Below are 72,089 nucleotides of genomic sequence, written 5' to 3' on the forward strand. Positions count from 1 at the left end.
TTTGCTGTTGTCATCCATATTATGTCATTTTCCCTCACAGAAATGGCCTCATTCTTCCACCCCACTTTGCATGCCTCAGGATCCTTTTTCTTTCTTTCTTACCAAAGATGGACACCTGACTCTCACTTTCAACCGTCTGTGTATGGTTGGGGAATATTTGTGAAAATATCAGATTTTTTAGTGTTACCAAAATCACATCATTTAAGGTGATTATTTTTTTTCATCTGTAACACAAGCCTTAGACTCTGAATCCCAGTTTGAGGTTGACATAGAACATAGTCTGGGTACAAAACAAAGTGTATGAAAGTATGTTTGGGAAGGTGTGTGTGTGTGTGTGCATGTTTGTGCACGTGTGCACATGTGTGTGTATGCATACATGCGTGCTTATGTGATTGTGTGTTCACGCATGTGTATACAGGTTTAATACATTTAGTGTCTGACTCCTAATCAAGAGAGAAAGGGTATACATAAAACAGTGACAGGATCAGACCTGATTAAACTCTCTATCCTACTGGAACCAGGAAATGAGAGTGCAATCTACTAACCTCTACAACTTTTCAATTTAATGATGAAAGGGAATCTCTCTGACAGGTCTTATTGTAGATAATGATTCAGATCCTGTTAGACTAGATTTAAATGAAATAAAGAGTTCCATTTCAGAGAATAACCACTGAATTAATAATTTGTACATATTCACTAACATCTTTCCTTTCTGGATCTAAAATTCCTAATTATTATCCTGAAGGAGAGAAAATTTGTCTTTCTCTTTTCTCCTGAGAATTCTTTGCTTGGACCACGTTTAAAGCCTTCTATGCACCAGAAACTCTAAAGGATGAGGGTGGGAAAACAAAGATGAATAAATCATGCTACGTACTCAACAAAGAGTTCCTAGTCTAGTAGAGGAGGCTAATGCAAAAAGAGAATTACCACACAATGTGACATGCTACCATGAGACTATGTACAGAGTCCTATACATGGGTCACCTATATAGAGGCCAAAGAAGGGAATGAATAATTTTCTGGTTAATTCCGGGAAGGTTTCATCATCTGGATCTTACACAATTGGGTGGACTAAGCTTGGAAAACAATGAGAAAGACCATTCTAGGAAGAAAGGGCAACCTACTTAATGGCAGGGAGGTGTGAAACGGCACGTGAGGTATTCAAAATGACAAATGACTAGGAGTTTGGAAGGACAAAAGTACAGAAAGTAAATATTTCCTAGTCTCAGTTCGAGACTGACTTAACAATTGCTCATACTCTGTTGAAATTTGTACATGAGTGTTCTCATGAGACTGAGTATACAGAAGCCAGCCCTACATAGACAGGAGTTACATGAATTCTGGACCTTATCCCTTATATACTAGAAGATAGGCAAAGCTTTCAAAACCAAAAAGTGCCTCCTATTCTATGGTCTAAATAATATAAAAGTTTGTTTCTCTCATGTCAGAGGCTGGGAGTGGTAAAAGCTGGCTGGCAAACCACATGACCACACCTAGCTGCAAGGAGAGTGGGATGTACGTTCTAGTTGGCCAGCTGCAGACCCAGGAACACAGGGGAAATGAATTTGAGGGAGAAAACTAGCCACTTGCAATACTTCATACTATTAAAATCACAGCACTTCCAAAGTAGGTATTCTGTGATATATTCATAATTCTTTTGCAAAGCCAAGGGATATACCATATTCCCCTTCACTCAATTTTTTAGCTCTGTGATTTAAAGAATTACTTAAATCTTCTTGCTTCTATTGTGAAGCTCTCCTTATTAGATGATTGGATTGATTTGTTTTTTTGTCACACTTTCTCTCTTTCACATTTTCTGTGGCCTCTGATGTTATAGAAGCCACCATGTTCTTGAAACTCTCCCACTCAACCCCTTAGCTTCTTGAATGTTGTGTTAGCCCAAATCATTTCAAGCTCCACCCCCACCTCTCTGTGTCCTTTCTGGTTCCTCTTCTTCCTTAGCCTTGAGTTCGTCTTTTGTCCTTGCCCATCTTGTTAGAAGACATTCGTCTTTTCCTTAGTATCATCCCTCTTTTCATCATCAGCTGTCACTTCTAACACTTTGTCTTTAGATGCATAACCCCTAGCCTAAATTTCTTTGAATCTCTATTCATTTAAAAATATCTTCTGCAGAATTCACCAAGACCTAAAATTCCATGGGCCCAAAATTGAGTTGATGCTATCCCCTCCCCCAATTCTTGCCTCCTGTTTTTACTCATTGGGTGTCCATTCTGCAGTTGCTGGAACTTAGAATCTAAGTCTCTGACCTCCGCCACTTATTTGGTCTTATCATCCAATTTGTTGACAAGTTCTGCCATCTTTTCATTTGAAATAAGTCCTAAATCAGTCAACTTGCATCCCTTCTAGTTGTTTCTACCCTTGCACAGTACCCTGTTCCCTCTCATGTGCCAGTCTCTTAACTGGTTTCTTTGACATCAGTCATGCCTTGTTTAGTTAACTTACTAATTTTGAACTAGTCTCTCTGACTCCTGTCATTCTTCAATCCATTCCATTTAACATTCTAATAGAGTAATTTTTCATCCCTCTTTGTGATCCTTTTGTCTATCTAGTATGCTTCCCTCTCTCAGCTTATTTGAATGGAACATAAATTTTTGAAATTTTAGCTTTGAAGTATATCTCAAAACTTCTTATATGGCCTCTTCCATAGCAATCTCAGCCCAGGTGAACATTCTGGCATTTAATTCATAGTCGTTATATATTGTCTTGTTACTTTAATAAATGAAGATCATATATATTACCTATCAACTTAATTGTTATCCCATTGTGAAATGAATCATATCTCTCTGTGTTCCATAGCACATAGAAAAATGAGTTATCCTTGGTATATACATAATAAATACTGGCTAATTCTGTAAGTAGCACCTGAATTCTGAGGGCTGGAGCTATACGTGCAGATCTTCAGGTAGATACTATCTGTTAGTAGCCTTATGACTGCTTTAGCTGATTTTTATTTCATTTCTTAAATAGGTTGCTATGTTTGCACACGTTAGGGCCTCAACGCAAAAACTGGTCTCATCTTGGATTTTGCTCTTTCCCCGTCTTCAACGTCTAATACATTAGCCAGTCCCACCATTTCTGCTGCACTCCTCTCAGCTACTATCCCTTTGATCCAAGCCATCTTTATATCTTGTCTGAATGACTACAATAACCTACTAATTGGTCACCAAACCTCCACGTTTAGACCCCTATTATCCACATCCTGTCACATTTCTACTTCAATATTCATTTTCCTAATCAACATTCCTTCAGTATTTACTTTTCTTTTCGAATGCCATGCACCACTATATCTTCTCTTTGCTCCTTAACACTTTTGCCTGATTCGTACCCAAGAGCTTTTGCACCAGTTTTTCTCATTTCCTGGAATGCTCTGCCTCCTTTCTGTGTACACTGAGTCCTGTCTATCATTCATGTCTCAGCACCAATGACACCTCTCCAAGAGGTCCACCCTGATTGCTCAAAAGTAGCACTTCTCCAGGTGTCTGCATTATATGACCCTCTTTCCTTTTCTTCATAGTCCTTTCCATTCTCTCAAATTATATTATTGATTGCTCAATTTCTATGTCTTCCCATAAGAACATGTTTCATGCAAGAAGGAACTTTTTCTTTCTTGTTGCTCTATTTCTTGGTCCTGGAACTGTCTAGCACATAGAAAGCAATCAATCAATGTTCACCTAATAAATAAAACTATAAGCATTTATTCTTTCTGAGTTTGGAGAAAGAAGCTTACACCTCTGGGGAATCATGTTTAACGCACAGATTTCTCCTTTTTCTGAATGATAACTAAACATTTTAACAGCAGGGGGAGAGGGTGCCAGATTTTGACTGTGAGGACTAGCGTCTTGGTGGCGATTCAGGACTCAAACAAAAAGAAGCCGAGGAACACAAGGAAAGAGAGAGTCACGGTGACAATAGAAGAACTGCCCTTCTCTGTGCCATCTGAACAGGAGCCAAGACAGGCATTGAATGAGCCGGGGAACAGAGGAAAATGGTCAAAACATGGTAAACCCAGATAAGAGCTAAGAGAAGGGCTCTGGAAGTGAAAACTAAGACTTGGAAATGATTTTTTTCAAGAAGAATAGAGTTACCCGTCCTGTTTTGTTTGCATTGTTTGTTGCTTGGAGGCATTTCGATTAGGCTAAGGCAAGCTAACCACTGAGTCCGGACACACTTGCCAAAGACTGGGTAACTGCTACGTTATTGTTTCTTCTTGGTATTACAGTCATCCTCCGTTATCCTTGGGGGGTGTGTTCCAAGACCCGCAGTGGATGCGTGAAATGCAGAGCACCCAACCCTGTATATACTATGTTTTTTCTTACCCATACAAATCTAGATAAAGTTTAATTTATAAATCAGGCACAGCAAGAGATTAGCAATATAACTACCTAACAATAACTAACTACATAACAATATCTAACAATAAAATAGAACAATTATAACAATATACTATAATAAAAGTTACTGTAGATTTCAGCAACCTCAGCATATGATTTTTTTCTTATTAAGTACAGAACTGTCACCTTTTCACTTAAAGGAAGCCCTTTACAGCTCCTCTTTGGCATATCCCAATTACCAACATCCCTACTCTTGTGCTTTGGGGCCATTATTAAGTAAAATATGGGGGTAACTTGAACACAAGCACTGCAATAACAGTTGATCTGATAAGCAAGCTAAGTGACTAACAGGCAGGTGGCGTATACAGCGTGGATCTGCTGGACAAAGAGATGATTCACGTGCCGAGGAGGAAGGACCTGGATGGCGTGAGATTTCTTCACACTACTCAGAATGGCTTGTAATTTAAAACTTATGGATAGTTTATTTCTGGAATTTTCCATTTAATATTTTCGGACCACAGTTGACTGTGGGTAACTGAAACCGGGGGAAAGCGAAACCATGGATAACAGAGGACTCTTGTACTGGAATGTGAACATGTGGTATTTTTTCATATAAAAAAAGTAACCCCACAAAGGGCCCAAAAAAGGGGACAGAGTCACCAGAGTAAAGCTCGATAACTTGATGCACTGTATATATATCCGTGTCTGACTCAAACTTTCTGATTTTCCTGCTTAGTACTTAATTACTATATATGCCTTGAAAGTTTAATGTAGTGTCTATTCATTCTGCCTACAGTGAAGCAATCACAGCATATCAATGAGCTTTCAAAAATCTATGGTCTTGCTAATTTAACTAAAAAATAACACATAAAACCCTGTGTAGTACAAGAAAATCCTGTAATGATAGAGGTAATCGAACTAGGAACAAAGTAATCACATTGTTCTAGTTCCAGATGGAGCAATGTTTTAATAAAAGACAAAATGAAAGTGTATTCCAGCAAATGTCTGGGCGATAGATGTAGCCTTGTAAGCCTGAGTCTTGCTGACTCTTCCTTCATAGGCAAACCGCATCATTCTACTCCACACCAATTCAGACCCTCATCAATTCACATGAAATAGTCTCCCACTGTCTATGACTCTGTTCTCACCCAAGATCTTATATAAGTCCATAATAATAACTGTTCTTGCTCTTAACAGTTCCATCCTATGGTGGTAATTCTCTCATTGGATCCCTTTGGGCACTTACTTCTCATCTGACCCATTTGCTGTAGAATTATAGGCTTTCTTCCAGCAATTTTTATATTTCATTCTACATTGTCACTGAAATCTCCTATGCCATAGCTGGCTTGGCACAAAGCTGTGGAAATGGTAAAAATCATCTGGATTTCATATGAAATTTTAAACAAGTAATGGGAAAGATAATTTTGTTGACTACATGGTGTCTAAAAATTAATATAATAACATGAACACCTAAGAAATTGATTCATTTTTCAAATAGTCATTAAGAAATACTATAAATAAGCACCAAGAAAGAAACCAGGGATACAAGCCTGGAGGAGACACGGAATCTGCTCCATCAGTAGGATAAGACTAATGTGGAAACACAAATTCTGTAGAGAATAACAAAAATGATAATAACAGTGGGAATACAAATGTTACAAAAGCGCCGATAAAGTTTCCCTGCATTTTCAGAGAAGCAATAAAGGTTTCACAGACAGGTAACAATTGAGTCTGATCTCAAAAACTGAAAACGTTCCAGGCCAAACAAAGATGTCTTGCCAAGCCATTCCATACCAGGAGAAAATAAAGGAATGTCAAACGTCCAGCATGGTGAAGTATAATTTGGAGCAGGAAGCATACTGCTTATTGGGTCAGAATTTTACAGAAGATTGTTCCAACTTCAACCTAACAGTTATAAATTGTTTCTTTTCTTAAGTTTTCGTTTAGGGAAAGACTTAAAGGAAACTTGAAGTTACATATATAAAATATTTCTTTTACATATAAGCAAATGTTTGTCCCCCAAACATGGAAAAGTACATATTTAAGAACAAAGAACTATCAGAACAATATTCTAATTATGATTTTCCTTCCTTAAATTGGAAACAAAAGTTTATGTACAATCTAGATAGTTTCAAATTTTTCATCTGTCATCTACACGTAGCCTGAATGTGTCTACACTTGTACATCCACGCATTGTTTTCTCACTAGGGTTTTGCTCTTGAGAAATCCAAGCCCCTTCTGATACCTGATTCTTCATATATCAATTTCTTTCCCCTCTCTGGAAGATTTTAGAGTCTTCCTTTCATCATTAATGGTTGAAGTTTCCCAATAACATGTCTAGCGGTGGTACTATTTTGATCATTTCCAGGAATTTCTTGAACTGTTTCATTATGATTTCCTCCCTCTTCTCTCTGTCTCTTTTTCTGAATCTCCCAGTCTTTTGATATAGAAGGAAAAAGAGATTCTGAATTCTACAATAAAACATACGTACATGTAATATTTATAGAATACAACGTATAGTTAGAAAAATCACTTTGGTGCTGTATTTCTCGATCTTTAGGATCCGTCTATATATTTTATCAGATGAATAAGTTTTCAAATAATTTTATCAGTATTTTTTTATCATCAAATAAGTGAAACTTTTTCCCTAAGATATTTTACTTCAGATCAATTATAAATTATGAAGTAGAATTTGATAAAACTTACATGATCTCAGTTTCCATATAGTAAATACTTGCTGTCTATTGGTTGTGTGGCCAATGATGATAAAATATAGCAAGAGTGATCCATTAAAAAGACGATTTTAAAATGCCCACTGTGATTTTAGGTCTAGTTTCAAAACATGCACCTTGGGAACAGATGAATTGCTTGAGCCGTCAGTTTGATACTAAAAATACGCTAGGTTAGCATGTATGACTGTTGACATTCTCTTACCTAATAAGGTTCAAGGTTCTTAATCTGACATCAGTGATAAAAATTTTAGGTAGTACTCAAAATCTCAGCAATTATACGCAAAATTCTCTGTGTATATACATTTGCAGTGGTGCAAATAACTGGCTTTCGTCGTATTTTCAAAGCAGTGTGTCCCTAAGAATTACTATCCACCAAAATATGTTGCAACCTTTCCCTCCACCTGCTCACTTATTTGCCCTTTTCCCTGCCTCTGGGTATATCTCTCCTTCCCTCGTTATCTCCTCCTCCGACTCCCAGTGAAGGAGAGAGGTTTACTCTACTCTAATCCTAATAACAAAAAAGTTTCTCTTTATTTTCAATTATTTGTCATAAGAGAGTGCACAGCAATGAGGCCTAAGGACCATACAGGATGTATGGACATTCTGAAGGTCCCTGGTACCATAGAACCTATGGTTTTAATTTGTAGAAAATTGTTTAAAGATGTGCAATGACCTTTGGGCTCTCTAATAAACAACTCTCCTTTTCTTGTTTCTAAAAGGAATACGTTTTCTTGAATTAATGACACATAGGGATAAGGCAGTCAGTCAAATGAAACAAGATTAATAAGAATCACATACATAAGAAAATTAGACATATACCAGAGTTACATAAGAGATTTAGTAGGAACTGTGATTTGGAATATCAGACAGTCTAAAGCTCTCACCAAGCAAGATTACAAAGCAGAATCATTGAAAGTATTTTAATGCGTGTTTAATGTTTAAGGAAGTGAGCTATTTTGTTCTAAATCTTGGATTTGAAGAACTCATTTTTTTCTGCAGTTTATTAGTTCATACCTGCAGTTTAACATCATAAATTAAACCTCAAAGAAGCAGTGATCAATATGTCAAATACGGAAACAGTTAGAAGAGGCTTTTAAATTTTCTCTTCTTGAAGGAATACCAAGTATCAAAATGGTTCTCATTCTTTATCACTGTAGTAAATAATATTAAACCAAATAGAAATATTACCTGAACTGCCACATATTTTTTCTTGTTTGTACTTTTCACTTGTGATAAATGGAAAGTTATTTCTTATAGCAGGTAAGTCTCACTGTCACTTTCGTAGCTGCTCAGATGGAAGGTCATCATGCATTGCTCCATTTGAAGCCCACAGGCTGGGTGGTTCTCACATTCCATCTGACTTGGTGCCTGTTTCTTCCACTATATTGTATTATCAATATTATTATTATTATTACTACTGTTATCACTACTGCATAATATCAGACAACCATTTCTTAATGCCTATTAGCTACTATATAGTGCTGGGTTCCTTAAATAATTAAAAATAATTTATCCTCACAGTTGCCTTGGGAGAGATTTCTTTCATTTTTCGTGTGATTAACAGAAGCCCAGAAAGATAAAGAGAGGCCCAAAGATAACAGAGGCCCAGAGGCCCAGATACAGAGGCACAGATAGAATGTGATGAAATTACAATTCAGACTTATTCTGATTTCAGAGACTTCATTTTTCTATGATATTAGGCACCAATCTCCTTTCAAAATATATTCATAATAAGCAATTGTTTAAACAAATCAAATAAAGAATCTCTTCCATTCCTTCACCTGAAAGTTGCTACAAATATTTGGGAAATTATTAGACCAAAGCTTTAACCAAGCGGACAAATCAATGAAGGCAGCACAGCAAAGGTGAGCAAACAAGAAGTATTTGGTAAACCCAAGTGCTTACAGAGGGAAGGAAATATCCAACTAATCTAGCAAGAAATATGAGGTTTCACCTCTTAGATAAGGCCGATAACTTTATTTCAGGAGCAAACAAATTACTGTTCATTTTCTGAAGATTTCACAAAGGCAAAGGAGAAGACTTCTGCATTTTCTTTTCTTAAAGAAAAAAATGAAGTGTTGGACAAGACTCCATAGATAGTGTTTTAGCCCAGCATCTGTTCATTTCAGCAGAGCCTCTATATAGTTGCTCCACTATGGGAAATTACCAATCATTTATCATCACCTACTTCCTGCTTGCTGGGGCCTCACAACCCAGCTGACAGCCTCTGCCATCTGTTCTTGGATCATAGTCAGGGACAATAAATACCTCAGAACAACAAACCAACACTCTTTGTGTTTATTTTTTCTGCCATTACCACATAACAACCTCATAAACACACTGTATGGTATTTTATTAATTTAATCACTTATTTCACAAAATCCTTTCTGTTGGGGAAAATTATCAATTCTCTGAAATTTCACACAAAGTGTGTATTTAATTAGTTTTGACCATATGTTTAGCAATGCAACATTTGCGTATGATAGAGATAGGATTCAAAGTTAGTACTCTAAGCTATCTAAGGTGAAAACTCAAGCTCTGGAAGAACGCCTGTCACCTCAGCAGGTGACAAAATGCAGTCAAATGGTAACATTCATTTTACACTTACTGAGTATAGAAGGCTGTGTGAGAAGGAAAGGAAGAAAGGACAAGGAAGGAGACTCAGGGTACCTGGTGAGGTTGTGGTGCTCTGGGAGAAGCGCTTTAGGGAAGACCTGGTTTGAATTTGCAGCTCCACAGAATCTCAACTTTGCTTTCCTCATTTATAAAGTCGGGTCGATAACCATCCTAGCAGCTTCACAGAGTGGTTATTAAGAGAGAAAAGCACTAAAAGATGTAGTCTTACTGTCCTTGACTATTGAGAATTCCAGCAGTCGATGTGGCTTAAAAACACATGCATCTTGGGGCCGGCCCAGTGGCGCAAGCGGTTAAGTGAGCGCTCTCCGCTGCGGCTACCCGGGGTTCACTGGTTCGGATCCTGGGCGCGCACCGACGCACCACCTGTCAAGCCATGCTGTGGCGGCGTCCCATATAAAGTGGAGGAAGATGGACATGGATGTTAGCCCAGGGCCAGTCTTCCTCAGCAAAAAGAGGAGGATTGGCAGATATTAGCCCAGGGCTGATCTTCCTCACCAAAAAAAAAAAAAAAAAAAGACACATACATCTTAAGTCTGAATGTCGCAGGGGCCTTTGATTCCCTGTGGCCCCAGGGCTGAATGCAACTGCTCCAACGTGCTCCTAGAACACCAGTATGTTATGGGTCCGTTTCAAATTACTTTGTTGTTATTTAAATAAATAATTGAATTTATCTATTTACAGGGATAGGTTGTTTAACTTGTATTTTAGGAATATACTTTCAGAAAGCAATCACTCAGAGATCGGGCTTTTATTGTGAGTTCTCCTAAGTAGATTTTTGCTAGGAATGAGTTTATAAGATGCATTAGAGCAAACAGCATAGACAAATGTAAGGAATATTGTCCAAGGGACTACCATATCACCAAAATGCTACCACTTTTACATTCTACTATTCTCACCATTCTGCCTTGGTTACTTTTGGGTTCTAAGATTTATGCACAGAGAAGAGAAACGGATGAGAATTAAACAGAAAGAATTAAGGTATCGTGGTAGAAGGAGAAACATGAAGCTTCTTACATTTGCCACGATTCATCTATTACCCTAAGATACTTCTACAAAGCCATGAATTAGTGGTGGAAAGAATACATCTCGTGAAACTCTTCACTTGAAAAAAGACGTCTTAAACCCATCACTCGTTTTGGGACCTGTGCTCATGAGCATCTGCTTCTTGCTCCTGGATCCGAATGACAGCACTACTTAGAACTAAACTCAGGGCGTTATGTAATGTCCGGATAATTGAAGCTACTGCAAGTTAACATGCTTCCCCCACGGCTCTGAGGTTTGAGAGGGCAGGAGGAGTGTGAGGGAGACACAGACATTCCACAAGACTGATAAACGTTTCCATCTATGAATTAAAGGGATCAAGGTGCTTTTCTCAGCCATATGTTGATGCTTGAGAAGCAAATGTCTCAAAAACTACACAGTGCAATAGTCAGTAATCAGTCTCTTAGGAAGACTAATTACCAACTTAAAAACATACATACTTCTGAGCTGTATCTTTGAGGCTAATACTTCCCTATTTCAACTGTGTTTTGTTTTTTAATCCCTATTTCTCTGTAGAGTAAATAAGATTTCAAATATAAATGTTGCTTTTGAGATGTAATAGTGTCAAAAGCTCAACTCAATCTGTTGCACCTGGGCAGAGAGGGGATGAGAAGAAAGGAGTAAGAATGGATAAGAAAGCAGGCGGCTTTATAAGTGGATCTCAAAAAGTCACTCATTTGCATCTGATATGAGGGGACAGGACTGCCAAGGGAGTACAAAGTGAATACAATGGCAGTCTGAGCTTCAGAAGTCTTCACAACTTTGCCTAGGGATGAATGAGAGGTACGTGCAGGGCTCCCAGTCAATACTCAAGCAGTAACTTTTATCATTGTTGCTGTTAGCATTATTGTTATCTCTGTTTTTACTTTTAACTGGGCTGGTGATGAGTCCAATAGGCAAGGTGCATAGATTTCTGTCACCTGAGTGCATTCCTGTTAGACTGTAAACCTCTCTTCTGTATCTGCACAATGTATTGAATAAATGAATGAATGCATGAATGAATGATTGAATGGCTTGTGAAGATTTTCTTGTGTGCTTTAACAAGAGACTTTACTCCCAGAGACTTATTTAATTAAACTACCATAGTCCACCCACCAAGGGCTGTTTCCACAGTGCCCACATGAAGTGGGTACATCATAAACATCCTCTTTTATTCTCTCATGGTGATATCATCCAAGAGGTTCCAAAGGAAGTGTGTCGGTGGTAGGCCCCTACTGACATACACACATTTTAGCTGAGACTTAGGGTCCAAAGAGCCATAACGGAAATTAGTTTATCAAATAAGTTAATGACCAATATCACTTTAGGCACTTTTGAATCTCTAACTAGAAGCAATGTGACATAGAACATGGATACTTTGCAAGGTCTGGAAAGAGTAAGTTGAAAAACACGGCCACGACAGCCTTAGATGTCTAGAGGCCATAACGAAAGCCCTAGATAACTGAACCAACAATTACCCACGCCTGGAAAAAAAAGACAGCCCCAAGTAATCGGGCATGAAAACGTGACCTGAGATATGATGGTTTGGGCGCAAGTAGCAGAGAGAATGGAGTCATCAAAGAACCACTTTGCCCATTATATTGTTTTGGTGAAGGCCGTTTTGGTATTTATAAATCTGTTATTTGTGAATGGAAAAGGAAGAACAGCATAAGCAAATTTTTCTTAAATGATTTATGTTGTGTAGTGTTAGGATTTTTAATTTCTACATCTGCTTAATTTTGGCTGCTGCAAGAAAGGAAATGTCCTTTTAATTTTTGTTTTTTTCTGAGTGGGGTGTACTTGGCACCATGTCAATGGCATTCTGCATGTGTATAAAACTGAATCAATCACATTTTCCAGGAGTAATGAAAAAAGAGACAGAGAGCCAAGTCTTTAAATGCAGTGAGAGCAGGTGAACCTCCATAAATGGCAATATCACAACTAGATGTCATTTTAAGAAATAGATTAAGCATTTAAAAATGCGGAAATGATCAACTTAATCAAAGGCTAAGGCACATTTCTGCCCAAAATAATTTAATTACAATCCATTTTAACTGAAAACTTGCCTAAAATATTCAGGACAGAAAATAGCAGACAGGTTACTGCCAAGATATTTTGGACCACAATTTTTGTTCATAGTTTTTCTCGTATTTTGTCGTAGTGTATATAATGAATTCTCAAGAAGTCAAAAATCAAATGTCAATTTGTGAATTATCCAAACTGTTGTTTGTGTCTTTCCTTTTCCTGCCTTTTAACACTTTTATGAGTATTGGCTCACTAGGAGTAGTTCAGAAAATCAAGATGAAGATAAATTTACATGCACTAATTTTCACCACCATTAAAATTTTGGTTACTTTTCCAGGTTACAAGAGAAGTCAAAAGCAAATTCCAACTGTCTGAATTTTGGTAGCTTTTTACTAAATAGCAACTAAAATACTTTCTACCATAATAAATTCATTTAGGGAAATAATTCCTGAAACATTTTGTGATTTTACCAGTGCATTGAATCAATGGCATATTTAGTTAAGTTTTTGGAAATTTAAAATTTTTATTTTATGAATTTGCTTTAATATTAAGGCAATTATCAATGGCTTGAGGGTAAAGGATCTCTCCAAGATTTTTTTTCCCATGTAAAATAGAGAATAACGGATATTTGCTCCTAAACTTTAAGTTAATGTTATTAGAGTACATCTGCTATTACTTAGTTTTCGTAACATTTAATACAAATTTCCCTAAATTCTGTGTAATTAGGCTGCAATTGTGAAATGAAACATTAAACTATAATATTTCCAAAACACAACAATTCATGTATAATTAGATACTGATTAAGGAGGTAGATTATCTAGTAAACTAGTTTCATCTTTGATTGCTTGATTTTTGGAAATTCCCCTGAGGCGGTGATTATGTGCTATGATTGGGCTTGCAATCTATGCTAAAACATGCAACATCAGGCAGGATGACCAAACATATCGCACATCAGACTAGCTGGATCATTGACATCTCAGCTGAAAGAAGGTAGTGGGAGGCTCTTAGGCATTTCTACTAGTTCTATTAGTGAACAGGCTAATATTCTTTAGTTTTTACTTGAATGGAATTAAATTTTCTTTCTATTCCTGTCCTCTGTTGGCAAAAAAGACAGTAGAGATACACCAAGATTGTAATTATAACGGTTGCAAGTACTGTTTTGACAAACATTCTTAACGTGAAAAATACCAACCATCATATAGTTAGAAAATGTTTAATCTTTATTTGGTATGTAAAGATAAACGAAATGATTCAAACTTTTTAAATGAATAATAACAATTCTATGAATATAACAATATTCAACATCTGGCTTGTAAGGTGAGAGTTTTATTTCTATGATTTCTTCTTCTAGGAAACAGAAATGAGTTCATTAACCTCTCGATTTTCAAAATATTTTAGAGTTGTTTAGGAAAAAGCAGTGTACTGTGTGACATTCAGGCTAATTATTGTACTTTGTGGCATTTTATTGCCTAAAATATCATGTAGTGAAGAAGTCTGTTGATCGGTTGAAAGAAAATAAAGTTGCTTGAATTGTAGACTATTAATTATATAATGAATAAACCATTTTCATTTCTATTAATCATAAGAACAAAAAGTGTCTTTCTGGTTTACAACACTGCACCATACAACCAAATATTTTGCATATTTGGTGACATCAAGAAATAAAATGAAGAAACAATGATCTAAAATAGGCAGAGTCCTTCTCAGAGGTTAGGAACAAGCCTCAACCATTCCTAACTCCTTTCTTTGTCCATTGACACATCTATCGCTTGTGAATTTCTCTAAGCTGTCTTTTGGTAGCAGTAAGTGGGTGTCACTTTAAACTGCCATATGAGTAAGAACTTAGGCTATGTTTGTCTTCTCACAGCCTAAATGAACACGATTTAAATGAACCCCAGTACCTTCTCCATGTGCACTTTTGATAACTCCCCTGTTCCATCACAGTCACCCCATTTTCCACTGCCTTCTTCTGTAATATGCCTTTATCTTACAGACACTTGGAAACCCATGTACATTAGCTATAGTTGATTGATAAACTATGAAGTCATAGAGTTTGTGTGACTATTTTCTAATCTTATAATTATAAAACTATTATAAATTCTGTTATAGAGCCTATAAGACTATCATAAAACTTATTGACAGAAAGAACATGTAACTGTGAAATTGAGGGGCAGCTAAGAGGAAAAAGACCAAGAAGTGGGCCAAATGCCGAACGGGATTAATAAGAACGAGAATAACAACAGAATCCCCATCAAGATAATTCAATATTTCAGCGGTTCCCAAGTATTTTTTATATAACCAAAATATATTTACATAGACATCCTGATAAAGTTATGCCTAGAACTGAATACGAAAAGGAAACTGTCAAGAGATTGTAAGATGGAAATGAGTATTAGATGGAATATGGATGGAAATATTCCAGAGATCTCTTTCCTCCCACAGCTTGAGTAAATGCAGTGACGTAAGAGTAACGGTTCTCGTTTGAGTGCCCAAGTTTAGTATGTACTCTGCAACATAATAGGCTTAGAGAAATCAGCATTGTTTCCGATTTCTTCAGACTGATGCAAATATTTGAGTACATCAGAACCCACCTTTTAGGTGAATGACAGTATGCAAATACAAAATTTGATTAGAGAATTTTTACCTAATTTATTACACGTCAATTAAATGTCAGATGTAACATAAGAAGTAATTCATATTCATTTTATTTTAATTTTTATTACAAAGATGACTTTACTTCCAAATGAGCGAAGTGTAACTGGATTTAGGTTTAATTTGATATCTGTTCCCACTAGTTTAATGGAAAAAGAAAGCCATTTTTCTTTTCTTCAACTTGGAGTTTTATAATTGTAGATAACCATTTGCTTCATTCTGAGAGAAACTCAGTATGAAAAAACTTCTTGATTGACTCTCAGTATCTTTTTTTTCCAAATGGGTACATAAATTTAAACAAATTAAAGCATTTGGTAAAACAGTTTCTAAAAATTAAGCTTAGTCTGAACATTTTTTTCCGCAACAGTCAAGCTGGATCAGGTAGAACTGTTATGTCTAATACTATTAAAGATGGATGGAGATTCTATATACCTTGGGACACTCAAATAAATAATTGACAACATTTGCCCTAGAATTTCAAATATTTACCTGGTCAAATGCAAAGATTTTACTTTCTAATTCTTTCATTCAATATTTCTTGCAAATTTGCTATACTATGACCCTATTTCTTTCTGGCAAGAAAAAAAAAAGAATATTTGTATGTGTGTGTATCCAAACAACAAAAATATATTTTGTGGAAAAGGCCAAATAAAAGTATTTTAAATATTTCCAAGCTTTTTATCTAACTCTATGTATATAGGTAGCTAAAAATATACTCATAAATTGCTAGAATCTCACTGAAAGAAGGAATTTAAATTATTTTTAATCTATTTCAAAGTTATACATTTGCTATCATGACTAAGAAAGAAAAGACAGAATAATGGCAAAACTAATCTACAATATATTGAAAATCTTATTCATATGTTTTTAATTATGGTCCTGTGAATTTATATTTTTTCTAGCAACAAGAATTCATTTTAAAAAATATTTTAAAATATTATTCCAAGTATTTTTAATATGTTGGGTCACAGTTTCATAAAAAGTATAATTTGTCCTTTGACATTATTTACATAATTATTTTTTAAAAATCATAATTTATTTAATTCCACGAAGAAAGTAAGAAGTGGAATGAAGTTGCCATGCCATGTAAAACCAGTAAGATCTATCTATTAGCAGAATGAAAAATATAGAGATAATTGCATTTCATGACAAAAATAACAGGATATCTTGATTTGATTTGACCCAGGCTCATCTTGATTTACTTGGAATTAAAATTCTATACAGAAAATATAAACTAATTTTTAAGTTAGCATCATCAAGCTCTGAAAATCAGTAGTTATAGAGGTCCAGACAGATATTTTACACATTTCTAAAGAGTCTCCTTTGTATGACTTTTAACAGTATTTGTAGTTACGGGTAAATTCTAAAAAATATACATAAGACATGAAACCCTCCAGGATGCAAGCCATTTGTCCTTACAAGCCATCCATATATATTTTGTATTTTCTTTTGCCCAATTCAAAAGTTTTTTAATATTGTTGGCATTTGGGTAAGAGTCTAAAGAAATAAAAGCAAGTATCTTTCTTTTATAGATATGTAAAAATAGTCTTTAGTTAACATCATTGAGGTCTTCACCAAATGTGATCTTTTAATATATATGCTTCTAAACGTATAAGAGGGTAATGTTAAGAATTAAGATAGTCTTATACTTCCTTGATACGGTACATATTTTGCTAATTGTTTTCGTTAATTATCTAAACAATAGATTCCAAAAAAAGGAATACTTTCAACACATTTAATTTAATCTAGGAGGTTAAATTTTAAGAACATTTAACGCTGTATATCATATTCTAAACCATCTTATTTTATATTTCATGATGTCTATTATTTTTATGGTTACTTTTTAATCTCCAAATTTATTATAATTCTTGAGACATAGTATGTATTGAAAAATCTTCACTGAATTGAATTTTACATAGAATCAGGTCATTACCCTCCAGTCACTACAACTTGCCATAGATGTAAAGCAGTTTTTAATAAATTCAATTAGTAGATGGTAACCTTAGATGAAAAGTTATAAACACATACGATTATAGAACAGAGACCTAAGAACAACTCCCACCACTTGTCTTTCACACCATTCAACAAATGCCAACACTGAGATCCAATGAGCTGAGTGATGTGCTTGGGGAACATACATCATTGTTTGAGATCACACGCGCCACAATACCTTGAATAACAGTAAAATGGCTGTGTAATGTCATCACCACAGATCAAGAAAAATAAATCAGTCATGACCAAAGACCAGATTTGGATTACCTTCGATATGTTTCCACCAGGAAAAAAACAGAAAGGGGGAAGTGCATTTGTTTAGAGACTATCATGGCTCAGGTACTATATAAGGTCTTTTAAAATATGTTTAATCTTTACAACAATATTTGGAGAATGCATGGCAGGCAATAGAAGCTTGAGAATACTGAGCTTCAGGTCCTCAGATTACATGAAAAATTTACATCTAAATAAAGCTTTCTTATTCTAAAAGATGACTGCTCTGGTCTGAATTTTTGTGTGCCCCCAAAATTCATATGTTGAAATCCTTACTTCAAAAAGTGATGGCATTAGGAGGTGGGCCCTTCGGGAGGTGTTCAGGTCAGGAGGGTGGAGCCCTCATGAATGAGATCAGTGCCTCATAAAAGAGACCCCAGAGCACTCCCTCACCACTTTTGCCATGTGAGGATACAACAATAGGTCTGCCACCTGGAAGACACCTCTCACCTGACCATGCTGGCACCTTGATTTTGGACTTTCATCCTCCAGAACTGTGAGAAATAAATTTCTGTTGTCTATAAACCACCTGATGTGTGGTATTTTGTTATAGCAGCCTAAAGAGACCAAGACACTGACTTTATCTCAACCTTCTGGTGATCCATTCATCCATCTCCCTGTCTTCGTATCCAAATGTCTCAAAACTGTCAGTCTGAGTCCTTACCTTTACTCTTCAATTCATTGAAATTGGGTAGAAAGGGGGCTCTTGGGTCCACTACTCTACTGAAACAGACATGCTTAATGGACACTTTACAGTTTTGATTTTAAGTAACCTCTCTTCTACATTTGGCATTATCGACCTTGAAATTTGCTACCCTCTTGACTTTTTTGACATGTTGGCCTTCAACTCATTGTATTTTGCTTTTATTTTTCTCCATTGACTCTTCCACTATAAGCCCCTACAGATGCAAGTTCCCTTTTCTTGTTCTTCTCTGGTGGAAACATACGAAAAGCAATGCCAATCTGGCCTTTGATCAGAACTGATTTTTCCCCCCTGGATTGACAGTACTGACTCTTCCTCATGTCCCTTAAATGCTTGTTTTCTGTAGAATTCCATTCTTCTTCCACTACTCTGCTTAATCTACACTTTTCCTAAAGATCTCATGTACTGTCTTAATTTCAACTCTCACCCACAAGTTGATACCCCCACGTCACTATCTTCAGATCAGCCCTCTGAGGTTCTGAGGTTTTTGTTTTGTTTTGTTTTGTTTGAGGAAGATCGGCCCCGAGCTAACATCTGCCAATCCTCCTTTCTTTTGCTGAGGAAGAATGGCCCTGGGCTAACATCCATGCCCATCTTCCTCTACTTTATATGGGACGCTGCCACAGCATGGTTTGACAAGCAGTGCGTCAGTGCGCACCTAGGATCCAAACTGGCGAGCCTGCTTGTGCCACGGGGCCGGCCCCATAGGTTCTGAGGTTTTGATGTCATACCTAACTGCCAAGTTACATCTCATGCACCATTGTCAATCAGAGACTCAGCATCTCTTCTTGAACTTTCTCTCTTTAGTGGCATTACAAAGTCGACTACTCTAGAAATATGAGTCATCCTTGACTCCTTTCCTACTCTCTTTCAATATCCAATCAATTGCTTATTCCTAAATGTTTCTACAAGCCACCCCTTCCTCACCACCCGGACTCCCACAAACCCTCTTCACCTCTCACCGCATCTAAACAGTCTCCAGATTCTGCTTCTGTGCCATCTTCCACACGGCGGTCAGCGTGACAGAGCAAACGTGCCAATTTCTTACTATTTCAATTCTCCTCTGAACACTCTATTCCTTACTTTATTGCTTGGGAAATTAGGCACCCAATAAAAGATTTGAGGAGTTAATTTATGAATAATGAACAAATGAATTATTTGCTTGAATTTAAGCAGTGAAATACATAGTCAATCACTTTGTGGCATTAATACTACCAATCTCTCTCCCTCTCCTTCCCACTTTACATCTCTCTTTTTTCTTTCTGTGTATGCATGTGTTTTCTGCTAAATTGACCATTTTGGCATGTTATCCTACATTTACTGCCCTTAAAATAGTCCTAAAAAATTTCTACCCATTAGAGTTTAATTTATGAGAGCAGAAAATGAAAATCACAATAAGCAAAATAATTTCGTTTATTCATATAAGTTTATGTTTAAAGCATAATTTTCTATATAAAAACACTTGCAATAGTATTTGAGTGACCCAAAATTCAACTATGAAAAATATCCTTATGAGGTGAAAAATAAAAGTAAATTAATACTGTTGTTTTTCTTTTAAATAACATGTTGAAATTATGCTTTCCCAATGACAACTCTGTTAAAAGTTAGAAAATCTTGGCAAAAAAATTGTATGCACTAAACTTTCCATACACTCCCTGGCCAGTAGTCTATTATCTTTTATAATGATATAATTTCAAATGTTAGATGTTCCAGAAACAAGTTAGTTTATTATCATTTTAATACACACACATGCACGTGCACACACACAGACACACACACAAAGAAAACATTCCAGGGACAGGAGCTGCCAAAAGCCACCCTTGTTCCTGATGTGTTTTAGTGTCAGAGTAGAAGGAACAGAAATCCTTCAGCCTTTTTAAATTGAAACTGCACCCTAGTTGCTTTACAATCATCGCATTGCTCATAACCTGGGAAAAATTTTCCTTTTAATTGGAGTACATTGAATCTAGGACATAATGAGAACATAATGTAGCCCTAAGAGAAATTATTCTTGCATAGAACACTCTAAACAATAAGAAGAAATTCAAGATATCTCCTTTCTTGTCCACAAACTTGAGTATATTAAAATTGTGTGAAGGAGGTTTCTCATATTGTCTATTGATTGTACTAAAAATAGCCATGGTATAGATTGCCAGGGGAAGCTTTTCTCTTATTGCCTGAATATTTACGCTTTCCACGGCCCACCATCTTCACTGACTCCACTTCATGACAATCCAAAATAGCTGGTACTAAATAAGCGCACTTACATCACCGATTTTATTTTTATATAAGAAAGAATAGACATTTCTAATGCATGTTTTCTAATTGCCATATTTTCCAGATAATTACTTTTTAAGAAAGTAAATGCAAAGCTCTGATTAACATGTCCAGTCTGAGATAGCTGTCACACGCATCATCCGTGACCATGAATGGTGTGTGAGAGAAAATGCAGAACAATTCCAAATAACTGGAGAATTAAGCCTTAAAGAACTCGACATATTATAACACAAAGTGTACGAAGGCACTACTCTACAGACGGTCATATGATCTGACTGCCACCATTTTCTGAAAATCTCCCCTTATTGGTACTGCTTATTTTTCGGATATTTCTGGGGCTTTAGTTTAGATATTTAGCCATTAGCCACTGAGATGATAAAGAAAAAGAATAATATTAAAGACTGTGGGGTGGAAACTGCTAAAACCCAGCCTGTGTGCACGTGTATGCGTGTGTGTGCACGCGTGCACTTGTGTGTGTGTGGGCGGGTGTGTAAGAGATCAGGCTCTGAAGGCAATAAGAAATCTTCATGGAGGAGGAGTAATCTAAGGGAGAAAGAATCTAGGCAGACATAAGGTAGCAGATGTCTTGCTATCGATATTAAGGTCTCTGTCAATCTCATCGGGAGGATAATTGTGCTATGTCAAATCCTCTAAAGAAGTTTAAGTGCTCTGTCATAAGAAAGGCAATTTTCTTTCCTGTTCATTGTTTCTTTTTTTTCAAATTGGCAATATGCTCAATGTTATATTTATCTTATGAAAAGACGTCGTGCCAGTTCTTTCCAGGGGCTGAACTTTTTGATGTAATCTCACATCATTTAAAGTAACAATAATGATTTGCTCTTCTAGTATGTATCTCTATTTGCCCTGCTTCAATTTGGCATTTGCTTGAGATATTTTGATCTGTATTTAAATTGTGCTAAACCTTAAATTATATTTTGCATGTATTGAGGGGGCTACTTTTCATATTTGTTCTCTGAGAACATCAGAAGTGCTCTTGTAGGTAAGGAGAACAAACAGATTCTTCAAGTCAATCCTTGAAAAAGTCTACTTATTACCAAAGATACTAGCATAAAGCAGGATATCATTGCCTTAATGCCTTGTGACTCGTGTAACTAATGCACACACACATACACACAGTACTCCTGCACATGTAGACAAGGTGAATTAAGGCAAAAGTAATTTAAATTATGCTTTTGGTACAAGATTTAGGACACTTCTACAGTAAGTTTTCCTATCTAGCATCTCATCTCCCTCACCATTCATTCCAAAACTTCATTCATATAATAAAGACAGTGAAAATGCATGAATTTTAGTGTATACATTGAGGTCCAGCTGAGACTATCAGTCTCATACTCATGAAAATTCTTTCTTTCCAGGGCTTTTGTTCTTATAAATAATAGAGGCAACATAAAGGGCATTGAACTGTGCAAACGGCTTGTTTCCAGCAAAAAAATACAAAAGCTTACAAAAGAAGAATAGTCAATGTCAGGCAGTTCAATACAATTGTAAACAAGACTAGAAACTTATCCTGAGACTGAGACTATGACAGTCTGCCTGATTATTTTAAGGAAAAGAGCTTTAGCTGCTGATTGTAAAAATAATACATAATTATTTCAAAACATAAATCAATACAATAAAGAACAAAAGATAAAGTAAAATGTATCCAAAACCCTACTTATGGACACACACACACACACACACACATCTAATTTTTCACAGATGTGTGATTTCCTTTTTATTTAAATATATATAATGGCCACCAATCATTCTTGTTTTTCTGCCTTCATCTTGGTAATAATTTCCTATTCTCTTGTTGAATCCTCTTTTCTTCCAATTTCTAAATATTTAAGCAACCCAAGGCTCAGTTCTTAAATGTCTATACTCACCTTTTAGGTACTCAAAGCCAGTCTCATAGTTTAAATAAATTTATAGAGGAAAGTTTTCCAAATATACACTTCCAGTCCTGAACTTTCCCCTTGAACACCATCTTCATGTATCCAGTTGCCAAGACAATGTCATTTGTTGGATGCCTGATGTGCATATCAAATTTAACATGTCCAAAACCACATTTTTTATTCTTCTCATCCCCAGAATTCTCCTTCCTCAGTCTTGTCCATATAAGCAAAATGGAAATTCCATTATTCCACTGTCTCTGGCCAGAAATTGCAATCTATGACTCCTCCGACATGCGTGCTATGGAATTTACCAGTCCTTCTGCACGGGGCCTTCTTCCCCCACACAACTGCAGGGTTTGCTTCTTTACTTAATTCAGGTCTCTGATCAAACATCACTTTACAGAGAGGCCTTACTTGACCACCCTGCCTAAGATAGCAGCCTTCCCCCTCCATTCTCATTATTTACTTACCATAACTTATTTTTCTTCTCATTTATCATGATTTGACATAATTTGTCTTCCATGATTGCAAAGCCAAATGGTATTTGGGGCTTTTTGTTGTTGTTGCTGTTTGTTTGTTTGTTGCTTCTCTTTCCTCAGACACTAGAAGAATATGATGTACAATCAACATTTTTCGAATTAAGAAATCAAATAATTTTATTTGTTTTATGGTATCCCATAGTGTAAGTTTGTCACAATTTATTTTATTGATGAACATGTGTGTTGTTTACAGATTTTCACAAAAAAACGCCTCCAAGAACATCCTAAGGCATGATTCTGAGCATGTGCATGAGCATCTCTAGGGATATATCTAGAAATCACAGCATTAGGGTGTCACGCATCCAGTGTCATCTTTTTAAAATATTGTCAAATTGCTCTCCAAAGTGGACAATTTTTCTCCCCCTCCAGCAGTCTGACTTTATATTTTTCCACATCCCAGCCAACACTAGTCATTGCCACATATTTAAATTTTTGTAAATCCGATGAATATAAAATGCCATTTTATTATTTGTTTTTACTTTAAATTCAGTTTCAAATTATTAGTGAGATTGAACATCATTTTATGTGCTCTTGTTTTTGTTTTTTTCCTATCCAGTCTAACTTTACATGTCAATTTTAAGTAGTTTAATGGGATAGGAAGGTAAGAAATGCTAATTATTAAAGAGAAATCCAAAGAAGAAATAAGAATTGGTTTCTTTCTTTAAGTAAGTTGTATAAGGCAGGTTAGGGTAATTATACCTACGTACTTGCAGGCAGTTGGTAAGTCCCTGGCTAGTTAAATAGATAATTAAAAAATATCTTATTATGTGCAAATAAGCAAATTTAAATAACTGTAAACATTTTCCCATTATACAGCCTGTCTCCAATATAATATGATATTATTACTCAAATGAGACCATCATATCTTATGACATATAATCACAAAAACTGTAGACCAATGTCTCAGTTGCTAATCTAGTGGTTAATTACAACAAATCAAATTCTAGTCTTTGGTTAAGAAGCTATAGGAAACTCACCTCTCTGGGAAACATTATAGATAAGAAAATCACCATGACATTCAAGGTTGAAGTTCAAGGCTGAAGCTTATGTGTTAAAATGGCAATTAGAAGACAGGTACTCAGCAATCAAACTTAATTAAGCTTTTCTAGATAATATGATGGTCTCATATAATACTCATAGATACGCAACAGGTAACAAGCAAAGACAAAACAATGTTAACTTTTCAATGCCTCTGTCAGGTTATCAATTTTTTTTGATAGAATAACTTTTAAGATTCTCTTCCCAAAGGCAAACTGCTAATCGTACAAGAAGTTCATAGAAATAGACCTCCCAAAATTATAATGTAGATTTAATACCTTATAAGTAATGGTAACATATTCTTATAATAAATATATTATTTTAATAAATAATGTTTTAATATAATACTCAGAAAAGCACTTTTGTTCACTAAATTGTTAGCCAACTTACTTCATAGACTGAGATGCTAGCTCAGCCACCAATTTATTGTATAAAAGTTGCTTTCAGTCAATGGTGCCTATTGTATATGAGGTAGGCACCAAGTCTGGTTCTAGGAATAGCAGTAAGTAATATTCACATGGGCCCTGACTAAAGGGACATACAGGTAAACAAAAGATAAGAAACAGGAAAAATATAAGATTCACTAGGACAATGATTGATTGATATATCACCAGTACTTTGAAATATTCCTGATATATAGTTTGAACCCAATGGTATTTGTTGAAAAAAATGGGCAAAATTGTGTGTATGCAGGGTCTTGAAGGAAGATTAGAAGTTATCTCAGCCTAGTGCAGAGTGAGGGAAGTGTTAGAGGTGATGCTGGGCAAAGACCCTAAAAGAGAGAGTGCTGAAAGTGAAAACAGAGATAAGGAGGGGCTACAGATGACATAGGTTTTCCTGATTGTGTAAAAGATTTTGGCCTGTATCCTAAGAAAAATAGAGAGCCATGGAAAAAATTGTCAGTTGGGGATTGACGAGGTCCAATTGACCGTTTAGAAATATTGCTCTAGTTTGTATCTAGGCAATGGACTGCATTGCACAATGTTCTCCCCACCCCACCCCCAACTTCCTCAAGATTGGAAAGACCCACGAGGAGGCTGACACGCTATTCCGGGTTGGAGATAACGGTGAGCTGAGCTGGGATAGCACCAACCAGGATGGAGAGAGGGAAGATGGATTCCAATGTAAGAATTCCCTCTGTAATACAGAAGTGTGAATTTGAAAACTTGAAATAATTTTATAGATTATTTTACACACTTTTTCACTTTCAGTTGAGGAAGTGAGGCCTAGACAGATGGAGTGACTTTCCTAAAGTTATACAACCAACTTCCCTTCCAACATTGTGTCGCTGTGCCCTTCTGGAAGAATTATTTTAGCTGCCCCTAGAGCTCTCTTCCTTGATTAACTCCAATACAGTCAGCATTTACATTTTTTTTATTAAAAGGCTTTGTTTGCTTGTTTGTTGTTAACTAAATTATTAGATTACCTCATGACTACAATTCCTCAAGGTGTATGAGTATCCTAAGAAAGTCAATGTCTTGATCACACTTTCTGAAGAACTAAGGTAGTACCTCATTCACAGCTAGTTTAATGCATTTTCTTTTCTCTTATGTACTGTTTTAGAGTTTCTCAGATAAAAACAAAACAAAACACAGGCACACACACATACACAAATACTAAACAACAACAAAAACAAAGAAAAAGGATAAATTTGCCTGGGAAAAGTAGAACCAGAGATGCTTCTTCATATAGACAAATCCTTAGCTACGAGTCAATCACATCTGTGACATAAAACCAATGTCAATTTTACCCAGTCAGACTGAAATTATTGAGGCTTGCTTGCTTGGCTACCTTCCTTCTTGCTTTCCTTCTCCCCTCCCTCCTTTTTTTTTTTTTTTATTTATTTATGTGACAAGCTACTCATTGTTTCCTTAAACATTTTTTCCTATAGATCAGCAACATGATTTGAACAATTCCTTCAAAATAAGGTTTATATGGTTTCATTATATAGAAAGGCTTCTGAACTGCATGCAATACACCTGGTATGAATCCCAGCTCTGCTGCTCAGAAGCTGTATGTTTTTGAGCAAGTCATTTAAACTCCTAGAGTCTTAATGGGCTTATGTATTAAGTTACAAGGTTGGACAAGATCTATAGATCATTCAGTTCTAATCATCTATGAAGCCGAGAGTACTGAATCTGAAATCCATATGCTCAAGTCATAAGAGGGAAGGCTTTGTAAGCATTATAATTGGAAAAGGGATGAGAATGGGTTAAGTTTTTAGAGAGAAGGCACAGCCTGTTACCCCCTACGGCACACTAGACTAGAATCAGATCCAAAATCTATCTAGATGTGTCTCTGCCGCTATTAACTTGGGCCGGTTACTTTACCTCCCTGAAGTGATGAAGTGGGGTTTTCTCATCTGTTAAAGGAATAATGATAAACCTCTTTTCTATATCTCAAATATTTTTTAGGCAGATCAAATGAGAAACTATAATGATGCAGCCATTTATATCATGGTGACAAGGCTTATTAATACTCTCCTATTTTCCTTAAATGTTATACAATAGATTTCCAACTGTATTCTAGTTTACCTTTAAATTTTTGAGGAATATTTAAAGATTTAACTTAATATTTAGTTTGATTCTATAAAAGGTTGAATTCATTAACTTAATTCCTTGGCTTATATATGCTTATATGTTATATGCTTATACTTGCAAGTTTTCACATGGATCCATCCATCTCACCAATGCCACTCATAATTTTGCAGGACGAAAAAGCATAAACACAGGAGAGCACATGACTCTCTATGTTCAAACTTCATTAGAGATTTAACAATATATACATATTTCATGACATCTTCTTTAGTAATTATGTGGCAAATCTTCTCATTCTGCAGAAATGACTTGGCAAAGAGATCTATTTAGAGGGAGAAGGGACAGGATAGTTTTTGCAGATCTCTTAATATAGATTCTCTGGTTACAGTCCTGTCTATAAAAAGAAATATCGGTAAATTCAAAATTGTTCCTACTGAGATTTCCTTAAAAAAAAACATACTCCTTAATTATTTTATAAAACAATGTTAAAATTGATCCAAGTGATCATTTTCCCTTGTTCTTGCACATATTTGCAACTTAATAATTAGTTGTGAAATTTAAATGCTAATGAAATGGTATTGCCAAAGCATTCCTAATTAAAATGCACTTTCTAGTCACATTTTCCAGGTGACTTATGGACTCGTGACTCCATTTTCTGTTAGTGGAAAATCGATAGAGGCACCAGTTCATTTCTCAAGAAGAAAGATTGCCATGTTCTGTTGGAAATTGCTCAAATGTAAGAACTTACTCTCAGGTTAATCAGAAAAGTTGGTCAAATGTGAAAGGTTCTTTTTACAATTTTGAAGCAGTAGTGAGTTACTATTGCTGTTTTTAAAAGACTAAAATCATCAACCGTGCAAATATCACAGTCTGAAATCAATGATATGGGGTTATTTTTTAATATGCTAATGTGTCAAAAATAAAAGAAAAATGGACTAGACAACATCGTATAAAAAGTACACTCCTCTGCTTTTAATAATTTAAATTCTGACCATGAAAACTAAATTGAAGAAGAAATCAACAATAGAAATGAAAATCCTCTGACTATGGTGGGACCGACCAGTGAACCACGGTATCTGTGTGTGCTGTTCCATTTTCTATGTTTCCATCTGTTACTCCAAATGCCGACAGGATTCTGGTGAATACAGTTATCTATTTTGAAAATGTCATGCTTTTTGCATGTCTTGACACTCTGATGACTTACATTTCGCAAACTGAGACCCGGGAGGCTGCCCTGGAGCTAGAGGAATGTAGCAAAGGTGACACACAGGGGCCACGTGCAGGAGGCTGTGTTTTAACTTGAAGACTTTAGTTTTAATTGAGGAATAAGTCATTCTCCATTTCAAATCTTCCGGAAATAATTCGTCCTCTAACCGTATTTGAAGGCAAACATGAATCATGTAGCTAAAATGTCTAAGCCATCAGAAAAAAGCTTCCAACCAGGCAGAAATTAAAACACTAATACCACTCCTCCCCCAAACATTTTCTAAATCAGTGACCTTTAGATCAGAAATGATTGTACTCTTGATAAATGCATTCTTGCCAATAATGATAATCTTCAACATCATTCCCAAAATGCAAGCACGCTAAAATCTCTTTTTTGTTGTTTAGGGAAATTGAGGGGCTGCCTTTAAAATTGTTCGTCCTTAATTTAAATAGTTATTTGTGCATCTTTTCCATCCACATTTAGATTTCAGAAGTTTTTCTCCTTTCTAAGGAATTGAGAAACAATTTTTCTCATTTGTATCAGTAGACATTTTAGAAGACTCAGAATCAAAATGAAAATACTCAAAGCAATGTAATTCCAACCTGAATTAGTGGATTTTTCATTTCTTGAGAAACACATCTGAACAAAACTTTGCTGATTTCAGAAAAGTCTAGTTTTTTGCATGCTAGTTTACATGTTTGATGCATGCTAGTTTACATGTTTGATATTCTTTTGGAAGACTTGGAACAGACAAATAAAAAAATTATTCTCTCTAATGAAGGCTTGAGAGTAAAGCGCGGGAAGAGAAGAGAGGCAGAATATGGCAAGTTGCCTCATTAATATTCCATAATGTTTTGATTTTAGAAATTTAAGTCCTTAGTGTGAGATTTATCTAAGAAAAATTTCTGTCCTACTTCTAAGTTACTTGGTGACATGAATAATGGTAGGAATATCTTGAAGCTTCGCTGTATCCTTAATACCATGGCTGAATTCTGGTATGGAGCAGACGGTGGGATTTCCCTCTTCAATTATCCCGTTAGAAATGGGATAATAATAATGCTACAGATAATAATGATGATAGCTTTCACTATCCGAGTGCTTCCTATGTGCCAGACCTTATGCTAAGCACTTTACAGGCAGTCTTATTTCTTTTTCAAGTATACTCTAAAGTAGATACATTATTGTTTCTGTTTACAGATGAGAAAGCTGAGAAGTATGAAAAGTTTCATAATTTGCGCAAGGTAACAGCGCAATCGGGCGTCAGAGTCCAATCCCTCCAGAGATGACTCCAGAGATGAGCTCTGAACTGCTTTGCCCTGCTACCTCCAAAAGGACAATTTAAAGAAAGTGTTGGTCAAAGCATGACTTCCATTTGTGACAAGGACATCATTTCACATAATCACATCTAATAGCATCCCGTGTTTTCCTTAAATCAAAATTCTAAGAACTTGATGTGCTTCTCTTCCAGTGAAATAGTTTAAGATATTACTGTTCATGGCATTAAATATGTAACACATGCTCCTGCTCCCTTTCCAGCTTCACCAGGCATCACAGCCAACTGTTCCTAAAAGAAGTAAAGTCGTTCTCCAACTTCCCTGTTAACTGATTGAGGACTTGGCTGTGCAGATTTATAACAAATTCAACAATAACTTCATTATTAGGCCTAATTACTTGTATATTATCATGCTTTTGTTTTTAATATTTCCATCTATTAGCTTTGGCTATGGGTATTATTTATGGGTTTCATTAAAAAAAAATGATTTATTAAAGAAAATAAGACTATTCCTAGGAAGGGAAGAATCCTAATTTAGTCCTTCCTGGAAATTTCCATCCATGTGCATATGACCCTGCAACGTTCTACGGGCTGAAAATATGGCTTATTTTCCCATATGGTGTATTTCTAGAGAGCTAGACAAGGGTGTTTCTGATTAAGCAGAGCGGGATAGAGTCATTGCTGCTGGGAAACATCCCCTCCACACAGTGAAACATATTAGTTGAAGAAAACGTTTGTTGAAAAATTTTTTGCAGACAACCTGTTCCATGCTGAGAAGCTAATGCCTTACCTATTATGCACCAGTTAATTCCTTCCAAAAACACATGTAGACCCAGCCAGGCTGTATCATTCAAATCATAATCCTTCATGGAACACAAACCTGGGGATGTTTAAATTTTAGTACTGAATAGGCAAATCTCCAACAGATTTCCTGATGTACCCCAAAGAACATAATTCTTCATTTATATCTACACTGCAGGCAAAATGCACAATTTGAGAAAAGTGTGTTTTCTACTGCTTAAACTCACATGTACATCAAAAAGTCCCCAAAGGAATATTTGGTAATCTTTGTTGTAATTATAACTATGACAATGGCACTAGTGTTCACAACGACCAAACTAAGCAGTAGATGCGGATCAACTACTCCTGGAGAAAACATTCTCTTTCTTCCTATCAATCTTGTATTTCTTAACATCTTTTGAGAAAAAACATTTAAAGTATATTAGTAATAAATAAAAAAATCCAAGTTAAAATTATTAATTTCTTAACACAAATCTTATTTCCAATCTAAACAGTCAGTTGGTTGGTTCCATATTTTCTCTGCTGTGGTGTTTCTCTGAAGCACCAGTGATCTGGACTTTTTAAAATAAATTTTATCCAGTTTGATAAATGAAATAATTTATTAAGCTTGATTTGTTTTTATTTCATAGCAATCTAACTTTTCTCAATTAACAAGGACACTATTTGAATTTTGCTCTGCCTCAGTCCATTTGTAACCAGAGGAAATTCCCTCTCTGTTACTCTGAAGGCTAATTCTCATTACATTTTGTCTGCAGTTACTGAGGAGTCTCTAGAAAATTCTCTGAGGGCCTATAATGTGTAACACCTAATCCCAGTGATGCTGGAGGTTTTCAAAGTGTATCAACAAAAATGAGAGCCAAGAGGAAACCATGATGAACTTATAAAATATTTAGACGTGAACAACAACAAGAATACTGCATATTAAGATATTAGGAATTCAACCACACTGGTCTTAGAAATTTACAAACTTGAATGGATCTGTAGAACATAAGAAAGGTTATAAATAAATAAGCTAAGCATTCAATTCAAAAGGCTGGAAAATAGGCCTATGGATAACCCAAAGAAAGAAGAAAGAAATGAATAATGAAAAGAATGTAGATTTAATGTTTTAGCAAAAGTAGAAGAGATTTTCAACAAAACCAGAGGCTGATTCTTTGAAACTAGTATTAAAATGGAGAAACTTCAGACCAGGATAATTTTTTTTTTTTTTTAAAGAAGAAAGAAGTCTAAAATAAACAATAAACAGAAGTGGTTCATTTGATTCCGTTGGCTCACTTAAGGACAACCACTTAGCCCTCCTACCTCCTCCCTACTCCTGAAGTGCCCCAGTCTGTCTCTGTCGCAGAGGCAAAATAATGATGTGATTAAAGCCTGAATTCTAGAGTCAGACCATATGGGTCTGAGTCCTGGTTCTCTCACTCACTGGCTGTGTAACCGTCAACAACTTACTTTACTATCCTTGTCTCTTTCCACAACTTTAAAATGGGAATAATCATAGAACCTAACTCATAGGGTTTTATGAGGATTTGTTGAACAAAATTTGTAAAGTGGTTAGAACCACACCTGTACACAGAAAATATATTTAGTCAATAAGTAAAATCCTCTAATTTTTCTTTACAGAAGGATGGGTGTTTTTCTGTGAACCTCATGTTTACATTGAAACATTGGACTACTGCTCTCTGTGAAACTTTTTCCTTTTCCTAATATCCATTTCATATTGTTTTAAAACATTTTTACAAATTCTTTGACATTTCTCCCATTCAAAGGTTAAGTGTAATTTCTCTCCCTCTTAAGTATGGACCGACCTTAGCGTCTTGTTTTGATGAATAGAATGTGTTGGAAGTGAGGCTGCACAGCTTCTGAGGTTAGATCATAAAAGGTGGTACAGCTTCCACAGGCTCTCTCTTGGGATTCTTGCCCTTGGGATCGAGCCACCATATTGTGAAAAGGTTATGAGCGTATTTTCTTATGTAAATGATGGTTTAACATTATTAACATGATATGTATATTTGCCTCGTTGTGTTAATAATTTAACACATCGTTACATACTATTCAGGAAAAAAAAGTAGACAACCGAGATTATGAAAATAATTATACCACATTGGAACCCATTTTGGAGAAAGGCCAGGCCACATGGAGAGGCCATGTGATAGTGTTCCAGTCAACAGCTCCAGCTCAGGTCCCTACCACCAGCCAGTATCAATCACCAGATACGCAGATGAAAGAATAGCCAGATGATTCCAGGCTCCTTTCAACCCACCTCAGCTAATGCCAAGTGGAACAGAGATGAACTGAACCCACAAAGCCCTAGCCAATTAGCAGATTTAGGATAAAATAAATAATATTGTTGCAAATTAAGCTCCGGGTGGCTTGGTACACAGCAATACATTACCAGAACAGATTGCGTTACTAAAAGTGAGGTGTTGCCGTATCAGAAAACCTGAAACATGTATGAGTAGCTTTCTGACTGGGTGGTGGGTGGAAGCTATACTCAGTGATATACAGCTAATTCTGGAAATGCAAGCAATGATTATACTGTGTTTAATATATATCAGATGTAATTGACCACATTTAAAAATTAAAAGAGAAAAACCATCAAAATCACTAACTATCAGGGAAATGCAAATCAAAACTACAATGAGATATCACCTCACGCCCATCAGAATGGCTATAATTAACAAGACAGGAAACAACATGTGTTGGAGAGGATGTGGAGAGAAGGGAACTCTCATACACTGCTGGTGGGAGTGCAAACTGGTGCAGCCACTATGGAAAACAGTATGGAGATTCCTCAAAAAATCAACGATAGAACTACCATATGATCCAGCTATTCCACTGTTGGGTATTTATCCAAAGAACTTGAAAACACCAATTTGCAAAGGTACATGCACCCTTGTGTTCATTGCAGCCTTATTCACAATAGCCAAGACTTGGAAGCAACCTAAGTGCCCATCAAGGGACGAGTGGATAAAGAAGCTGTGGTATATATACACAATGGAATACTACTCAGCCATAAGAAACGACGAAATCCAGGCATTTGTGACAACGTGGATGGACATTGAGGGTATAATGCAAAGTGAAATAAGTCAGAGGGAGAAGGCCAAATACCGTATGATTTCCTTCATTAAGTAGTAGATAATAACAACAATAAACAAACACATAGGGACAGAGATTGGATTGGTGGTTACCAGAGGGGAAGGGGGGAGGGAGGAGGGTGAAAGGGATAATTCGGTACATGTGTGTGGTGATGGGTTCTAATTAGTATTTTGGTGGTGAACATGATGTAGTCCATGCAGAAATAGAAGTACAATGATGTACACCTGAAATTTTTGCAATGTTATAAACCAATGTTACTGCAATAAACAAAAAATTAAAAAAAAAAAAAAAGAGAAAAACCATATGATCGTGTCAATTGATTCAGGAAAAAAGCATTCAATAAAATTTCCACTCCTTTAAAAATATCTTAGCAAACTGTTGTCAAAGGACATCACAGATTTCAAAATTAAGCAATACACTTGGAGAGAATATTTGCATAAATATAACAGACAAACAATTATCCAGAATATATCTATATAGTATATAAATTGATAGACACATGTGTGTGAGTATTCCTAAAATAATTTTGAAAAAAGAGGAAAAAATTTAAAAAATTAGCAGAGAAAAACAGAGGCAAAAACCCAAACCACAAAAAGAAGATAGATAAATAGTGATGATTATAGAGAGAGCTAGGATAGAGAGATAATTGACTTCAGAAGTAATGAAGGAAATGTAAATGAAAGCCACAGTAAAATGCTCTCTTTCTGCTCTCAGATTCGCACAAATATAAATGGTCTTAAAAATTAAATATTGAAGATATGGGGGAAGGAACTCGCGAGTAGCGTTAGTTAAGAGCAAATTGGCACAGCTGCTTTGACGAGCACCTTGGCAGCATCTAGGATAACTGAAGATGTACGTACCACATACGACCAATCAGTTCTCCTCACAAGAACACACACTAAAAAAGCACTTACATTGTACAGTGAGATTGGAGATTTATATGTGTCTGTTACACCACTGTTTATAAAAAGAAAACATTCAAAAACAGCCTAAACATCCATACATCGAAGTAGATGAATAAGATGATGAGAATGCTTAAAAGAACTATTATATATATCAATGAAAATATCTCAAAAACATATTTTTTTTCCTTTTTTGCAGGGAAAGATTTGCCCTGAGATAACATCTGCTGCCAATCTTCCTCTTTTTTTTTTTTTTTATCTCCCCAAAGCCCCAGTGCATGGTTGTATATCCTAGTTGTAAGTCCTTCTGGCTCTTCTATGTGAGCCTCCACCACAGCATGGCAAGTGATAGACAGGTGGTGTGGTTCCGCAATGGGGAAACAAACCCGGGCTGCCAAAGCAGGAGCGCCAAACTTTAACCACTAGACCATCAGGACTGGCTCTCAAAAACATAATTTTAAGTGAAAAAAATACAGTATGATATACACAGTGTTTCACCATTTATAAACTGTAAATAGACATGAAACCATGATATTTGTTGTTTCTGAATATAACATGTATGCAAATGCTTGAAAATTGTGCCAGAGTGATACGTGTCAAATTTGTGATAGTGGTTGCCTCAGGGTTTTCAATAGCGATTTAAGAGGACTTGAAGTTTATTTGCATTATTAAAGTTAAGTTATATTAAAATACTTGGAAACAAATATTATTTCTTTTAAGTGGAAATGAAACAAAACAGTCTCTGGAAGTTGAAAGGGCTATGTGATGCCAACCATTATGTCCAGCTGTCAATGTCCCCTTATTCCACAAACAATATTTGAGGAGGGAAAGAGCCACTATGGAGGATGGCTTTCCATCAGTTGGGGAGCAGGAACTGAGTGAGCTGAAACTAAGCAGCCTTGAGAATTATGTTGGCCCTGTCTGCGAAGGAGTGAGGTGTCAAGGAAAGCTCTTCCTTAAGTCTGTAACGTGGTCTGCCTGCCATGTGTAGAGGACCTGGAAGACGGAGTGAGAAACACAAAGCAGAATGCAAAGAAAATTGAGTCCACTCTTTGGGACTAGAATGTAGATATCTAAAGAGTAGAAACTGCCCTTTTAGGTTTAACTATTTTTAAGTTGCCCTTCGTAAAATTATTTTCATTTTTTCTCCTCCCATGGCATTTAGTAGTTCTTTTTTTAAATGTCAGTCCATCTCAGCTATGCTAAGGGAAAACAAAGATAGGTGTTCTAGTCTGAGCTTTAAAAAGAGTGCAGCCTTTGTTGGCGGGATTATAAATGGTGCAGCCGCCATGGAAACAGTATGGAGTTTCCTCAAAAAATTAAAAAATAGAACTACCGTATGATCCAGCAATCCCACTTCTGGGTATAAAACCAAAAGAATTGAAAATAAGATGTCGAAGAGAGATTTGCACATCCATGCTCTTTGCAACACTATTCACAATAGCCAAGACATGAAGAAACTTAAGTATTCATCTATGGATGAGTGGAAAGAGAAAATGTGGTGCATTCATACAATGCAATATTATTTAGCCTTAAAAAAGAAGGAAATTCTGGGGCCAGTATGATGGCATAGCAGTTAAGTTTGCATGCTCTGCTTCAGAGGACCGAGGTTTGCAGGTTTGGATCCTGGGCGCAGACCCACACACCACTTATCAAGCCATGCTGTGGCAGGCGTCCCATATACACAAAAGAGAGGAAGATGGACACAGATGTTAGCTCAGGGCAAATCTTCCTCAGGAAAAAGAGGAGGATTGGCAACAGATGTTAGCTCAGGGCTAATCTGCCTCACCAAAAAAAAAAAAAAGAAGGAAATTCTGTCATATGTGAGAATATAGATGAACCTTGAGAACATTAAGTGAAATAAGTCAATAATAAGAAGCCAAAAACTTCATGGTTCCATTTATATCAGGTATCTAAAGTAATCAGATTCATAGAAACAGAAAGTAGAATGACGGTTGCCAGAGGCAGAGGGGAGGCAGAAGCAGGGAATTATTGTTCAGAGAGTGTAGACTTTTAGCCACGCAAGATGAAAAACTTCTAGGGATCTGTTGTACAACAACGTGCATACAGTTAACAATACTGTAATGTATACTTAATAAAAGTTAATTTTACGTGTCAACTGGGTCAAAGAGTGCTCAGAGATTTGGTCACACATGATTCCGGGTGTGTCTGTGACAGTGTTTGGACGAGATTAACATTTGAATTGGTAGACTGAGTAGAGCACACTGCCCTCCTGTAATGTGCGTGGACTTCACCCAATCTACTGAGATCTGAGTAGAACAAAAAGTCTGAGTAAGAAGAAACACCTCCTGCCTGACTGAGCTGGGAAACTGGTCTTTTCTGGCTTTCAGACTCGGGCTGAAACACTGGCTTTTCTTGGGTCTCTAGCCTGCTGGCTTTTGGACTGGAACTTAACCCATAGGCTCTCCTGGTTGTCAGGCCTTTGGACCAACACTGGAACCAGACCACTGGCTCTCCTGGGCTCCAGCTTGCCACCTGCAGATCTTGGGATCTGTCAGCCTCCATAATTGTGTGAGCCAATTCCTTGTAGTAAATCTCTCTCTTTCTCTCTCTCTCTATTATTACTATTATTATATATATATGTAATTGTTTATTGGTTCTTCTTCTCTAAAGAACCACTAATACAGAGGGTAAATTTATTGTTACATGCTTTTTACCACCAAAAAAAAAAAGAAAGGAGTGCAGCCTCCCCTGGAGGAAGTTGGGAGGATTTGATGAATCAATATTGATAAAGCACTTAAAACCATGACAGGAAAATAGAAAACTACAATTTAAATATTCATTAAATAAACAAATTTACTCTCTATTCTCTGGAGAAAGATGAGAGGTTGTCCACCAACCATCTATACTCTGTTTTTCTACTCTGACATTTTGGAGTGCAGGCTCCTCTTTCTGAAACTTTTATTAATTTCAATCCTGTATCTCTTTTTGTTTCTGATCACCAAACCTAAATACGAAGCCACCTTCTCAAAACATCAGCCTGCATAAATTTGATCTCCTTATCTTCCTCCATCTTCCTCCCTCAATTCAACTAACACTCTGTACATTTATTTTTTCCCTATCAAAGGATAAAAACCATAGCTCTGAATGTATCTATTTTCTCTATAATAACACAGTGCTTTGTCTCGGTAAGTACTCAATAAAGATTACCCTCCCTTTTCTCCTCTTTGTGCTCTGGGTACATCGTTTACAGATCTACTTGCTTATGCTTGCTGTTACTACTCCTCCTGCCTAATTATTCTCCCCATGACTGTCTTCTGGTCCAAATGTCACCATTATTTCATAAACCCCACCTGCATCATAAAAACACCTTTGTTCCTTACAGCCCTCCCTCCTTCAATTCCTATGGCACCTATGGTCTATAATATGAAGTTGTCAACCATTAGTCAGGAAATAGGTCAAAAGAGTACCAAGATATTGGCCCTCTCCACCTTCAGGACAATGGGGCATAGCCTGCAGGGGCTGGAGCCCATGGGCTAGTCACTTGCTTCTGAACCAGACTCATCGATTCTCTGTGTGCTCTAATACAAAAAAGTTGGGGGACACTGGTCCCAACTAGCCATCTATGCTTAGAAATGATTATCTTGAATTGTTTTTCTTTCTTTCTTTTTTTTTTTTTTGTGAGGAAGATCAGCCCTGAGCTAACATCCATGCTAATCCTCCTCTTTTTGCTAAGGAAGACCGGCTCTGAGCTAACATCTATTGTCAATCCTCCTCCTTTTTCTTCTCCAAAGCCCCAGTAGATAGTTGTATGTCATAGCTGCACATCCTTCTAGTTGCTGTATGTGGGACGCGGCCTCAGCATGGCCGGAGAAGCGATGCAACAGTGTGCGCTCGGGATCCGAACCCGGGCCGCCAGTAGTGGAGCGTGCGCGCTTAACCGCTAAGCCACAAGGCTGGTCCAAATTGTTTTTCTTTTAACGCGGGTGTGTATTCTGCCCAGTTAAATGATAAACCCTTCCAAGACTGATGAACACCATCACCTATATCTTCTTTGTCTGGCAGAAAGCCATACATATGACAGCTGCTTAGTGGAATCCACTTCTTAAATCAAGTCTCCCATGGCCTGGGGTTATAATCCCAGCTTTGCCACCATAAAGATTCACGATCCCTTGGAATTTCATAATTCCCAGCTCGTAAAGTCCTAATCCATAAAGTGGGTGAACTGATAAAGCTCTACACAGGACTGTTGTGAGGATTAAACTAGCAAATGCATTTAAAGTGCCTGTCATATGTCATACAGTAGACACTCAATAAATGACAGTTGCTTTCTTATGTGATTTCTATGCTGCTGATGAATTTAAAGGCAGAGATGTGAAAGTTAATACCTAAATCATCAAAATATATACTTCTTGGAAAATAACATTCTGTTTAAAAGTTTAAAGTAACAGTTTATAAGAAGAGAAAATGAAAATTTGAATGTTAGGATTAAAATTCCAGAACACACACACACACACGGTGCTCGGGTTTAAAGCGGGCACCTGATCTCTAGCAACTGATTTCTGTCCATGTGCCTGAGGAGTTGCCTGTTTTTTGTCTCCCAGTCACATTGATGCCATCACACTTAGTAATAATCCAAGAGCATTTGCCAGCTGTAGTTCAACAAGTGCTAAGCCATTGATCTCCTTCTCTTTTTTGATGGAAAATGCTAAAACTGAAAAGAAAGTACAAATTTGGTTTTGAAACAGAATTCAGGGAGGCCTTCTGAAAACCTACCTGTTACCAGACAGAACTCCGAGAACAAGATGCTTACTCTTCCTTCCTTTAGTCTAAAGCAAATGTCAACGACTGCTGTTTCATCCATCCTTTGTAGAACAAATGCCAGACAAGCTGACATATGAGAAGACATACAGTGCTCCGGGGGCATCAGGAATGTGATAGAAATAAAAGGACACGCCAGTGCCCAGCTGCCAGGAGCTCCCCCACTACGGCGGATTGAGCATGACCAGCGAAAGCAATTCTAAAAGCCCTTTGCCGTATTCACCTCTTCCTGAACTGCAATAAAGCTGGATTTGCAGTCAGATGCCACCCGAGGATAGAAATACAGAAATAAAACATCTAGGTATGGAAAACTAAAAAGCTCTTGTAGAGCAATTATTGATTTTTCCATGTATAGCATGAAACTTAATCATTCTTAAGAATTATTTTTTAATATAAAAATGCCAGGGTATATACAAAATGGGATTTCTCTAGCACATATAAATAATTGCACATTTAGCAAGCTAAATCATGACAGATACCTTCAATGTGTCCTGGGATTTAATAATCCAAATAGAAGAAATTAGGCATTTTACATTTTAAATCTTAAGTCCTTAAATTTGGACGTATTTATGTCCCTCTAAATTTAACTGTGAAAATTTGAAAAAAAGTGACTTCCATTTGAGGAAGCAATCCAGAGATACTCTATGATATGGAACCCCTTTTTTAATGTCTGATGAAAGGAATCACTTAATTTACCATCCATTGACTGCATTCAACTGTCTTACTGGAGAATCATTAGTTACAATCATTCTGTGAAAGGATTCCATAGTTCTCTTTTCACATCCATGAGGAAGAACATAATGCTTCCTGTAACAAGTTGTTTGAATAACAACTTATCAGAAGCTGAATGAACATTTTGGTTTTATTTACCTGTATGTGACATCAGAAAACACAAAACTCAAGAGTTAACCATAGTCTGACCATCACTGCAGTGGGTGGTGAATGGCCAGTCAAAGAGAGCTCCAGTAAAGATGAACCACAAAGAAGGAGCCTGGGGACATACTGGGTCAGGGAGGGCAAAAAATTAAGTAAAGGGCCTCAAATTGAGGGAAAAAGTAAGTTGAAGCAAGAAAGTCTGGTAGATAAAGCAGCACAGAAATGACAAATGGAAAGAAGGTCACTGGAAAAGCAACACTGTGTTGGGGGGGTTTGTTTTAAGGTCCTGACACTGCTTCCATCTTCCCCTTTGCTTCCTTCTCATTCCTATACCCCCCTGCCCCCGATTGCCCGTCATTTACCACTCTGAATAACCTACCTGCCCCAGAAATCGTGTGATCACTTTCCTTTGTTGAAACTTTGCTGGATATAATTCTTAGAAGTGCTTGCTGCAGGTAACCAAACTGATAAATGCATTTTGCTCATTTATTTACTCATTCATTCAACCCATATTTATTAGAATATTCCACAGTGAATAAAACAAGCATGATCCCTGCTGTCATCAAGCAAACAATAAAAAAGGAACACAAACACCTTAAAAGCTACTTACAGGTTGTGATAAGTGCTACGGAGCATATAAAGCGGATGCTGAGACAGAAAGTACAGGAGAGTCAAAGTAAGACAATCAGAAAAAGCCTCTCTGAAGAAAGGAGATTTCAGTTGACATTGGACAAAGCCAGAAGAAACCAGCCATTCACATGTGGGCAAAACATTCCCAGAGACGGCAAAGGAAGAGAGCGGCTGGAGGACTGTGGGCCATCAGGTCATGTTTTGTCGTAGGTAAAAAAGGGAACACCCCTGAGTTTTAAATGGAAGTGTGACATATTCTAACTTATACTTTACAAAGATCATTTGGCCATGGTGTGGAAAACGAATAAAAATCATGACATGAGTGGAAGACAAGAGACCATTTTGAATGCTTTTGCAGTCACTCAGCGAGAGAGATGATGGTGGCAGGCCCAGGACTCTGGCAGTGGAGAGTGAGGAGTGGCTGGATTGGAGATGCATTTTGGAGGACTGGCTGGTACACTTCACAGGTGTCAGGGTTATGGGGGAGAAGTGTGAGGATTCGAGTGTAAGAGGTGGGAAGGAAACAAGATTGACAGATTGGAGATGGGCTGAGACGTGGCAATGACTGTAAAGCCTTGCTGATTTACTTCTAAATGTTTCTTGCATCTGCGCCCTCCTCTTTGTTCCTAGTATTGCTACTCTAGACGATCCTCCTCCTGCAACAATGCCAGGAGCAGTACTCCATCATGAAATATCTTATTGCCTCACTGCAAAACCGTGTCCCCACTGAACCCTGCAATCAGAGGAGATTTTGGAAGGAATGTAGCTTGATGACAGAAAATTCAGGCTGGGTTGCACAGAAGGTAAAACTAACCTTTTACACATTGCACTTGTCTTTATTAGATCACGGCCAAATATACAGCCTTTTATAAAGTCGAATTTGTAAAGATAAGAAAAAATATGAATCATCTAATGAATTCCAGTTTTAGAGAAAATCACAGACTACTTGAACTAGAAGGTACTCAGGGATCATCAAGTCCTGCCACCTGACTTACATGAACAAGCGACTTGCCTAAAGGTACACAGCTAGCTAACAGCAGAACTCAGACAAGAACGCAGGTCTCCTTATGATTAGCATGTGTCATTTAAACTCCTAACGTAACCACGTTATGTGATAAGACTTAACAGAAACAATAGTAGCCAAAGCTTTTTTTTTCTCCAGAGGAGGCCAATTTAAAAATCTCAGAGGCTCTAATGCCTGGACATTCTATTTTCCTGTCAAATTTCCCATATCATAAATAGACTAGGGGGTTGGAAAAAAACAGGTGTCCTTCTTTTTGTGTGTTCATTATTAAGTAATCTGGCACATATCAATGAACACTTTTTTCCCAGAATTTTCCAATTGGCTTTTATAGGCCTTTAAAACTAAATAATCCCTAATTGTGATGTTTGAAACCTCTTCCAAAAAAACCTCCTCTAGGACAGAAAAAAGAAAAAGCTGCCAATCCTCAGCCAGGAAGCTTATCATTGAAGGCCAAATACACACTGGAACCACAGTTTGACGGTAAGCCAGAGAAGGGATTTCAAAGGAATGGTGATCATTTGGTCAAGTGAGAAGTACCCTTGGTGTTTAAAGCTATCAATACCTGAACCACAAAGAGCCAACATAACTACTAGGGACAATCTATGTGGGGATAATGTGTTATTGTTGGAATGAGAGAGGATAATCTCTAATCGTATATGTCCTCTGGAAATTCTAAGAAGAACAGAAAAGGCTCCAGCCTTGCAATTCTGTAATTAAATGTTCACAAATCTTTATCAGAATTCTTCACCCACTAGCACCTTTATCTGCCACATTTCTCACCTGCGTCAACCACAGGATGTCTTCCCCACCTATGGGTTCCCTGGTGGATGGGCAGAAGTTTCTAATGCTGTTGCACAAAACGTCTTTATCACAGCAGTAAGAACCTGGTGCACATGTTCTCTTTTCTACCATCCACTCTTTGGCCAGTTAGGGTATAAAAATGGCAATCAATGGATATATTTAGTACACAATGACACCCAACCAACAAATCATGCCAGATATGTAGGCTCTTAAATATTAAATGTATTTCCAACTCATCCACACTTTTCCTTTGATATTCCATTCCCAAAGGACCACATGGTAGAGAAATCTGGAACTATATGTGCAGGGAGGGAGTGATGGAAAGTTGCCTGTCACACTAACTCAAAGCTTCCCCTCATCCCAATTAATCACCATTCCTGCATGTTTCCAAGGTTTCCAAAATGTCTTTGGTTTATTTGAAGACACTTTAATCCCCAGTACCAGGAGTAATTCTTTTTCTCTCCTGCTCACACTCTTTCTCTCTTGCTTCTTTCTCTCTCTCTGTCTCTCTGTTTTAACTTCAGTGGGAAGGACTCATGCCATTCCCCTCTTCATAGGTTTCATGCTACCTATCTTACTGGGAGCTCAAATACAGGGTACTCTTGACTGATAGTTCCAAGGAGCATCGTTCTGCCAAATAGAATATCTGATTAAGATCAGACCAGCTGATGATCTTGAAAGTTTTGCTGTTGACCCATCGCATTGTGGAAAGTATGTGGTGTTCTGGTTGATCTTCAAGTTAGTAATTACATTTGACCGCATTAATGCTCCCTGCAATTTCATCAAATTCTTCCTGTCCTGAATCACAGCGTTAATGCAGCAGTCCACTATTAGATAGTTGGCATGCTTAAAGGTCAATAAGAATATTTTCTTACCATATTTTTGATTTGATACATATTTTCTAGTATTATTAAGGTTCCTTAAGGTTAAAAGAATTGTAGAAACACGAAGGCACATATCTTTTATTAGTGACAATGTTAAACTTTCTAATCTCTATCAAGAAGCTGCAAAACATGAGACACAAGGCAGTAAAAGAGTCCTGTTTGGTGAACTTTTAAGTTAAATTAGACAGACATAAAATTACAGAGAGAGGATTGTTAAGTTATCAGAAACACAGTCCTAGCAAAGGAGAATCATGTTTGGCATGCCTGCTGTCCCCATTCCTATAATGTGCTACTGCTAACAGGTTCTAACTTTTAAATGGTTGTGTTGTTTTTTCCTCTGTTATAGATAGTATTTTCAGCATCTAGGTATTCTTGTTCCTCAGGAACAATATACATTTACCCAAGTGTGCCTGAATGTAATGTCTGGCTAGCCAACCTATCACCCCTACCCAAATATGGAACATTCAAAATCCATGAGAAAAATTGAGGCACACTACCCCACCAAGGCTGTAATGAAGGCCTAGATGAGGATCTGACCTCCGGAGCAGAAATCACGTTGGAATCCAATCCCTTGGGTTCTGATCCAAGATTTCATGGATGACTGAGTTATTCAAGCCACTATCTCCCTCTCTGCTCCAAGAGTCAGTTCTGCCATGGGTAACTGGAATTGAAATTGTCCTCTACATAGGAGATGCTGCTGTGATTCATGGAATGATCTGAAATACGCCCAAGAGAGAGTTTTTCCAAGAATGATTACTCTATTCCACTGATCCTCTGTCTCTGATGAATTTTTCCTGCTTATCTCAGAGGTAAGATACTGAAAAGAGAAAAATATACTATACAAAACCCTGAGGTTGCTTTCACCCTGGGGATTTACAAATCAATCTGCCTAAGTGGAATGTCAATGATTGGCCAACAAATCACTATTCACCAGCAAAAATCATTCCATTTCAGATCCAGCTCAGGATAAGTCATTGATTTTTTAATTTTTATTTTCTTTCTTTTGCTTCCTTTAGACAGTGTACACTATAGGGAATGGTTTTCAGAAACTATTACAGATACTTAGTCAGCAGTGGAATTAGGAGTGATTGATACGATCTACAGCGGTTTTCTGTCAAAGTGAGAAAAATACATTGATATGAGACCATTGTTAAAATTAATAAAGGAAACTTCAACTAAAATTGGAGTCAAGAAGGCCTGCAAAGGGAGCTCTCACACCCTATCACTCTGATGTCAATTACAGACCCCAGCAGGAAGACTTCAATTACACACCCCAAAGGGAAGATGTCAGTTACTGACCCCAAGAAGTATTAGTTACTGCCTCCAACAGGAAGAGACATACCTTGTACTCTCAAATAGGAAATGCAACTACTTTACCACTCCATCAGGAAAAAGGAAGACTTCCTTCATGCTCAGCGACAAGCCCAGCCAATGGAAAAAGCAAAAGCTCACCAAGGAGAAGCCCTTGCCACCTGACCTTTTCTTTCTTCCAATGAATTTTTATTTTTTCCTTGCTGATAACTTTCTTACCTTGTCTTGTGCTCCTTCCTATAAAAGCCTTCCAGGTTGAGTAACCCCTCAGAGTATCTCTCTGCTTGCCAGATGAGAGGATGCCTAACTCATGAATCACTTAATAAAGGCAATTAGATCTTCAGATTTACTCAGTTGAATTTTGTTTTTTAACACCATGTATATCTGGGAAACAGATTCACTGAACCATGCAAAATTGTGGAGATCATCAAATCAACCTGATTTGACCGGCAAAATCTACAGTATGCCAGTCTATGAAAGACAAATACTGTTTGATATCACTTATTTGTGGAATCTAAAAATGTTGAACTCATAGAAACAGAGTAGAATGCTGGTTGCCAGGTTGGGGAAGTGGGGAGATGTTGTTCAAAGGGTACAAACTCCCAGTTGTAAGATGAGTATGTTCTGGGGATCTAATGTACAGCATGGTGATTATAGTTCTTAATACTGTATTGTATACTTGAAAGTTGCTAGGAGAGTAAATCTTAAATGTTCTCACCACAAAAAGGAAATGGTAATTATGTGATGTGGCGAAGATGTTAGCTAACACTATGATGGTAGTCATTTTACAATATTTAAGTATATCAAATCAACACATTGTATACCTTATTTTACATAATGTTATATGTCAATTATATCTCAGTAAAGTTAGAAAAAAATTTTAAATATTGTTTTTAAATTAAAAAAAAAAAAGAACTTCTGTAACAGGTTGCTACTGTTGCCAAGGACATGCTCTTAAGAACGCCATGGGTTCGCTCCAGGCTTGACCCACAATGGTTTGAGTCACCAGGGTCTATAGTTCCCTCATAAGACTGCAAAATAGCATAAATTAAAAAACACACACACATAGCCAACTCTGTATTACCTATGATAAACTTTTCTTTCAAGTTCCTGTTAATATAATTAATTTAGAAGGTTTATAAATCTTCCATTGTTTTAATATCTCCTATCATGACTTCTCTTTTATTTAGTCTGTACTCAAAAAAACAAACACAGCAATTTTTATTTATATGCGTTTTTTTCAGGAAAATATTGTTTTTCATGCAAGATCCCATTGTTTAGGTTGAAGGCCTACATCACTCAGGAAGGAAACTTTTTTGAGCTTTGGGACAGGGTAAAGAAATTAGAAATTAATTTAACTCCCCTTGAGCCTGTAGAGGAGCGAAATTTGCCACCTCAAAATCTGTCTCTTTGGCAGGAGGAAGCTATTCTTTTACCTCCCTCCTAACTGCCTAAAAGAATTTAGGTAACGGGCCTGTTCCAGCAAGAAGAGCTATCACCAGAAATGTCTACAAAGAATAAGAGCTAGGTGTACTCAGCTGGGGAAAGCTTAGCAGGGCCTGTTGGATCAAAGTCCTCTCTGGGTCCCATTGTTTCCAGAGGGCCCAGCAAACATTTGTTTACCAAACATTTACTCTTTTCCTTCTTCCTGTGAATTTCCTTCCTTCCCTTTGAAATCCCAGACACTTGCCCCCCTTCTCCTTAGCTTAGGATGGCATAAAACCTCAACTCCCTGACTGTTGGGGAATTTCATATCTTTGGGGTTACCACACATATGAAATTAAATTTGATTTTCTCCTGTTAATCTGTCTCATATCAATTTAATTCTTAGACCAGCCAGAAGAACTTAGAAGGGAGGAGGAAAAAGTTTTCCTCCTTGACAAGCCATATCTCTACTAAAGTTACTCTTGGAAACATTTTGAATGCTTAAGATTTTAAATGCAAAAGTATTTCAAAGTCTTAAGTGTAAAATAAGTCAATGTACTATCTACACCATTGCTTCTTTCTGTTGTGTGCATAGGTCAAGTCAACTGCACAAAACCTCTGTAAAAATGCAGCGATAGGACCCGCTTGCTGTGAAGTAAGGAGAGCGAGGTGGGCTGATTTTCTGTGCTCCCCCAACGTCTCTTGAGAATTCTAAAATATAGTAAACAGTCAAAAGTATGCATTCATTAATTAAACATATGAAATGGTCTCATATAGATGACCATATTAATTAGGAAAGACTTTTTGGACTAAATAATGTTTAATCAGGGAATAGAAGGAAGAAAATTGGTTTGGCCCAAAGGATGAGGAGGTATTTTCTCAACATATATATATATATATAGACATACTCTACACTGGTTGATTGAGGCATAACTACCATCCAGTTGTATAACAAAATAACCATAATATCATCAATTTCCATTTGCATAGTACTTTAACATTTGTAAAAGGTTTTTGAGTATTATAGCATTAAGTTCTTGATGGAGAATAACTCAGTGATGGAGGAATAATCATCCTCATATTACAAAGAAATGAAGGCTCAGAAATGTTAGTGAAATTATCTAAAGGTACTTATAAGAAAGCGATAGAGGTAGTATGCAAATTTCTTCTGATTTACTATGTAATGCTCTTTTACTAAGCCACTGTGTGGTTTATATAAATGTAAGTACATATTATATATGGCCAGTGGGGAGGAAGGATGGGAAAAAACATAGGAGACGATTATTGGAGCTCTTAGAATTCAAATTATTTATTATAACTCCTGCCTTTGACAGTATATTGGAGTTTCTTAGTAAAAATTCTTAAGAAATCACAGACTTCTCAATCTGCAGTTCTGGGAAAAAACCACAGGATGTCATCTTCTGTAATACTTTTTTCAGGCAAGGTATTATTTGTTTTGAGGTGGATAATAACATAATATTTTAAAGATGGCGTAAAGCTTCTCTTTCTTAAAGTGAATTTTATTATTTTGAATAGTAATTCATCCGTATAATTTAGAAATCAAAATGATTTAATAAGTTATAGATTAAAAAGTCTTGCTCTTACTCTGATTTCTGCTGTCCTCAATGTTCACACCCGCCAACCCATTCTCATCGTGTGTATCTCTCCATCCTGTTTTATATACACAGACACACACGTGCACGTGCATACACACACACAAACACAAGACGCACACACTCTCTTTATTACATAAAAGGTACATACTAGATACATTACTCTGAACTTTTTAAAAGTTTAACCTATCCTGAGATATTTTATAATCAATACATAGAGAATTTCCTTTTTTTTTTTTTTTTTTTGTACAGCTGCAGAGTATTTCAATGTGTGGATGTTTATGGACAGGTATGATACTGGGTCAAGACAAGGTTGACATAAGGGAAGCCATATGGTAGAAAAGAAACCCTATTGTAACTTTGAATGATCTCTGACAAACTAACTCGGCTGGATCTGCACCCTCCAGGAGATCTAAGTGCTCTGTAGATTTTATGACCCCTGCTTATGCACATACCTCCCAGCTGTGACAAGAAGATAACTTTGTTCTTTTGAGTTCCTTAGGAATGTGAAGACCCCCACACAGGGAGTCTATGCTGATAGCCATCGTCAATGAAAACTGAAAGATCTGGTGTGGCACTCCCAGTCTGTAACACCAGAAGGTCAACATTCCTAACCCTCTCCCCTATGACCCTCCGGCCTATATATCTGCTGTAAGATCTTCTGCCCCCTTGAGGTGGTTCTTGCAGACATTAGTCGGCCATCTTCCCACTTGCCAGCTAGCACTAATAAAGTGTCCTTTCTTTTCCACATCTTGCTTCTTGACAATTGGCTTTTGTCTCGTGGCGAGCAGATTGTGCCCTTTGTGCGGTAACAGGTACTTGGGTTCTTTCTAATTTTTGCTGTGAAACTTTTGAACAGTGAATTGTAGAACGGAAATAGTTAAATTGTAAAGTTGGATTCACCCTTATCCATGGCCTTTGAACTTTAGCTCCCAACCTTCCCTCAATTCCTCTTTGATCATCATGCTCTTTGACGGCACACCATCACCAATATCCCCCTTATCTTCTCAATAAAGGAAGAGGGGAGAGGAAAGTAGGATAAGAAAAAGATGCTCGAGCTCCAAATTTCAAGGTAAATGCTAGGTTATATTTTCAGGCCAAGGTTAAAAGTAACACATTCAAGTGTGCTAACCCATAGACATTTACAAATCTCTATTTTTAACACATAGATTTCTTCTGCATAATTCCCAGCTTTTCCCAGCATGCATTCATATAACTATATGCATATGATTCCTTTTGCCTATCAGAGCCCCAGAGTCATTTATCCTGAGGAATTACCAACAATCATGGTACAGGCATAGAACTCCCACGTAGAGTATCACTTTTTCTTGCCTTTAAAGATTAAATTTCCACTAGCACCTGATAATTTGATCCTAACCTCTCTTTAATTGCAGCTTTACGTAGATACAGCATTAGATTCATCTCCACCCAGAGACAATGTAACTTGAAAAAAAAACATGGTTCAATGTTTTTGATAAAAAGGGCTAAATGGAGAGCACCCTAATGATCAGAGAAGATGTAGACCTTCTTGCATTTCGCAGAAAACAGCACAGTGACATGAATCACCCCCCAAATAATTAGCTACATCTTAAGTGATTAAACAATTTATTTAATGTAAAAGTTATTATTTAAGGTGTTGTATATCAGAACATGTTTAAAAGCACCTTAGGGATATTGCAAAACACCATAATCTCCCATCTTTCATATTTTTAATTTTTTTAATTTTTTTTGTGAGGAAGATCAGCCCTGAGCTAACATCCATGCTAATCCTCCTCTTTTTGCTGAGGAAGACTGGCCTTGAGCTAACATCCAGGCCGATCTTCCTCCACTTTATGTGGAACGCCGCCACAGTATGGCCTGACAAGCAGTGCGACAGTGTGCGCCTGGGGTCCGAACCCGGGCCGCCAGCAGCGGAGGACCGCCAGCAGCGGAGTGCGTGCACTTAACCGCTATACTACAGGGCCAGCCCCTCCCATCTTTCATTTTTACATATGTTAGTGCTGCATTTTATGCAAAGCACTGGTTGTCTATACAAAGCATTTCTGGAAAATCAAAATTTATATATGACATGCTGAAAAAAAATAACCAGGTCTCTTTTGCTCCATTTAATCCCAATGTTCGTTTCCTCTTCATCATTCCCTCATATGGCCTTTCATCTGTCTTCCAGGCCAGGGGAATGTTACAGTTTCCCAGGAAGGATAATATTTCTGAAATAAATGTGCTTTCTAGTCTGAGCTACACGACACCGACAAATCCTGTTGAAAAGAGAAAAATCATTCCTACCTGACACCAAATAACTGTTTTGACTGATTAATATCTCTGAACTGACAGGCTGTTTTGGCAGTGTAGACACCAGCTTAGTCAATTTAGTGCATGAATGATACATGAGGGGTTTCATATTCAAAGCAGAAAAATTGTGCACTTGTTCACTCAACACCCTGAGTATTTATTTGGTTCAATAACACCTATTTAAAAAGTATTGACTACGTAGATTATAAAAGGCTTTCTTTTTTCAACTTGTTAATCTTATGCACTACATAAAATTGGAAAATAATGGCAGTAGATGTTTAATAGATTTCATTAATAATTGATGATATGACAGATATGTCAAAATCTTCAAAAAATATACCGAGCTCCCACTTTTATAAATCTGTCATAATCACAGACATTGTGAAGAAGTTAAATGCAAAGGTACTCATTGAATTATTATTTGTAACTAGAAAGTGGAAACAATCAAGAAGATCTACAATAAGAAAGTGGTTAAATAAACAAAGGCACATTTTGTCTCTCATTCTTCTCTGCCGCACACTGCAAGGATGAATTGCAAAAGGTGAGTCAATTCAGAGTGACATATTGTTCCTCACTCCTCCCCACAACATCCTACAAGGAACAATTCTAAAAGTTGAGTCAGTTTCAAGATGGCACAGCACACTAAAAATGGAATCAAAACCTAGGGAAGGTGATTTTTGTCCCCTGTCGAAATATTTCTAATCCAATTGACTTAGTCATTGCTCTATGTACCAGTGAACTTGGGAAAGTTTTAATTACTTAGAAAATGTATTATTATTTCTCCTGGGATATGGGAATTAGAGAGTGATTTTCAAAAACTTATGAAAGGAAATGAGTACCTTGTGAGATTAAGCAGTGGGCCAGCTTGATTCCATCATGCTAATTTATCAGACCCTGTATTATTAAAATGAAAAGCTTTCTTGAGGCTTTTTTCTCCTTGTAATTGTTATGAGAAAAGCCTATAATGGAGTTCATGATTTAACAGAGTCATATTCCTTTCAGTGTTATTTACCATGGGCGAGGGGGAGGTTGTCTTTTAATATGTGCCAATGAAACCTTAATGAAGGAGTCCCTTCTGTACCTATATTTTCTCTACATGAAAGCTGCCTGAATGTCAGCAGCTGAGACACATTCTTTTCTATAAGCTTAGGAGTGCAGTTTCCTATAAAACTTGTATTTTAAAGCCTACACATAAGGCTTACAGAAAAACACCCCTCAGACAGCAACTTGGAACAAAGAATCAAATGAAATACCACTATGGAAAAAGAACTGTAACTGTGACTCTGTTTTCTTCCCTCTTTCTATTATTATTGATTCTCTGCTTAGTTCTAAAAACATCCTGCTTTCCAGAGAGAAAGTACAAATTTGCATGCATTCAATGTGAACACCTGTCATAGGTTTGCTTAATTTGCCTTAAACTGGAGGGTAGTTATCACCTTGGAGCTGTTCTGAAACCAGCTCATTTGGACATAAGGAATGCAATTTTAAAGGTTTTTTTTCTACCTTGAAAGTAGAAGAGTAAAAAACATTGCCAATGAATAGTAATTCTACTTTCATTTCTCAGTAATGCCTATATGGAATCTATAAATGTTATGACGATGAAATTATTCACTCAGAAATCTGAAAATGTGCAAGATATCATACAAATCAGATTTATATTCCTTCAGTGGCATGGACACTTCCTCACCCATATGATTGATCTTTTATATTTGTTTGTTTTTTAGCAAGCCATCATGAAGGTCTGCTACCATTGTAACAGACACTTGACATCTTCCCAAAGCAAGGCGTTTCATTTAAAAAGACAGCCAAGATTCATGCTCTGGTCATTTGCTGTTATAAATCAATGGACAACTTTGACTGCTTCACTTTGCATTTTTACGGTGCATTTTAGGTGATTTAAGGCAAAATCCAAAGGCTTTTCCAGGAAATGAACATTATACATCCCCAATCCTCCTTTTCCTTTCACTAGGCTACCCCTTCATGCCATTATTTTTTTCAAGCAGAATGTCAAGTGAGTATACTAATTGATCTCTTGCTGTTTTGTGATCCTCAGTTAGAAACTGAGGCCACTGACAAAATTGTTCGAGTTAACACGTTTTCATTCAAGGCAGCCTACACTTTACTTCTCCTTTTGTGTCACAGAAATGTCTGAGAAATGCTTGACCATTTTTACCTTTCATAAAATATGTTTTGCATTATTAAAAGGTATATTGATTCGATGTGCTCACAACTATATAGCAAATGGAAAAGATAATTAGCTAAAATAAGTTTGCTCAAGTATTTTGCGTATCAAAAAGTAACGTGGTTTTCAGTTGCTTGAGGTAATTCTCAATGCTCTTAAAATGAGGGACTACCAGAGTTTTAAGTAATATCCTGAACATTCTTCCAGTCATAAATTTTTTTTTCTTGTTCAGAAAAGAAGCCATTGTCTAAAGTAATACCACCAATTTGCAAATGTTACTTAAGAAAAACTAAACAAACAAAACCCTGATTAGCTTTCACCTGGAACGCCAAATGGGATATATTTTTTAAAATTATTATTGAGTCTTTTATTTCAAGATAATTCATAAAAATCTTGGGCAATTTTTTATAATCAGGGCACTGAGACATCAAGGTGCCATTTAACCTTATTTAACCTTTAGTTGAGAAGTGATGTTACTGTCTTCTTTCTCCTGGGAATCTTTTCCTTACTAGCTCCCGATCAAATTTCAGATCTCTTAGGACATTCTTTGTATTTTTCCCTGTTATTATAAGTAACAGTGTCCTTATAGTCTGCCCTCTACTTCATAAGAATTTACTTAAGAGAAGCTGCATTTTCCACTTTGTTATCTCTCTCTCATACACTGAACATGGAGCTGAATTAAATCCATTAAGATTAATGTGCCCTAAAGAAGAAAAGTTTCTAGATATGTAACCAAAGACCAAGTCAACTTTATGAAATTCATAAACATAAACAAACAAAATCTTGGAAATATATTTTTACAATTATCTGCAAGGCATATAATATTGTGCTCCAAGGCATGAAATCACATCACTGAGAACCGTGATTGAGATTTTTGGCAATTATGCAACTTCAACTAAAATACTCTTTTGATTCATATATTCACATCAGGCTTCAACTCTGATCTTTCTCTTGAGCTTCAGATACATATTTGTTGATTATCTACTGGATACTGCCTCTTGGTTAATGGAATTGCTTTGTCAAAATCATTCCAAAACTCCCTATTTTCCCTCATTCTCCCAGCTGCTCCAGTCTCCCCATCTTGATTAACGATGGCATCACTCATTTTGCCCCTCAGCTATCAACTTTGGAGCCGTTCCCAACAACTTCTTTTCGTTGACTGCATTCCTTCTCAATTGATCACCAACTCGTGTGAATTCTACTTCAGACATATAGACAAAGATATTGATATCTTCGTCAGTATGTGTGTGTGTTCACTCCCATCTTATTTTTTTCTCTTTTCAGTGAAAATCACCTCTTCACTCTCTGGATTAGTATAATAGCTTCCTAACTAGTATCTTTGCTTCCATGATGTTCTCACTCCAACCAACCAGTCAAGATATATTTTCTAAAATATTTATCTATCTATTTATCTATTTATGTGTGTTTCTAAGTATCTATCTATCTAACTACATTTATCTATCTATGCCTTTGATGAGTCCTCTTTGCCTAATTGGATTAAGTCCATTCTCTTATATGAGAGGCACTTTAAAGTTTGCCAAGCTGTCTGTCCTCTCTTCTCTATCCACCCCCTCCTTGAGTTACTCATCACTCCTCTATGTACCATTAATTCTCTGACATTAGGGCCTCTTTTTGAGTTCATTTTTCTTCCTAAAATGCTTCAACATCCACATATGACTGGAAAGAACCTTGACATCCTCTTGCCCCAAAGTAGCGTTAAACTGTAGGCATTTCCCAGAGTACGCAAAAACCATCATTGTACAAAGTTAATTATATCATTCTCATTCACTAGAGCCCCCCAAAATAGAGATACTGTTTTTATCATCTTTCTATCTGCTGACTCTGCCACAGAATAAGCTCTCAATATATATTTGTTGAATGAATAATTCAGACAGAATTATATTTTTTGTTATAAATATTAGTGGCTGATTTAGATTGTATTTTGCATATATAGGTATGACCTAAGCCTGGCATAAAAAGACAAATGTTTCAAGAAAAAAAGGAGCTCTGAGATACGGTTTCTAAGACATGTATGGTTTGTTATGTTATGACATATTTTTAATATTCTCATCTCTGGGGTGATTGACAGATCAATTATTGAACAGAAAAGATGAAGATTCATGCTTGTCCAACAGGCAGCTGAGGCAATTACCTCAGTAACTCAACTCAAACCTCCCAGCTTTTTAAATCTACAGGCCTGAATGTTTAAATATAATGCTGTTCTGGAAATATTATCTTATATTGACAAAAAGGCTAAGCTTTTTTCTTATGCTGTAGTTTCAAATATTCTTTACTGAGCATGTGATAATAAAATTTGCCAAAATATGGTGCCTGCTCTGTTTTCCCCTGTGTTGGGGACTTATGCATGCCCCCTCCTACCCTCTACATGTAGGTATTGCTCCATTATTTTACAAATGAGGACCAGAATCTGAGCATATAATACTTTAATTACCAGAAAAAAAAAATTTTTTTTTTTCCTCTCCAAAGCTCCAGTGCATGGTTGTATATCTTAGTTGTAAGTCCTTCTAGTTCTTCTATGAGCCGCGGACAGCCTGACAACTGACAGACGGGAAGCGTGGTTCCGCGACTGGGAAACAAAGACCCAGAACACTGAAGCTGTGAGAGCGCTACTACGCCATCAGGTCTGGCTGGAAAAAAAATTTTAAATGGGAGAAAGCTGTCTTTTAAGAAAACAGCTGAATAATCATCTTAATTTTGATTTTTAGTTAGTTAAAATGTGAGAAAATTACTTTAGAAATTTGGCAAACATAGCAGAAACAATGCCACTGAGGTTACGGAAGACCCAGTATTCAGACTGGAGGCCGTCTTCCGAGTTCTTCTTTCAGAAGGCAGGCTATGAACAAGCAGAGAGCATAGCAGGATTCATGCCCCAAAGTCACTTGGCTGTTGGATTGCTCTGACTTTAGTTGTGCACAGACTTGCCAGGACCTTAAGGAGCAAATGATTTGTTTTCTTTATGATAAGCCCTCACGTATCCTTGCTGACATCAAATTGAGGGACAACTCATCTCATGTGATACAGATTACATATAGCAAGAATATTAGAAATATTTCACATGCGTTCCTTTTTATTTTTCAAAGGCAACCCAGGAAAACATCAGTTTAGCCACATAATAACATTCTCGCCTCTCTCTCTTTTTTTCTCTTTCTCCTCTTCGATTTCTCCTTCAAAGGTTTAGAAAAGATGATGCTCCTACAGGCTTCGGAAATGACATTAACCCATGTCTTAGTCCTCCACATTTCATATTATGGATATAAAATTTAAAATTTATATGTTATATATTAATAACAATAAGTGATAGCTCTCATTTGCATAGAATGTGTGGTTGACAAGACATCTTTGCATATGCCATTTAACTTAAACTGAGTCTAATGTACTACATTGGGGTATTATAAGTGTCTGTAACTGGATATACATATTTTCAATGTTCCAGTGACAAGTGCTATATCTATCTCTGCATCTTTCTCTATGTATCTACATATTTATCTCTCTCCATCTATCCATTCACATACACACACACACACTCACACACACGTTTGATTGGTTTGTCCCTGTCTTTACCTCCTTGGGTTATTCACATCTCTGTGTGGCCCTTCTGGATTCTGGTCCCTGGGGGAGGAAATATAAATAAGGGTGAGCCGGAAAGGCCTGGCCTTGGCTGATATCTTCTTCACTCTCTTCTGTCCTCTCCTTCTCTCTCTGCTTCCCTAGGAACCACTTTTCTAGTAACAGTTGCAACTTCTGCAGTTTTCCACAGATGGGCATGCTCCAAGACCGCTGATCCTCCCTTACCTTCTCTTTCACTTTTTAACGACATCTTCTTCACCATGTCTTCAACTGCCTCTCCAGGCTAATGTCACTTGCCCCTAACTCCCTCCCCAAACCCAATAATAGAGAGTGAAAAAAATTCCACTTTGTGCTGCTTACATCCAGAAGTTTTAAAGGATACATTTAATAGCAGTTTATACTTAAGTAGATTATAATGCAAATATATATATATATATGCATAAATGACTTGAAGACAAAATGAGCATAAACATTATATTCAAAATGAATGAGGGAATAAATGGAAAATGATTATTGCATCATGTGCTCTCTAAAGAAGGAAAGCCCAGAAAAATGGAAATGAAAGCAGAAACTTTTATAACAAGCCTCACAAAAAAACATAAAAGTGCAGGTGTGTAGATTTCATTGACAGACTTCAATTAGTGCAGCTCTTTTTAAAACTACCACCTGTTTTCAGTGAGGGTTGGCATGCAAAATAAGGTATGCATGTATTTTTAGAAAGAGTGAATAATCGATCTGGTGACTATAAAATCATACTCCACTTTAATTTTTTTTTTTGGAAATAGGCTTTGTTTATAAGGGAAAGATTAGCTGAAAAGCATATTCAGATGTACAGACATGTATACTTTGATATAAAGGAAGACAATATCTGAAGTTAGTAACATTTCAAAAATAAATGTTTAAAGCTCTCAATGTATATAAAACACATATATAAAATACAGATATAATAAATCCTGAAAACAACAATATAAAATGTAAGAAAACATTGGGCCAGGACACGCCAGAGCTCATAGGAACAATGCTGACACTGAGCAAATCACACATCCCTCTACTCCTCGGCCATCACATCTAGAATCTAAATATCTGGAATAGATCACTTCTGAGGTCATCTCAAGCTGCATTGTTCTATCACAGTGCACCACATTACAGATCAGCCTGTGAAATGGTCTTTCTGTACTGTTAATTCCGACACATTAGCCTATCACTAATTTTACTTCCATCCAATCCATTCGCTACCTCTTATGATCTTCGTGATGCTTTACGGCCTGGACCTCATAAATGTCACATTACTACTTTACTAAACCTCTTTTCTCTTTCCTTTCCTCCTCACTAAGACGTTGAATAATAGTGTAAAAACAAATCTAGACAATGTTCTTTTGTCTACCATACATTTGCCCAACGTTTTATTTTTTATATGTATTTATTTTTCATATTAATATATATCACAAAATTGGTCTCATATTCTTGTTCTAGATACTATAATGCTCAGAAAGTTATATAGATTTTAACAATATTTTTAAAAACTCAAGATATACTAAGTACTGGCTTTTTCTTCCTTTATGAAATTGTGTAGAATTATAGGACAAACTCCCAGAAGGGGATATTAACTGGTTAATAACAAGCATTTACTATCCATACAAGGTATATTTAGTGTACCTCTGAGAAGGGAGGTAAGGATGGTGGAGAGGCAGTGAGTAACTAAAATGCTACTTCATTTTCCCTTCTCTTATACGTATTTATATTACACCTAGAAAAATGTCATTAATATATGTGAACAAATCAGAGAACAAATTTGTTTCTAAAGCATATGGTGTTGCAACAGAAGTTTAGAGAAAGGAGAAAACTGTAGAGCTAGGAGCCATGTAAAAGACTTATTTTTGGAGGTGGGACTTCAGCTAAATTGTGAAAGACTTAGATAAGCAGAGATGGGGAGAAAGAGGACAGACGTGGGAAAATGATAAGAAAAGGAACATAGAGGCAGTTCTTTTCTTTCTTTCCATTTTTTTTTTTTCAGGTAGAGAAGAATGGTAGAGGACATGGGCAGAATCAAGGTGAAGAATGTTGAAAGAATCAAAGTCAATGATTCCCATCGAGGCAGAAGAGAGACCAAAGGGAGGATATCAGTATCTTACAGTGTCTGCATCAAATGCTGCAGTAGCATGGAGGAGAAAAAGGTTAATAATGGACATGAGATAGAGCAAGAGAGTTACAGTAAACTTTAAAGAGAACTGTTTCAGGAAAGTGCTGCCAACAAGGCCTGTAAGGGGTATAAGATTATGGTTATACTAACACAGAGTAACTGGTATATTTGTAAATTAACTTCTGTTTTCTACTTCATATTTATCAAGATGACAATTATTATTACATATAAGCAATAATTAAAATGTTTTGGCCAAATATGAATATATGAATGTCTTCACAACTAGAGTCCCTTCTACAAACTGTGGGACTATTGACCTTCACCCACCTGCAAACTCCACTTCCTTCATGTCTTGATGATTATCATCTGCGGCTAATGCAAGTTTCTAACATGTTCTCTGTCTTCAGTCCACTACTTACTGGCTGCTAATTCTTAGAAAATTCTCTTAGCCTTTCTAAATTTCAATTTCCTCATTCATAAAATGAGAATGGTAATAACAGTAATGACCTCATAGGTTTGTTTGAAGAATTGAACATAACAGTGCTTGGACAACACTTAACCCCGTGAATAACACATCACTGTTATCCAAGGTTAGTTGTAACTATTAACAGCAGCCCAAATCAAAGTAAAACCTACTAGTTACACAGTTTAATAATTGGCTTGAATAAGAAACAAAAGCCTATTCTCAAATTTACAAGTATGATTTGGTCTCTTCCTCTAGTTATTCAGTTATTAAACCTGTAAACCTGAATTCAATTGAAAGATGTTTAGGGAGAAAAAACACATAAATGAGATGTAAATGAAAACATTTTTTGGACGTATGGAAGGGAAGATAAGTAGGGGAGTCTACCGATTCAAAGACTGAGAGCCCTAGTTAGTGCAGTTTGAATCTGCACCAAGGGCAACATAAAGCAGGAAGTCAAGTGAGTTCCTCCTACATGGCTGAGAAGCACCAACTGTCACTACACCAAACAGTTGAATTATTGAATCCATTAACCAGCATTACTGGATCCAAAAATCAAAGTTGCCAAACAAGAAATAAACTGGAATGAAATCTGGATGAGTTTGCTCATGCATCCATCCGCTGACAGCTTCTAAACCAACACATAACTGTTTGGAGTTGTCTAGCGCCAATTCTGTAGAACCTGAAAGATGAACTTGAACATTTCTTCATTGCACGTTATTTAAAAGGTTGATATGTGGTTGTTCAGGATAGAGGCTACTCAAGAAGGCTACACATTTAAATATTTATTTTCAGGAAAAAAATGCTAAAGGACAAATCTTGTCTTTATTTCTAACTTGAACAGAATGAAATGCCTTTATAAGCCAGTGATAGTTTTGTTTGTTTGTTCATTATCGTGCATCATTTTCTTTTGCTTTTTGAAGTAATAGTGGCTTCTTTTTTTTAAGATTCTTCTTACACCGTTTTGTATAGTAAGGGAAAAAACATTTTAAAGTATGAAATTATAGTATCTTTCAATCAGTCTTAATCTTATAATTTACTTAATTAGTACTCTCAATGTGTCTTTTATTTGGCATACTAAAGTTATTTTCAATTTTTCTTAATACTTCCCAATATTCATAAATCTCACTTTTCCTCATACTAGTAAATACATAATATACGAGGTAAACCTGATCCATCGATGTGATTTTGTTGTATTTTCATGAGAATTCTCTCATTCCCATTCATTCAACAAACACTTATTGAACGCTTGCCGTGTGCCAGACTCGGCTCAAGGTGCTGAGGATACAGCAGTGAATGAGGCAGAAGAGGTCCTTGCTGTAGTGAGTCTTATAACCTGGGATAGCCAGAGGAAGAAGAGGGTGCCAGGCAATAACAAAATGAAATCCTCACTGAATAAGACAATTCCAGAGAGTGATGCAAGCTTTAAAGGAGAGAAAAGAACAGAGGGTAGTGAAATGAGGGGGCAGCAGAGGGAGTTTCTACAGCATAGTCAGGGAAGACCTCTCTGAAGAGCTAGAAACTGAATGAGTCAGAGGCAGCCATTTGAAGATTTGAGAGAAAAACTCTCCAGGCAGAGGGAATGGGTAAGGGCCCTGGCGCAGGATGGAGACTGATTTGATAGAAGCACTACAGAAGGCTGGTGAGACCACAGAAGGGTGAGCTACAGGGAAAGGGATCGGTGATGAATTCACAGACATAAGAGGGGCCAGGCCCCACAGGGATGAAAGAATAAGGGACTCTCACCTGGCTGACATCTGGCTTCTATATACACACATAACACGTAAAATGCTTTTCATTACCAGGAGCTCAATGAACAGTTGCTGATTGATTATTGTTGGAACAGCTGATTGATTACAGTGCATTCCCAGTAAAAGCAAATTGTTCTCCTGGGAGAAATAATGAAAAAGATAGCTGTCCCCATGGAAGAGATAATTTACCTAATATAAGCTATTTATTTTGCTGGAGGCCAAATGGATTACTTCTACTCCATCCTCCACAGCAGCCAGACTGACTTGCAAGGCAAAGTCTAATACCACTGCCTCTGCTCTTTCATAGAACACTGCCTGACCCCCTTGACCTGGAGCACAAGACCTTGCATGAAACCACCCTTGCCTGCCTTTTCAAACATATCTCTCAACAAAGTCACCTTCCTTTCTCTCCCACTGGGAGACAAATTTTATTGCCGACAAATAAATTTTATAGTTCTGCAGACACACCATGTCATCTCTGCATTTGCTCGCAGTATTCACTCTTCCTGGAGTGTCCTCCTTACCCTACGTCTCCAATTCACACTTTAAAAAATCAGCTTACGTGACATTTCATCTAAGAAACTTCCTTAATTACCCAGCGTGTACTAACGTCTGCTTTCTCCTGTCCTCACTGTAGCCTGTGCATATTTTTACACCATTGTTTGTTTCGGAATGTAGATCTTCCTCACCAGATCACAGGTTTCCTCAGGACACAGGATTTGAGCATATAAATCTTTGTATCCCTGGCACCTAGGAACAAATCCTGACATAGATTAGGTATTCAATAAAAAGTTAAAGAGCTATTGAAGTTTCTTGACTCAGATCAAAAGTATCTACTCTTTGACGCCATGCCTCATACCCCAAGTGGAAACAAACATGCTCAGCGTCATGTCCTCGTTGTATTCATGGTATTTTTTATTTTCCTATCTGTAGCAACCTGTAAAGACTTATTATGAGCAATCTATAAAGATTTACAAAGATATACTTATGTTGGTATGCCCAATACCTGAGAAAGGTAGTGGGCATATAATAAATATTTGTTGAATATATAAATATTTAAGTATCATTCAACTTATTATATACTATGGTTGTTTTGAACCAATCTTTATAATCAAACATCATCCAAGCAAATACATGATAAGATAATGGAAAATCTTATATTCAGAAGGATTTGAATCATATAGTACTTTAAATATTTATAATTTACCTTGCCTTCTTGTTATTATAGCATTGCTTTGGTGAGTGCAAAGGAAATCATTTAAAATTATAATTAGAAGATTCTTCTGCCAAAGAAGAAGAAAACAAGTTTACACGGTGCTGACGGTTATAAACAAATTCTGTGTCTCAACCACTAAGTACCACAGCATTAGTCAGAGGAACAAAATAAAAACAAAATAAAAATTATAACCTGCCCTAGATGACATAGCCTACAGCTGTAGGCTGATGAGAACATGGCTTGTTTATGCAGTAGTGCAAATATTTTTAGTATTTAAAAAGTCAAGCCAGGAATTTTAGAATATGATTTAAAATGAAATATTCCTGGATTATCATCTTATTTGGTTTTATTTCATTTTAATATAATACTTTTACGATAAAGTAAGAAGGCATTCATGCTATTTCAGCCAACTTTCCTGGGTGCATTCTCATGATCTTTAAGTAATTTCACATCAGTTTTACTTTGTAAGATTCAAGATTAATAAATATGAAACTGAAACAATAATCTATTGATCAGATGTTGTTCAGAGTTGGCTTTGATCCATCATTTCATGGAAATATTTGTCTGCAAGGAAACAGTATTTGTGAAAATACTCCTATAAGATTTTTTTTTTTCCTGAAGACCATTTGCATGAATATTTTTCTAAAAATAATGCTTTAGGGAAAGAAATACATTTGACGTGCATGTTACACCATTCTGTGTGAGGCCCTGAGAACAATAATAATGAATGAACCCTAAAAATGCAAAGGAACAACATACATTGTGCTACTCTTTGACTTTGAGACCAGTATGAGGCCCTGTGAGGATATGTGAAAACATATCATTAAGGCATAAAACTATCTTTAAAGAGTCAGCATTCTAGTTGGGGAAAACAAATACAGATACGGGGATAAAAATAACAGTGAGAACAATAATAGTAATAATGGCTAAAAACTATTGATTACTTACCACCATAGGCAAGGGACTACTCTAAGCCCTTGATCTGAAATCATTTAGTCCTGTCTATATCCACCTGAGGTAGACATCTTTATTATTCCCCTTTCACAGATACAGAAACAGAAGCCAGGGTCACAAAACAGAGAGTGGCAGAGCTATAATTTGAATGTAGATGGCCAGGCTCTAAATCCTGAGTTCCTGTCCATGACCTCAGCACTTTGAGAATGATGCCCAAGTAAACGAAGCTGTATTGGACGCTCCTCAAAGGTAAGGACCATGAATATATCGCATTTTTGCCTCTGCAAATTTGCACCATATTGGTAAGAACATAACAAGTGCATAACTATTTAAAAATTCATTCATAGCATCAAATCTAGTGGTTCATAGTTTAAATCTTCCAGGAATCTCCAGGTACTGTGGTATGAACAGACATCCTTAGGGAAATCCATTCATGCAGTTCCCCTGCTAGCATGAGAATGAGGAGGACCAAATGAAGTTGAAATACAGGTTTTATAAACTCCTTCCTTGCTCTTCCTCTAACTTGATCTATACTTGCAGTTTCTCTTTGGTGAGGCTCCAACAAAAGCTGAGAACCATCCACTATAGTTGTAGGAAAAAAATGGTCAGGTGTCTTCAGGAAGGATGTGGCTGCCCCTTTCCCTAGCATCCTTCCTCCTACATGTATTCACTTTCTATGTTTTCAGCGAAGATGCTATTTTGGCGGTATATTTCTATGAAGAATATGTGAGCATATGTCTTCATCTATAATTTAATAATCGGTGAGACTTTCAAAATCTGTTGCTAAATTGGTCAGTTATTATCTAAGTCAAGAAACATTTGATAGCAGCTAGCAAAAATCTAGCTAACTCCTGCAGGGGAGTTTCTTTTGAAGATGCAGAAACACTTCACGGGGGCTAAAGGCAGTAAGTGTAGCTGGATCTCAAACGAGAGAAACAAAAACCCAGGGCCCCAATTCTTACTTGTTTGGTTTTGCTCTTCAATCTCTATGCAGACAGATGCTTCTATTTCTCAAGTGCCAGAAAATAGCCAGCCGCCCAGATTTCCCTCACTCTCCAGTCTGCGTTAGGCAATGACCAAGGTCGCAAAGTCCCAATTTTACAAGTTCGTGGATGACAGTACTCCATCAGCCATCACATCATGGACCTTGGTTGGGGCCTACTTAGCCGGGCTAAGGGGGGTGAACAATCTAGAAGAGGTTTATGAGCTGCTTCTCTGTACACGGTTCTTCTCAAATTTCTGTATATTAGAACCACCTGGGGAACGTTAGCAACTTGGTACCCAGTTCTCATGCCACACCAATTAAATCCAAGTATCTCGGGTGTGGGATTCAGCATCGGTAGCTTTTCCAGCTTCCCAGGTTACTCCACTGTGCAGCTAAGTTTGACAAACACAGTGCTGAGTCCAAGTGAGGTCCTGGGACCAGTGGCACCAACGTTGCCTGGGAGCTTGTTAGAAACACAGAATCCTCAGAACTATTGGATCAGAATTTGCATCTTAACAAAACCCCCAGGTGATTTTTATGCACAGTGAAAGCTAAGAAGCATTACTTTAAACGCATGTCAGAGCTGGTAGGAAGTGACTGCCATAACTCATGGAGTTGTATTTTCACTATGAGTAAAGGCTGTTTCATTTATTGCTCTATGATTCAGTTAACCAAGAAAAAACATTGGTTATGTCTGCACAATGAGAAAATATCTGCATTGAAGTCAGCATTTATGCATATATCCAACACATATTTGTTAAGTCAATACTATATGTCCAGTACTGTACCAGACATTGTAGAGTTTCAGTTTGCAATAAATTAATATACTTTATATACTCAGGATATAAGATAGTGATCATTATGCAAATCACATGTTGTTGAGCTCAAAGTCATCTATTTTGTACTTTCACAACAATCAATTCCTAATATTTATCTACAAATATCAACATACATCTCCTGAGAATATGAATGTGATTTGTCCTAGATGAATCTCTGTCTACTAGTTATTTCTGAAATGTGTACGGTTTCTGTGAAAGGACATACCAGCACATCAAGGAGGGATGTGTGAGTAAACAGATCACCAGGACCAAAGTTGGAAGATGCTGCTGCACAGGTGAAATGAGAGAGAGTTGAGACACAAGAGTCAGTGCCGAACATTTCTTTGTGCCTCTCTTCTCTCTGGGTTCCTCATTCCTGAGTCTCATGGCAAAATGCAACTCCAAGTTTTGTCTTCTGAGCTCCGAGAGGTTGCCGAAAGCTCTAGTGCTTTCTCTGCCTCTCAGCAGTACTCTCAACCTGAGTTCTAGATCTCTTGTCCTGCATCAGAAATCAGCAAATGCCGCTACCAGAAAATGGAATGCAGAAAGTTAGGCTCACCTCAATGTCTTGCCTTCTCTCTTGGTAATGCCCCTTCCAGTTTTGACTGCTTCAGCAGCTGTCTGATACTCTCAGAAAATTTTACAAATTTTATCTGACTTTTCTAGTTGTTCTCAGTAGGAGCACTGGTCAACTACAAGCTGTTCCATCACAACTAGGAGAGTAATTTTATTTTATTTTATTTTTTTGTGAGGAAGATCAGCCCTGAGCTAAAATCCATGCCAATTCTCCTCTTTTTGCTGAGGAAGACTGGCCCTGAGCTAACACCCGTGCCGATCCTCCTCCACTTTTTATGTGGGACGCCACCACAGCATGGCACTACAAGGGGTGTGTCGGTGAGCACCCGGGATCCGAACTCGGGCTGCCAGCAGCGGAGCACGCACACTTAACCGCCACGCCATGGGACCGGCCCAATAATTTTATTTTATAAATGGAAAACATTAACATTCTCTGCCTTGTCCTCTTTTGCACATACTCTGTGGATAACTGCCAGTTACTTAGGGGAAAAACAAAGTAACAAAAAAGGTGTAGATGGGTAGGAACGTTTCTAAATTCTAAAATAATAGCTCCTAACCACGTAGTAAAATAAAATGGCATGAGATAGGATTGTAGTCTTTCCCACCATTGAAAAGCTATTCCCTTAAAAAAAATTCTTTGACGAGATCTTATCTCTTCTATTCTACTGCTTTTCTTCTTGTACTATATTCTCCACAGTTAATATATTTTCCAATGACTTGTTGATCAGAGGATGTAGATTATTTCCTTACACATAATTACTGAGTAAAATTTTTTATTTTTATGTGAATTATTTCTGGATTAATGTAATATATATTTGATTTCCACCATAAAGTGAGACTAAATATATATATATATATATCAATTTGATAAGACTACTATATTTAGCTTTATTTAGCCATGATATAAGTATAATATAAATCTTTTTACATTGATAGCTACCTTTAAGCCCTTGTCAGTAAAATTCATGATGTTCATTCATGAAATCATTAGTTTGAATCTGACTGGCCTCAGTGGTTAAAAAAAATATATTTGTATAGTGACTTTTTTATTCTTCTAAGGCCAATGATGTGTATTTACATAATCTCTTTAAAGATTTGGCAACATCTATCAAAAATGTAAATGCACTAAAATGTTGACCAAGCAATTCCACTAATAGGAATTTGCAGTTACATTTGCTCATGTGGACAAAGGCATATATATTAGAATGCTTATTGTAACTTTTTTAAAAAATCAAAAGCCTGGAAATATCCTAAAGACCCATTAATAGGGACTGGTTAAATTATGTTAAATGTATTCAGTGAATCACTGTGAAGATCGAGGTAATTTGTTACGTGATAATATGAACAATCACTAAAACCCATTGGTAAATGAAAACAAATAAAAAGAAAGGAATGAAAGAATTAGGATGCTCCCTGGAAAAGTATACAAGAAACTGTGATAAATTCCCCCATATCCACCCGCCCAAGCTGAGAGAGAGACTTGCTTTCTTTATTACGTGCTCTTCAATACTATTTTTTTTTAACCATAGTTATTTTTTCACTAAAAACAATCTACTTAATTAAAATAGAATACATGCTACTCTGGTTCATTCCTTTTAAATTATTGCAAAACATTCTATTTTTTTTTTTAAAGTTTATTAAACATCTCCCTGCTAATGGACATATAGATTGCTTCTACAAAAGCAGAATTGCACACTTAACACACGCCCCATGAAAGCCTTAATAACTTAATAATGTAAGTGAGACACTGTTTAAAACAAACTATGTTTTATTATAGCAGAAACATGGGATTCCGGGTCAGAAGCCTCCACCTGTCCAACTTATCTGTCCTGAGCAACTTACTGCTGACTCTGAGTTAAATTGGTCAGAAATAAGTTAGAAAGAAAAAATACAGAATGGGATTACTTTAAATTTGAGCTAGGGATATTTATATTATGAGTGTGTAGTAAGTGTTACCTAATGCAAACAATGGCATTAAATATTACATTCTCCAAATTTTAAGTCATTGAGCTTCACCACACATTAAAAATGGAAAAATAATGTTATTTTGAAACTCATCTATCTAGGAGTTAATTTTTAAAACTGAGCTTGGCAAATAAAAAAAGCTACTGTAAAATTTACTTGATGCTTATGGAATATAATAATTTGTTTTCTAAATTATGGGTATTATTCCAAGCTATTAATAATAAAAATAACTAGCATTGTTTTCTTTTAATTAACAGAGTACATTTTAGTTTTGGTTTACTGAAAAATTGAGTAGAGTGTACCGAGTCCCATAAGACTCCCCCTACCAAAGTGTCTCCTATTATTACCATATTGCATTAGTATATTTGTTGCAAATTGATGGATATGATACATTATGATTAAAGTCTGAAGTTTACATTAGGGTTCAGTGTGTACATTCTGTAGGTTTTTATAAATGTATAATAACATGTATCCACCATTATAGTATCATATAGAATAATTTCACTGCCCTCAACATCCCCTGTGCTCCACCTATTCTCCCCCCACACCCCCCAAAAAAAATCCTTGGCAGCCACTGATCTTTTTACTGTCTCTATAGTTTTGCCTTTTCTGGAATGTCATATATTTGGAATCAGTTGTACAGTATACAGAATTTTCAGACAGACTTCTTTCACTTAGCAATGTGTATTTAACGCTCCCCCACGTCTTTTTGTGGCTAGATAGTTCATTTCTTTTTAGCACTAAATAATACCCCACTGTATGGATGTAACAAAGTTTGTTTATTCGTTGACCTACTGTAGGGCATTTTGGTTGCTTCCAGGTTTTGTCAAGTATGAATAAGCCTGCTATAAACACTCACGTGCAGGTTTTTGTGTGGATATGTTTTCAACTCATTTGGGTAAATACCAAGGAGAGTGACTGCTGGATCATATGGCAAATGTATGTTTAGTTTTGTAAGACCGCCAAACTGTCTTCCAAAGTGGCTGTGCCATTTGCATTCCCACCAGCAATGAACGAGAGTTTCTGTTTTCCACATCCTTGTCAGAATTTGGTGTTGTCAGTGTTTGGGATTTTGGCCATTCTAATAGGTATGTAGTGGTATCTTGTTTTAATCTGCAATTCTCTAATGACATATAATGTTGAGCATCTTTTCATATGCTTATTTGCCCTCTGAATATCTTCATTCCTGAAGAATGTGCTCAGAACTTTTTGCCCATTTATTAAGTGGGCTATTTGTTTTCTTAGAGTTCCTTGTATATTTTGGATACAAATCCTTTATCAGATATGTGTTTTGTAAATATTTCTCCCAATCTATGCCTTGTTTTTTTTCATTTTCTTAATAACACTGTTTCAAAATGTTAAAAAATATTATCAGCTATACTACGAATTAACTTTGTTACCTTCCTTTTCATCACACTACATGGGAACTTTCAATTTTCATTGTTTACTTAGATATTCAGAGTGTCATATAGAAACTTTGATATCTCGAATCTGGAGATTAAACAGTCAAGAAACATGAGTATATAGAGCTGTGTTTTGTTTACACCAAAAACATTCTTAAAGACTACTCTTTGGTTTTATATGTTATACAATAAAATTTACATAAATAGGTTTTTTGTAACGTACTGACGGTGCAGTTATTGTGTTTTTCCCAAGTTACATTTTTGTTCAAAATGATTAAATCAGATGTTTCCTTTGCCAAGCATTTACATTTGAGTCCTGGGTTATAGAGTTAATTATTTCACATAAATTACTTTTCCCATGAGGCGTATTTACTGAACACTGTATGTATTTACCTTTTGCCAATCCTCTCTAAGTACAAATAAAACTTTTCACATGGGAAGTTGATCACAGGAGAAAAAAAACATATCTGGGAGAATCATTTTAAACAAAGTCATGCTATGTTAAATAGTAGTTAAAAGGAAAGCTATCATATAGCTGAGATAGCACAGGAGATTCAGCTTTTTATAAAACAGTCTATCTTTTAGGAAGCTTTGTATTTTGTGGTGTGCTGTGTCCTAGAGATCATACAAAAAAGATGATCCTAAGCACAATGAAATAGGCACAGATCAGGCCCTAGCTCCTAAAAGTCAGCTTGTCATTTAAAAATACAATTCTATGTAGACTGTTGCTGATACTTGTGAGTTACTTTGGCCTATAAATTATGGAACTTAAAAGGAGAAGAACCACAGATTAAAAGGCATACTTGATAATGTACTCTAAATGTTAAAGAGATGAAATCTGCTCTGCTGATCCCTCCATTCTTAAGATGAATATTTAGTTGTCTGTTAAATCTAGAATTGGAGGAGTTTGTGCCACTTGGAGCATATGCTCCACGGTTATTAATAATATACTCTTTATCTGATAAGATGAAGCTGACACAGATGCCTCCCAAGTTAATAATAGCATATGCAAAGGAAGGTCATTTTAGTTTCAATGAAGTCGACAGTCTCCCCATCTGAAAGGACCCGTTGTCTGGCGGTCTCGAGAACCGGCCCCGTGGGAGAGCGCAATGAGGTTGCACCACCTAGTGGTAGTAATTTAGAGTCTCCTCTAACAAAATCAAATGATTCTTGGCCAATACTGCATTTGGATAGTGATAACTGCTTATGGAAAAAATTAGAAATGCATTACCTTATTTGATCCTAACAACTTAGGAGAAAAATGAGTTACGGTCCCTCTTTTACATATGGAGAGATAAAGTAAGGGACTTGCCTGGGGTCATACAGTGTCCTACCTTTGGCTTCAGACGTTAGGTCCAGGAGTCCTTCTATTCTCATTTTTTATTTGCATGGAGCAATAACTGGGAAGCAATGGCAATAGAGCATGTCAGGGATGTTTTAAAACATTTCGATATTCTAACTGTTTAATGCCAAAGTGTTGAGTCACCCAGTTCAATTTTGTATTAGCTCATTTGAGTGAATATCTGAATTTTCATCAGAATTTTGATATCTCAGAGACTTGATTTGCTGCTCTGTATGGGAATGAGGAAAATCCATGAAAAAAACAAAACCTGCATATGAAAGTATTGAGATTGTTCCTGCAGTTATGATCATGAAAAATTCGATGGATGCGAGTATTAAACAGATTTAAAAATCAGTGTGTTCAATGGAACAGTGTATTAATCACCTTCGAAATGGAATAGAGATTTTGGCTTACTTATCTCTTTTCAGGAGAGGAAACACAAGTCCCACCTTCATCTCCTAACACTCCCAACTGTCCCTGAACATAGCTGATACACCAGCTCATTACATGAGGTTCCTGAAGAACTGTTTCATAACGCTGTTTTCAATAATAGACTCTTGAAGACTACTAAATCTCAAGTGCTAAGATCTACTCTAATTGAAATAAGATTCAGAGTAGAATGAAGGAAAGAAAGGAAGAAGGATGCATCTTTCCATCCTGACGTTCAGATGTTCAACTAGGACTATGGAGATTGCCCTCTGCAAATAGATCAAAGCTAATTTTAAACTTGGAAGTTTTCCACTTTAATGAATGTGAGATCATAAACAAGAAAAAGACATAACATGTGATTTAAAAAAAATTTTTGTAGATATAGATATGATCAATCCTATAAATAGCTTTAGTATGCTTCACAGAAAACACCTTTGAGTGATGATGTAGAATATTGTATTACTTCCTCCTCAGTCTAGGGATTATCTACTAGTCAAAACAAGCTCCTACTTGGGTTCTAAGTATTTTGCAATCTAATGCCATCGAGCAGGTGAGCGTAAAAAATATGAAAATAAATAAGAAACAAGGTATCAAATACGAAAATAATGGTCATATTTGTTCATATCATTAAATTGATTAATGCATTTGGAATTTTTAAACTCTCCCCAGAAAGTATATGGCTGGGCAGGGAATATAAGTATACAAAGGCATTTTTTCCTTTTTATCATTTTTTTAAATGTTGGAACTCTGAGGCCATATCCCTTGGAACATTCCAGAAGTATTATTCTGCTTCCATTTTTCTGCCTGTCTCTATCTTGATAAATTTATCTTTGCATTGTAAATAAAGGACTTTATCCTTGGAATCACTTTATTGATTATTCCTTTTTCACAATATGGAAAACACCAATGATTAGAAGCAGTGTACCACTAGATGCCTCAGATCTTCAGATCCTGAATTTATCCACAGCTTGCTCTATGTCCACTGGGTTTGCTTTTTTTTCTTTTTTTCCTTCATGACTTCTGCCAACGATGTTTCAACAGACAAATCAGGGTCAGAGGAAACTTCATTCTCTAAGTATTCCAGATTTGGAATAACTATGACATCCCCTCTACTTGTCAGGAAATAAAATTTCAATACAAAAGCATTTTTTGGTGATGTGAACCTTGCTGAAACAATGGCAGAAAAAATGGTAAAGTTTTCTTGTTTTGTTTCTAGTAGCATTTCTAGCTTTGAGAATCAGTTCACCTCTATTGTGGGCCTCCATGAGATTATTCAATAGAATCACTGTATCGCATCTCCTTTTGTTGCTGTAAAAACTTGAAAAATAAACTATTGGAATAGGTAAAGAATTCTTAAGCCATGCTTTTGGTTCTGTGTTCCCACCTGAGTCTTAGATACCATTGCTATTGTTGAAAGAATTAAACAAAAAGAAAGAGAAATTTTCAACTAAGACTGTCTTGTAGTAGGAAAAGGAATATCAAAATATAGCAGTGAAGCTTGATAACCCTCTACTTTATTCTAGAAAACCAAATGAAAATTACACATTGATTAAAAAACACCTTAAGTCCTGTCAGGAAACCCCTAAAACTCAGTTTCTTATGCTGGTGGAAACCCCTCCATAAAATGTTTTCTTCACACTTAGAGATTCTCATACTGTAATTTTTCTATACTGTTAATGATTATTTTGTGTAATTTCTAGAAGCAAATATGATGGATGAAATTCAGTCTCTTTAAAACAAAAGTCTGTCCTTGAAAAAGAATGACATAAGAAAATTTCATTTATTCTTAATAATAACAAAAGAACTCTGTTATTTGGGAGAAAATAGGTTGATATAAAATAATTTTGAGCTATTTGAGTGGTAAATGTAGCCTTCACTGGCCTCAATTTCATCATCACCATCTAATCATCTAATACTCTAAGCCAATCTGAGAATTTTCACCAGCCAACCAATCACATGAATTATCAGTGGTTAGAAAAAATCAGAATAATTTACCATTTATTTTTTTTTAAATGCTTTTAATTTCTTTTTGTAATTTTTTTCCTGAAGCTAATGTAAGACTTTATAAAGTGTGTTTATGCTCCTGACTTTGCTGGATAAGAAAAATAAAGAAAGGGGCCATCCCACTGGCATAGTGGTTAAGTTTGGTGGCCCGGGGTTCACAGGTTCAGATCCCGGGTGCAGGCCTACGCACTACTTATCAAGCCATGCTGTGGCGGTGTCCCACATATAAAGAAGAGGAAGATGGGCAAGGATGTTAGTCCAGGGCCAATCTTCCTCAGCAAAAAGAGGAGGATTGGCAACGGATGTCAACTCAGGGCTAATCTTCGTCACTTCATCAAAAAAAAAAAAAAGAAAAGAAAAATATCAGTACTTCTTTGAGTTCAATACTAGTACCACATAGTTTTGGTAACCTTTGTCTCCTAATGTTCAGTTGCTGTCTCTCTGAAAACCAGACTACCGGGTGAAATAAGCATTTATTTTTTAATGTACAGAAAACTTTGTATATATTTCAGAGCACTCTTGGCATAGGCTAGGTGTTTGTTTATTCTGCTGCTGTTGTGTGTGCACGTATGGGAGTCTGATGTGTGGCAGGGATCAGAGTAGCAAGAGAAAGGTACAGGTTATGAAAAATCAATGCAATATTCATCTCTGTAAATACTTCCACCCGAAGATGCAATGGTGAAATTAC

The sequence above is a fragment of the Diceros bicornis genome, chromosome 9 (genome assembly GCF_020826845.1).
Source record: "Diceros bicornis minor isolate mBicDic1 chromosome 9, mDicBic1.mat.cur, whole genome shotgun sequence".
Classification (NCBI taxonomy): Eukaryota; Metazoa; Chordata; class Mammalia; order Perissodactyla; family Rhinocerotidae; genus Diceros; species Diceros bicornis.